The 72089-nt window shown below is 39.9% G+C and overlaps 1 protein-coding gene across 5 annotated transcripts; it reads right to left on the bottom strand.

Moving 5' to 3' along the window:
* Positions 1-11807: 11807 nt before the first annotated feature.
* Positions 11808-65594, bottom strand: LHX2 (LIM homeobox 2). 5 transcript variants are annotated; one of them, XM_077283543.1, is made up of 5 exons: positions 64698-65594; positions 61430-61632; positions 59985-60364; positions 18792-18997; positions 11808-14806 (listed from the first exon to the last, which is right to left on the bottom strand). In XM_077283543.1, the coding sequence occupies exons 1-5, from the start codon at positions 64986-64988 to the stop codon at positions 14519-14521; spliced, it is 1368 nt and encodes a 455-aa protein (XP_077139658.1). In that variant the 5' UTR covers positions 64989-65594; the 3' UTR covers positions 11808-14518. The 5 variants fall into 5 exon arrangements, 4 of the variants coding, with proteins under 4 accessions (XP_077139658.1, XP_077139659.1, XP_077139660.1 ...); XM_077283544.1 differs by having other exon boundaries at positions 64773-65593; XM_077283545.1 differs by having other exon boundaries at positions 65147-65592.
* Positions 65595-72089: the final 6495 nt, after the last annotated feature.

The raw sequence follows: 72089 nt of genomic DNA, 5'->3' as shown, positions 1-72089 counted from the left end.
CGCTGCTGCTTGCCCTCTCATGGCAGCGGCCGGAAGTTTAAAGCTGGCGACGGAGTTTCTGGGGCTGCAAGCGTCCGGCAGTAACGAGAGATGTGTCCCTGGCGTCCACACTTCCAGCAGGTGATTGCTCCTCGTGGACGAGGGCTTGACTCATTCTGATAGGACGACCTGGCCGTCCGTGGGGTCACCGTTCCAGGGGGTGGGGCAGGAGGCCCCCGTGAGGGGGTAGAGGCGGGATCAACTGTCAGTTGAGACAATTTCAGCCTCAACTCCTTCACCTCAGCACGCAAAGCTTGTACCACGCTCACCAGCCCCTCTCCCCCTGACCCTGATGACCCACCTTCTTCCAGCTGGGCACTGTTCACTGACCCCTCGGGCACATGGGCAGATTTCTCTTCCCTTTCCACTGCAGCTCGGTAAATCTGCCAGAAGGATAATTCTGGTGCAGCCCGGGCCATTTCCAACAGTTTGTCCCGGAGAAGTCTATTAGCTAAACCGGTGATGAATTGATCCCGGAGCAAGCGGTCTACCTCCCGGAACGCTCCCATGGCCCCCTGGTCTAGTCGCTGCATCTCATTCAGCGTCTCTTGCAAGATATTAGAGTACTGCATTAGGGACTCACACTCTTTCTGGGGGCGATTAAAGAATAGGGACCGAAGCTGGGCCACACGCGCTCGGCCCCCCAAACTCCCCTCTAACAGTTGCAAAATCTTTTCTAACGTATCCCTCTCTGATTCTGGGCGCACCATCACCATACTTCTAATATCGCCCTCCAGTGCATTTAATGCCAGCTCAGCGCGTAACGCGGGGGTCAAATTACACATGCGCAGAATACTCCGGATTCTCTCAGCCCAATCTTGCAACGCCATATTGCGCCCGTCGTATTTCGGCATGTGCTGAAGTAAAGCTCCTACAGGCACATACCCTCCCGAAATCGCCGCGGCTGCCAGGGGAACCCCAACCCCCGAGGAGGATGCGGATACAGCGGGGTCATTTCTACCCTCGCCCTCGTCCATGACAAACACTGGATCCTGCCGACTACGCCAAAAATGTAATGACCAGAGGTCCGAATAAGATCCAGTGAGTCACAAACCAAGACTAAGGCAGAAATCTCCAAACGGTATTTACTCAAAGGCAAAATAATAAAGGTAATATGGAGAATATTAAAGTAGATGCACCCCAAAGATACACCAGCTCAGCATCAGCTGAAATCACTGTGCCACTCCAAGGTCTCCTGAGAACTGTATGCTACAAAAGACTAGTAAGAAATTTACCTAACAAGGAAACTAAAACAGGAACAAGTGTAAATTGATTGTAATGTTATAAAGGGAGTCCCTGGAACGGCACACTGAGTATAACTTACACAACTCTAATATTAGATACTACTCTAAAGTAACAATTAAACACTCTGCGCAGGGATACCCGGGTATCTATGACTATTGGTACCGTATCCTGAGATAGATCTCCTCTCAGGTAAGAATCCGCACAGGCTGCAGCCCAGTCTATATCTTCAGCGCCAATAAGTTACAGCAAGCTCCTCTTGTCTGATCGGCGGATGCCGAGCCCAAACGCCGGGGACTTAGTTAGTGGCCTCACGATATTGTCTCTTCTTCTGTAGCTCCTAGGAATGCTTCCACGACAACCCGTCAGTCTCTGTATCAGCAATCGGTCAGACTTGTTTCTCCAATCAATGCACAGGGAATCACAGACTCTCAAACACGTAGTGGGTCTTTAGTCAAGTCTCAGTCTTTTTAGATAATGGATTAGCTCTTCTTCAGAATACGCTGGCAACGAAGTCTCTCAAAGGTTAACAAAAGATTGGCTCTTCTCCAGGGGAACGTTAGCAAGACTAAGTCTCTCCACAGCTTCTTTTCTCTACACACTCGCAGTAAAGTCCACACACTGACTCCTTGCAATATCACCGCAGCTTCTGTCTTCTCTTCCCGCACTTTCTCTCACTTCCTTGTTTCATTTTTACACAGAAGACACCAGACCCCACCCACCAGCCCAGATTGTCTCCGGGATTCTGGCAGTATCAGAATTTGTCCCTTGCTGCAGCAGGCAGAAACCACAGGGTCCTAGTGCTCTCTCAGTGTGACTACAGTTCACCCTCTTACAAGGAGAAAACTAAGATGAAGATAACATTTAAAGCAAACCTGTCCAGTCCCATAACTTTTCAAAACTGCTACTAGATCTGTCAAATCCTGTGGCCAATGAGGTAGAACAAGATCCAGTGGGGTATCTCTTCCTCAGAACTAGTACCACCACAGATCTTCTGATCATGCCACCCTGGGCGTGATTGGCATCGCCAATGCAATCCTCATTTTTATAGGACTGCTGGCAGTTTACACGCATGCATGAAATTTCCAGCAGTCCTACCAAGGTGGGGATTACATCAAGAATGTCAATCACACTGAAGGAGGCGTGATTAGAAGTTCCAAGGTAAGACTATTCCTGGAAAAGTGTTGCAATTCTGGATGAGTCCTGCCTCTATAGCATATATGATGCTGAAGATTGTAACATCATGTTTAAATGATACGGATTTCCACCTCTTTCCAACAATGAAGTTATTATTTAAGGGCAAGCATTTTCCAGATGATGAGACTCTGATTTCCAAAGTCACAACGTGGCTTTTGGAGCAACCTGTTGACTTCTACAGTTGCTTAAAGAGATGGGAGAAGTGTGCGTCCCTAGGTGGCAGCTATGTAGAGAAGGACTAATAACTGTGCCAAGTTACATTGCTCTCAGTCCACGGGAAGTGGGTCAGGGGAAATCTTTAATGAACGCCCCTTGTAGTAGCAGAATGGTGCCACTTAAAAAGCTAATGGATTATGAGAATAGGGGAATAGAGAATATGTCGAATGGGGATTTCATTTGTGGTGCTTCTAGTATATGAACTTAGATTCAAAAAGGTATGCACATATATGCATAAACGCATAGCTAAGGAGCATAGCTAAGGATTAGTAGCCAGGATATACAGTTGTGGCCAAAAGTGCTGGCACCCTTGAAATTGTCCCAGAAAACGAAGCATTTCTCCAAGAAAATTATTGCAATTACACTTGTTTTGTCATACACATGTTTATTTCCTTTGTGTGTATTGGAACAACACAAAAATAACAGAAAAAAAGGCATATTGGACATAATTTCGCACAAAGCCCCCAAAATGGGCCGGACAAAAATGTTGGCATCCTCAACTTAATATTTGGTTGCACACCCTTTGGAATAAATAACTGCAATCAATCGCTTCCTGTAACCATCTACAAGTGGATCGCCCCCAGTAGGGCCGAGGGGTACTCGGCACCGGGTCCCTCGGTTCGGTAGGGATGTCACGGTGGCCCGACCCAGTCCGTGGCCCTTTGAGGGACGTCCAAATAAAGGTGAGAGTTTTTATGGTTTTGGGAAAGGTCTTTAAAGGGGAAGTTCGTGACGCCACCTGTGGTATTCGGTCAGGGTGACCGACGCTGCGATGAGGGGTCCGCTGGGGTGATGTTATGGCAGCTAGATTGTATACCTTCCCACAGGTGAAGTATGTCCCCAGGGCTTCCCAGAAGTGTAGATGGTGATGGTGGACGATGTAAGGTGCAGGGAATAACGAGGACACAAGGTTGCAGTCTCTTTACCTTTTACTGAAGACTTCAGCATCCACAGTCCAGGGTACAGACCACAGGGTAGGTAGAGTCCAGCCGGTCCAAAGGCAAATCCAGAGTCCCTTTATCCAGGTGGAAATCAGTAGCCTTCCTACTAGCGCCTGTGTGTTGTAGTCCCTACCTGCTGAGCAACACGGTAAGGTCCTCACAACTCTTGTAGATGTTCTAGATGTTATTTCTTCCTCTCTGTGCCCCAGATAGTATGGATAGGACAAACCCGTATGACTGATGGCCTGAGGCTTGTTTATAGGGACCCTAGAGATGCCCCGACCCCCACAATTTGCCACTGTGTCTTCTTAGGTATTAAGGGTCGGGCAGCCAACTTGGAATTGACTGTCCTGCCAGTCTCTGAAGTAATGCGTAGAGTCAATTACTCCCTCGGTGTTCCGGCCACCAGCTACACGCCTCAGAAGGAGGCAGCCTATTTCAGGGCAGAACTCCTCCCGGTGTTTTCTCCTTGTGCTGTGACTTTGTTCCTCACTCTCTACAATACAATTCGCTTCATGTCCTTTCTTAGGATGCTGCCGCACGTGGGGCAGGCGCAGCTCCATAGCTTTCTATCCCACTAGGCCTCTGTCAGGATCCCACCCCTGACAGGGACCCTCTGTCTGCAGCTCAGATGTTCCTCCTTTCCCCCTGTCTGCCTGACAGGTGTTGCCTGGGCAAAGCCCAGCCAGCGTCTCTCTAACTTTCTATCCAGCCCACCAGTTTTACCCTTCTGTGAGGAGTGCCCTAGTAGATAGGAGCAAGGCTCCCCCTGGTGTTCTGGAGTGTGAAGTGTAGTGTATGGTTTGTGATACCTGGTAGGAAGATCTCCTTTGTTACCTTCAGACGTAATATCACTCCCCCTGGTGGGAGAACGGCATTACTGCAACGACCAGGACTCTGGGGCGCTGCACAAGCTCCTTATACCTCTCAAGTGGAATTTTGGACCATTCTTCTTTTGCAAACTGCTCTAGGTCTCTTATATTTGAAGGCGCCTTCTCCCAACAGCAATTTTAAGATCTCTTCATAGGTGTTCAATAGGATTTAGATCCAGATTCATTGCTGCCACTTCAGAACTCTCTAGCGCATTGTTTCCTTCCATTTCTGGGTGCTTGTCGAAGTATGTTTGGGGTAATTTTTTTGCTGGAAGACCCATGACTTGGAACGCAAATCCAACTTTCGTACACTGGGCACTACATTGTGTGACCCAAAATCCTTTGGTAATCTTCAGATTTCATGATGCCTTGCACAGATTCAAGGCATCCAATGGCAGAGGCAGCAAAACAGCCTCAAAATATCTTCGAACCTCCACCATATTTAACTATAGATACTGTGTTCTTTTCTGTGTATGCCTCATTCCGTTTTCACTAAGCAGTAGAATGATGTGCTTTACCAAAAAGCTCTATTTTGATCTCATCTGTCCACAAGATGCTTTCCCAGAAGGATTTTGGCTTACTCGCATACATTTTTGCAAACTGTAGTCTAGCTTTTTTATGTCTCTGTCAGCAGTGGGGTCTTCATGAGTTTCCTGCCATACCATTTCATTTCATTCATATGTCGACCGATAGTTCGTGCTAACACCCTGAGCCTGCAGAACCGCTTTAGTTTCTTTGGAACTGGATTGAGGCTATTTATCGACCATCCAAACTATCCTGCGTTGCAACCTTTCAGGTGGGATTTTCACATTGCCCACCCATGTTAATTGCCACAGGTGAGTGTGAACGAACATCACATGCTTGAAACAAATTTGTTTAGCCACAATTTTGGAAAAGTGACAACAATTTTGTCCAGCCAATTTTTGTGGTCTTGTGTGACATGATGTATAATTTGCCTTTTTTTCTCTGCTTTTTTTGTGTTGTTCCAATACACACAAAGGAAATAAATATGTGTATAACAAAATAGGTGTAATTGCAATAATTTTCTGGGAGAAATACTTAAACAATTTCAGGAGTGCCAACACTTTCGGCCATAGCTGCATTCTCTGGCACAGCAAGGATTGAGGAGGGGACAATCATATAGGAAAACCCGCACAAATAATGTCACCGCCACAGATAGGGAAGACGTACATAAGTAGATTATATAACCATATCTGTGCAGGTCCTAAAGCTAGCAAATCTGGGTAACAACCCACAGCCTATTTTCTCTTACTTATCGATGACCTACCCATTGAATTGGACATCAATATGAGATTTGTGTGGGTCTGCGCAGTTTCTCTCCCATTCATGGGAATTGGAGATAGTGTTCAGTGCTCTGCAGCAGACACTGAACAATGTACAGAGCTGTGGACCCCCACAAATCTCATATCGATGACCTATAGGTCATCCATAAATATTTGTAGGAAAAGGACTATAGCCCATAGGCTGTCACCCACATTTATTAGTGTTTGGATCTGTACAGTAGTAGTAAAGATGTTCTAATGTAGAAAATCTCTGTATTTGATATTTCATACATTTCGGGACCCTAGTGCCCTATCTGGCCCCCCAGGTCATCTAGAGAACAATACTTATGTATTATAAGTTTAATGCGCACTACTAATAAATGTGGTTTTCCGCTACGTAAATTGCTTTTATCCGGCTGCTGTGCTTACAGAATAGTCATCAAATTTATATTCTTTTTTAGCTAGCTAAATCAAATAAATAGGATTGGCTGTATTACTAGATTTGACTGGTGAATAAAAATTTAGTGTGGTCAGAGACCCCATAAAACAATCAAGAGGGAATTATTGATAACAGCCACAATTTTAACGAAAGAGGTTCCTTGTCTGCCTAAAATGGGTAGTGAGTGGAGTTGAGCATCCCATATTTGTTGGTGTTTTTCATTCTATCCCCAATTTCCAACCTCTATTCCTTCGTCCTTCCCATCCCCAGCCTTTAGAAATCTTTGGCCAACATGTGAAGTATCTTTTCTACAATACAGCTTTTTTGACACTGGCTTTATGCATTGAAAAGCAGCGGATTACAACAGCCTTGTACCATAACCTTATTCAAGTAGACATTGTATGTTATGTTTGCATTCACACTGAGTAACTGAAGTGGGTCTGAAACAAATGGGCTGAGTGTGAAAAGTGTTATCGCAGACTTTTCTTGTTCCCTAAAACTTTCGAATAGAAAGGACCATGTAAATTCATTTCACTGTATGAAAATAACATTGTATATGACAAATACAAGCAGCTATTAACAGACATCTAAAAAGAGAGAAGACAAATAGACAATGATACCCATAGAAGAAAAGGCAATGTATGAATCCTAATTAGCAACTTTCTCTATATCATGCTTTTAATATCAAGTTTGAAGGACTTTGACGTAAATGAATCTCCTTTTTTTATGAGATATAGCACCACTCATGTCCACTGGCATTGTCAGGTATTGCAGCTCTGCCTCATCCAAGTGAATTGACAGACTATATTAAATGTTTTGAAGAACATGTCGGGCAATTTTATTCAAAAAATTACCTACTGTTCTCTGGTTTAAAAATATTGGGCCTTTATTAATTAGAAAAAAACTTTTTAATCCCAGACAAGTATTTTAATTATAAAATTATTGAAGTATGATATAAATATTATGTTTAATAAATCAATGAATATAGTATATTTTGAAACACTAATTGCAATTTTGCAAGTAGTAGTAAAAATGTTCTAACATAGAAAATATCTATATTTTATTTGATATTTCGTTCATTTTGGAACCCTAGTGCCCTATCTGGCCCCCCAGGTCATCAAGAGAACAATACTTACAGGTGCTTCTCACAAAATTAGAATATCATCAAAAAGTTAATTTATTTCAGTTCTTCAATACAAAAAGTGAAACTCATATATTAGACAGAGTCATTACAAACAGAGTGATCTATTTCTTTTGTTTATTTCTGTTGATGTTGATGATTATGGCTTACAGCCAATGAACATCCAAAAGTCATCATTTCAGTAAATTAGAATACTTTACACCAGCTTGAAAAATGATTTTAAAATCCGAAATGGTGGCCTACTGAAATGTATGTTCAGTAAATGCACTCAGTACTTGGTCGGGGCTCCTTTTGCATCAATTACTGCATTAATATGGCGTGGTATGGAGGTGATCAGCCTGTGGCACTGCTGAGGGGTTATGGAAGCCCAGGTTGCCGTGATAGCAGCCTTCAGCTCATCTGCATTGTTGGGTCTGGTGTATCTCATCTTCCTCTTGACAATACTCCATAGATTCTCTATGGGGTTAAGGTCAGGGTAGTTTGCTGGCCAATCAAGCACAGTGATACTGTTGTTTTTACACCAGGTATTGGTACTTTTGGCAGTGTGGACAGGTGCCAAGTCCTGCTGGAGAATGAAATTTCCATCTCCAAAAAGCTTGTCAGCAGAGGGAAGCATGAAGTGCTCTAAAATTTCCTGGTAGACGGATGTGCTGACATTGATCTTGAAAAAACACAGTGTACCTAAACCAGCAGATGACATGGCTCCCCAAACCATCACTGATTATGGAAACCTCACACTAGACCTCCAGCAGCTTGGATTGTGGCCTCTCCACTCTTCCTCCAGACTCTGGGACTTTGATTTCCAAATCAAATGCAAAATGTACTTTCATCTGAAAAAAACACCTTGGAGCACTGAGCAACAGTCCAGTTCTTTTTCTCCTTGGCCCAGGTAAGAAGCTTCTGGCATTGTCTATTGGTCATGAGTGGCTTGACACAAGGAATGCGACACTTGTAGCCCATGTCCTGGATACATCTGTGCGTGGTGGCTCTTGAAGCAATGACTCCAGCAGCAGTCCATTCCTTGTCAATCTCCCCCACATTTTTGAATGGCCTTTTCTTAACAATCCTTTCAAGGCTGCGGTTATCCCGGTTGCTTGCGCACCTTTTTCGACCACACTTTTTCCTTCCACTCAACTTTCCAGTAATATGCTTGGATACAGCACTCTGTGAACAGCCGGCTTCTTTAGCAATGACCTTTTGTGGCTTACCCTCCTTGTGGAGTGTGTCAATTACTGTCTTCTGGACATCTGTCAAGTCAGCAGTCTTCCTCATGATTGTGGAGCCTACTGAAACAGACTAAGGAACCTTTTTAAGCACTTAGGAAGCTTTTACAGGTGATTTTTGTTAATTATTCTAATTTACTGAGATAATGACTTTTGAGTTTTCATTGGCTGCAAACCATAATCATCAACATTAGCAGAAATAAACACTTGAAATAGATCACTCTGTTTGCAATGACTCTATATAATATATGCATTTAAATTTTTGTATTGAAGAACTGAAATAAATTAATTGTTTGATGATATTTTAATTTTGTGAGAAGCACTTATATGTATTATAAGTTTAATACCTATAGTTGAATTAGAATTTTGAATATTTGGTGCTTTCAGCAACATGGGATAAACTTAATGTTCGACTGGTGACACTGGTGTAACGCACAATATAGATCACTTTCTGAAAAGGTGAAGATTCAACATTTTAAGTTATAGCTATGCTGTGCTTAAAGGGATAATCTACTATATAATTGTCTAAGGGTCACTTTCATCTGTCCTTCTGTCTTTCTTTCTTTCTGTCTGTCACGGATATTCATTGGTCGCAGCCTCTGTCTGTCATGGAAATCCAAGTCGATGATTGGTCACGGCAAAACGGCCACAACCAATCAGCGACGGGCACAGTCCGGCGGCAAAATGGACGCTCCTTACTCCCCGCAGTCAGTGCCCGCTCCATAATCCCCTCCAGTCAGCGCTCACACAGGGTTAATGGCAGCGATAATGGTCCGCGTTATGCCGCAGGTAACGCACTCCGTTACCGCTGCTATTAACCCTGTGTGACCAACTTTTTACTATTGATGCTGCCTATGCAGCATCAATAGTTAAAAGATCTAATGTTAAAAATAATTTTAAAAAATACGCTCCGGTGACCGCTCCATGCATTGCGGTCTCACGAGATGATGACGTGGCAGTCTCGCGAGACCGCAATGCACTCTTGGGACCGGAGCGTGCGAGGAGCGTCGGTAACCACTTCGCCTGGATCCGGGGCCAACGGAAGGTGAGTATATAACTATTTTTTAATTTAATTCTTTTTTTATCAGGGATATGATGCCCACATTGCTATATACTGCGTGGGCAATGCAATATACTATGTGGGCTGTGCAATATAATACGTAGGCTGTGCAATATACTATGTGGGCTGTGCAATATACTACGTGGGCTGTGCAATGTACTATGTGGGCTGTGCAATGTACTGCGTGGGCTGTGCAATATACTACGTGGGCTGTGCTATATACTATGTGGGCTGTGCTATATACTACGTGGGCTGTGCAATATACTACGTGGCCTGTGTAGTACACTACGTGGCCTGTGTTATACACTATGTGGCCTGTGTTGTACACTACATGGGCTGTGTTATACACTACGTGGCCTGTGTTATACACTACGTGGCCTGTGTTATACACTACATGGGCTGTGTTATATACTGCGTGCATGGGCTGTTATATACTATGTGAGCTGTGTTATATGCTACGTGGGCTGTTATAAACTACGTGGCTGTGTTACATGCTATGTGGGCTGTTATACACTCCATGGGCTGTCTTATATACTATGTGGCTGTGCTATATACTATGTGGGCTGTGCTATATACTCCGTGGGCTGTGCAATATACTATGTGGCTGTGCAATATACTACGTGGCTGTGCTATTTACTACGTGGGCTGTTATATACTACATGGCCGGCCGCGAACAATCAGCGACAGGCGCAGTACGGCCCCAAATTGGCGCGGGATTTGAACCACGCTTCGCTAATTGGTCGCTGCCAGCCGAATCCTGTGTATTCAATGTATTATTCTAAAATCTTCATAAATAAACTACATGCATATTCTAGAATACCCGGTGCGTTAGAATCAGGCTACCATCTAGTATTGTATATAAAAAACATTTTCTAATACCCAATCAAATAGCTGCCAATTGTACTGGATATACCGGGAGTCCTAGGTTCATTTTCGTTCGGTTTTAGATAGGCATGAACTGGTCCTCGGGAGGGGAGGTAAATCCCTAGGTGGGCTCCTATGCAGCAGTAGGTCCCATACATGAACAGTGCTTGGCGTATTACACTTTGTTGGACTAGACCGTATGCAGACAAAGGCCAATAATATTTGCATAAAGAGTGGGTTCCCAGAATCAGTGGTACTGTTGGGCCCTTGGTACCCAAATTCGACACTCTGGAGATCTCCCATTCAGGATCGTCACCTAATAGTGCCCGGATCAGATCCCCTTTTCTTTTCTCTTTTTCCTTCCCTATACTGGATTGACACTCTCCAAATTCACACTTAGACCCTGTGTTGAAGGCCTTTTACTTAGTCAAATAAGATCTCCGGCTTTGCATTGAGGAGCGGCAAACACCCCTAAACAAGTGTCTGCGAATGGCACTTCAGGTTTGGCTTTTCATCCTGCATGGGGAAAGGCTGGTTAAAGTGTCGATATTAACTTTTTGGGTTGCTATCCCAACAGGTACTACTAGAGTTCATGTCCTCTTCCTCTCAGAAGAGGATACTGTATTTGCACCTCATCACCTGAAGTGGTGCAGCAAAGAAATTGGATACTTGCTGTTCAGTTCCTCAAAAATAAAAGCTAAAACTTGGGGATCCCAGAAACCTGACATTCTTGGATGCATTAACTTTCATGGAATCCATTCAACAGACAGCTTATTTAAAGCACCACTCTAGTTGGGGGGTATTTCACCGCTGGATTGGTTTCACTAATGTTTGGTCCCTGCTTGTAGTTAAATATTTACCAGCTGCAGTCATCTGCTATTCGTGACACTGCTCCAGCCCCATTCTGCCATCTTGTGAGCGCAGATCCAGACTGACCAGCAGTAAGATGCAACGGTCACAAGCTCTCAATATAAGTCACGAGAGCCTCGTTCTAGCTCTCATAGATGTACATGGAGAAATGACCTCCAGCAAACACTGGAGCGATCCAGCAGGTCACAACCAGCAGAAGACAACCGGAGGGGTGCTGAGGACAGAAGAAAACTGCAGTTGGTAAGTATATTACTAGGTGCAGAAAACTTGCAATAGAAATACCACTCTGGCAGTGAAATTTTTTTTTAAAACCACCAGTGTGGGGCTTTAAAAGATTTCTAACATATTATCATATACAATATTTCTCAAAATTCTGAGCTATATAATAAAGTGTGTACCCAACAAATTTGAAGACCACTTGATTTCCAGCATTTCTTTATAAGTTACAAGTTCTGTAAAATTATATAAAATGAAAATGGGTGAAATAATAGTAAATCCACTTCCTTGCAACAATGAATTATGTCACGGACAAAATTTATTCTTCATATCAAGAACACTAACGTTTCTGTATTAAACAAGAACAAAAAAGGCATACGTTCATTCTATCTTAAAAATTACGCATTGCTGAGGTAAAGTTATCCATCCAAAAGATGCAACAACATCTCAGAATTGTTCTGACCTTATCCAACATTACAAATAAGGGGAGAATTTTCACAATATTCTAAAGCAGCTGTACCGTAGACTTGGCTCACGCCGTTGTTGGTCTACAGCCTCCACCATTTTTTTTTATTGAACCAGTTGCCAATCAGGTGGTAAACAATTTTAATGGAGACGATAGATCAACATCTGAAAGTAAGCCAAAATCAGAGTACCTCTGTGCTAAAAAATGGAATGGGCCCAAAACAAAATAAATGAAGCAGCTTTTGTTTATTAATATATTTTTTCCTGCTTTATACATTTTTTTTTTAGAGACCAAACATAACTTTACAAAAAAAATTACACACAGGTCATCAATTTTATACAAGGTTGGTTTGAATTGGCTTTCTCAATATTATTAATGAACACTAACTAGGAGTTTAGTCATAAAGGGCATCATTTCTAAATACTTCTGGAGACTCTCAGAGTCGGAGTTGGCCTGTAACATATTCCAAAGTGTTTCAGGCAGTTGTGGCACTGAACGGGATATGTTTTAAGTTGAGGAGTGATATTATGTGCCTATTTTTTATTTAATTTCCACATCTGCATTCCAGGAAATTTAGTGGGGTGGTTGTACACAGTTACTATTTGATTTGTTTGAAGTCAGAAAATTTACAGGTCATGTATTCTTAAAAGTGCTGTAAAATGACCAAGAGCAATTTTCTGCATGACGACACTTAGCTGAGCGTGTCAGACAGGTTTACTCTAAAATACAGCTATTGCGTTCTGGCTTAGCCCATAATGTTACTCAATGAGAGTTGTAGATAATATAATGTTCTTCAAATCAAAATGTGGATTTCTAGTCAAGGCCTCATGAAGGAATCCCTGAAAAAAATTGTCAAAGGGGTCTTTCGGGATTAGAATGACATAGCTGCTTTTCTTTTTTTAACAAAAACACCTCCAACTCTGTATACAGATTGTGAGCTGTATCATGCTTGTTTCCATTGAAATGAATTATGTTCCACAATCAATCTGTGGATAGTAGTTGCACTATTTTTGGGGAGGGAAAAGGCATCCCAGTTTTTCTAAATATTAGGCAACCTTTTTAGTTGGAGATAAGCAATTCGAATTGCCCTCATCCTGTGACCTGTCTTTCATGGCAGCTGGTCTTCATTTTTTTGCTTGATATCCTTGGCCATTGCAACCTGGATGCCTGTGGCACTTAATTGGACCAGGACCTGGCACTGCATGAAGCCTAGTAAGCGCACCAGCACTTACTAGGTTATGCTACCTAATGACTTTTGGTGCTGGACCTACTAAGATCCAGAGGCACCCAAGATGCCAAACCAACGATGCCAGGTGCAGACAAGAAGACCATGCCACAGAGGACCAGACATGTTGCCAGACAAGGGCAGTGCAAATGAAATGTTCAACTCTAGTTGTAAGGGAGACTTTAGTGGATCCTCGAGTAGTCGGTTTTATGGTGTCATGTCCAACACAGTCCTAACTCATGAGTAGATTTCTATTCTGAAATGTATGTAAACAACTAATACTGTATAGCTTGACAGCTCATTTGGAGATCACTGGTAGCCTGCACAATAAATGCAGAAAATAACTTTTTTTAATCCAATTAGAAAAAAAAGTTTTCACAGTGAACATTGTCGCTAATCTTAAAAGCAAAATAAGTGAACTTCCAATAATAATGGGCAGACTCATGTCCATTGGTATTTTAGTTTTGTTATTTGCTAATTTGTTCTCTTTTATCAATGTTGATCATGTTTAATACACCTCTTCATCTAGCCGATTATCTTCTGTCATATACTCTGCATGTTATATAAGCTTATGTACTGGACTGGAAACAGGCGGGGTCAAACCAATGACTTGAACATCATAAAAATACCTTCTAAGATGTTCTAGGAAACATTTCAAACCTCAAAAAATTCAAAAAGCTCTATGAAAAACCTCCTTTCCCCTTAACTAATGTTGTCCCCCAAAATCCCATCTGGGTGTAGGTACCAGTGCAAACTTTGCAAGTCATTGACAGAAACCACCACATTATCTATAAACGCTGAAATTTTACACTACTCACTCAGAGCAAAGTTCTGTCCAAAAATGTCTAAAACAAAGTAACTTTTTTTTAGGACTAATTGAAAAGTAACAAACTTTTAACAATTTTGTTCTGGTCATAAATATACAGAGAGAAAATGTATGTTGATAAGACAGTATATAAGGCACATAACAGTCTTTGAGAATACAGAAGATTCAGCCAACTTAAATTAATGGTTCTTTCCCTTGTTTAGTCCACAAAACTGTATAGAGACACAAATGTTGTGTTGCAGATACATCTTCCAAGCAATCCTTCAGTTTATCAAAACACCAGTACAATGAATTCTTCTCCACCAAAAATGTAAATTATTCATTGAACAAAGTCTCTAATAAAATACACTTGGAAATCGACTAAAAATATTTTTTTTCTTTAAAGAAACAAAGAGTCATCAGAAGAGATTTGTGAGTGTTGTCTGTGGAGGGCTTCGAGATTCATGTATGTCCAAGCTGCCAGGCACCGAAGTCAGTACGGAGGTCACAGTTGGCATGGTGGGGTTAGTTAAGTCTGTTAATGTGGTTGGGGTAGTAGAGGGACTCATTGAGGCATTAGAAATTTCAGAGGCTGGTCCTGATGGAGTCCCGGCTTGAAGAGTAGAATCTGATGTTTTGTCCACACCGTTATTTTCTTGCCGCAAAAGGTTCCTTCTGAATTTGGCTCTTGCATTTTGAAACCATACCTAGAAAAAAAAAACATTAATATATGTAGGTGTTGGCTAAGAATCATTATTTTAATAAACCAAATAGCCACTAAAGAGGAGCGAATACATTTTTAGGACTTTTGTTCAGCAGCAAGGAAAGCATCTAATGGTCACTACCTGGGGGTTCTGTGACCCCAGTGGCGTACATGAGTACAATTGAAGATCTGACTACAGGGTAGCGTCTAGATTGGAGTTGATTTCTTGAGGGGGAGGAGTGATTCCTCGGAATCATGATGTCACCAGAAGGGGCAGGTCCTCCTTCATGGCAATGGAGAGCAGTAAGCAGGAAGCTGCGTTTTTGAGGCTGCTGGTGGAGAAGAGAAGCGGGAAATGAGGAGCCGTGTGAGGAGAGGAGCTGCACCATGGACCCTTGAACAAGGGAATGAGGATGTAGGACTCGGTGTGAGGCTCTCAGGATGTAATTGGGAAAGGAGGTGATGTTACTTGAGTGGGGCTGCATAGAAAAGATGATGATGATGAGACGCTGTGTGGAGAATAGGGGGATGATGAGATGCTGTGTGGGGAATAGGGGGATGATGAAAAGCTGTGTGGGGAATAGGGGGATGATGAGATGCTGTGTGGGGAATAGGGGATGATGAGACGCTGTTTGGGGAATAGGGGGATGATGAGATGCTGTGTGGGGAATAGTGGGATGATGAGACGCTGTGTGGGGAATAGGGGGATGATGAGATGCTGTGTGGGGAATGGGGGGATGATGAGGAGCTGTGTGGGGAATGGGGAGATGATGAGGAGCTGTGTGGGGAATAGGGGGATGATGAGACGCTGTGTGGGGAATAGGGGGATGATGAGACACTGTGTGGGGAATGGGGAGATGATGAGGAGCTGTGTGGGGAATGGGGGGATGATGAGAGGCTGTGTGGGGAATGGGGGATGATAAGGAGCTGTGTGGGGAATAGGGGGATGATGAGGAGCTGTGCGGGGAATGGGGAGATGATGAGATGCTGTGTGGGGAATAGGGGGATGATGAGATGCTGTGTGGGGAATAGGGGGATGATGAGGAGCTGTGTGGGGAATAGGGGGATGATGAGGAGCTGTGTGGGGAATAAGGGGATGATGAGATGCTGTGTGGGGAATAGGGGGATGATGGGGAGCTATTTGGGGAATGGGGAGATGATGAGACGCTGTGTGGGGAATGAGGGGAATGATGAGACACTGTGTGGGGAATGGGGGATGATCAGGAGCTGTGTGGGGAATAGGGGGATGATGAGGAGCTGTGTGGGGAATAGGGGGATGATGAGATGCTGTGTGGGGAATGAGGGGAATGATGAGACGCTGTGTGGGGAATAGGGGGATGATGAGGAGCTGTGTGGGAAATGGGGAGATTTATTGTGTGGGGAGAATTGGAGTGGGGATGGGGGATTTAATGTTTGTGGGGAGATTTGGAGAGGAGATGGGGATTTAATGTGTGGGGGAGATTTGAGGACACAAAATGAAGAGCAAAGGCTGAGATGGGGGCATATATGAGGAATCAGTACGGGGGAATGAGGGCATGTATGAGGAAACATGTATGAGGGTGATGGGATGTGTGCAGACACAGTATGGGGAGTCAGGTGAGCAGGTAGTATAGAAAGTGAGGGGGTAAATATATGAGGATACAGTATGGTGAACAGGAGGGATGTGAGAGGAGACAGTATGAGGAGGGAGAGGAATAATGTGAGGAGACACTATGGGGGAGAAAAGTGAGTGGGAACAGAATAGAAACTGAGTAGTGGGGGCGTAGCATGGGGGGACAGTGTAAGGGCACAGCCAGGAGGGGACAGTATACCAGGAAGGGGGAGTGTGATGAGAGAGTACAATATAAAATACTGGGCCCTATAGGTAGGACACAGTGTGAGAGGACAGTGTGAAGAGGGGGGTGGTATGGAAAGGAGAGGTCAGTGTGAAGACCATGTACCATAAGAGGGACAGTGTGGGGGTCATATTTTGTGCACACAATAATAGTGAGGGGCAATTTTTTATTCAGGAGCATTATAATGACACTTGTATCTTTAAGGGCATCATGTGGAGATTTTCTGCAAAAGAGCGGAGAAGATGGAAGGCTGCAGAGACGGCTGTGGATGAGAAAACTCATCATGGGGTCTGGACAAGATGAAGAAGAGAAGGAGAACGGCTCCAGAGGCAACGTCATCTATAAGATACGTGGATGTAAATGTTTTTTGTGATACTAACTAATTCTCATGTTTTTATTTATGTTAGGAGCATTAAAGGGAATGTCCAAGTTTGTGATGAGTCTGCAGTCATTCTTCGTGACTGCAGACTTCTGAGTTCTCACAGTGCACACTGCACGCTGTCAGGATTCTCTCATGCTGGCAATTTACATACATGCGGTCACGTGCTGACTAGACATGTGTGGCCTCACTCAATGAAAATGAACTGAGTGAGGCTGGGCACGTCTAGTCGGAATGTGGTCAGAAGTATACAAATCACATGCTTGTGCTGACATGACTGTCCTCCGGCAAGGGAGAATCATAAAAGTGTGCAGTGCATTAGCTGTGAGAATTCAGAAGCCTGTGATGTCAGGATTTAGCTCTGCAGGTTCCAGTAGTCACCACATGGACACTTCACTCATATGCGACTTTCATACTTTTGGTCCTGTTACAACGAGCTTCTCTTCTGCTTGACTAAGTATGCAAATCGTATATGACCTGGGGGGTGCGCCAAACTGAACTCTTGCCCCGGGTGTCAGAAACCCTAGATACACTTCTGCGTGACCCATCTCCTATCTGCCAGCATCTACAGCTCATCTTTTGATTGGCTGGCCTGGCGCGGTCATGTGTTCGTCACGCCGCAACAATAATTACTCCAAGCCAGCTAATCAAAAGAAAAGCCGGAGATGCCGGCAAGTAGGAGGCGGTTTACAGTGCTCCTGTCCAACAGCCATGGAATACTGACCTGGCCACTGGACCGGGATCCTGCAAATCGGTTCACTCATTTCTAAGAGACACCCTTCTTAAAGGCTGTTAGACTGCTTTTGGCCTTCAGAATCACAGCAATTATTTTTTTTATCCTCCTGTGACCCGTTTTGTTGATCAGTTGTTTGCCCAACAAGATCCTTAGTTTTTCCTTGGTCACAATACTCTTATGATCATATCGTCAGAGTTGCATGAGAAAACATCCAAGGTCATCGTGCTTGAAAGACTAGCCTCCACTAGTCTTGCACCGATGACCATGCCTCATTTGAAGTTCCTTAGAATGCTCGATTTTCTCATTCTTATGTGGATTCATACTGGGACGAACCCAGACTCTGCTCACCTGTCTAATTTACTACAGGGAAGCTCTAATCAGAAAACGGCAAGTGTCTCTAAAAAAGTGGCCATTCAATGTTAATTGTGTTGGACAACTGGGATGACCAGAGAAGTAAATGCAATAAGAATATTGTAGATCAATAGACCACATTGTACAGTAAAAACACTCATTCATTCATACGATATAATAACTATATACAGAGAGAGGGAGATAAATGTAGAACTTACAAAATGGGGGCAGCACTCCAAAGTCAGATGGTGAGAAAACAGATTTTGATCAGCCCATTTTGGATCAAAACAGCACAGACTTTCTCAAGTCTTGCTTTCTTGAGCCGAAACATTGCATGGGTTGATTCAAATCCATTTTCCTACCATCTGACATTGGAGTGCTGCCTCCATTTTTCAGATTAGTATGTATATATACCTTTAGTGAGTAGCAATTTTTTTTTTGCTTGTGTGTAGTTTTTACTTTCGTTAGGATATTTAACTCCAATATACAAAAGGTGGTCTAAAATTTTAATTTAACATTTATCACATATATATATATATGTGTATATATATATATATATTAACTGGTGATAAATGTTAAATTTATTACCATATTATATATACCGGTACATATATTTTATTTTTGCTGGCTGTACTATTTCTATATGAGAATTACATATCATGGCATTTTGTACATATTCTATATATACCTGTAAAACTCTTTTGGTTAAGCCTGTCTTCTGTGCTAGTTGCTTTAAGTCCTTGGCATCTGGATTGTGGTTAATAGCAAAGTAAGATTTCATTGTCCGCAGCTGATGGTGTTTGAAAGAGGTCCTCATGCGTTTGGTTTTCTGGTTGGGGGTGTACTGTTGGTCTCTGTCCATGTGGTCTCCATCATTTTCATTGCAGCTTAGAGCTAGCAAGAAATAAGAGAGGGGATGTTATTAACTGTAGTAGCAAAACAATACTGTAGTTCTCTTACAATTCATTGTACCACTAATGTGAAGTGGAAAGAAGGAAAATCTTGGAAAGTTTTGGTTGGGTAATTATCTGCATACGCTTCAGTTCATCCACCTGTGACACATGAGGAATAAATATCATGTGACCATAGTAATCAAACTAACTACGCAGGACACGTCCAGGGAGTAGGAAACCACAGCAGTGGAAAGTCATGAACAATACATCTTGGACTTTTGCTTTAAAACACCTTTGTGGATAATGAAATTCATATATACATAATGACATTTCAATAGTCTTCAGTAGGGTTGAGCGAAACGGGTCGATCATTTTCAAAAGTCGCCGACTTTTGGCTAAGTCGGCGTCTCATGAAACCCGATCCGACCCCTGTGCTTGTCGGCCATGCGGTACGCGACTTTCGCGCCAAAGTCGCGTTTCAATGACGCGAAAAGCGCCATTTCTCAGCCAATGAAGGTGAACGCAGAGTGTGGGCAGCGTGATGACATAGATCCTGGTCCCCACCATCTTAGAGAAGGGCATTGCAGTGATTGGCTTGCTGTCTGCGGCGTCACAGGGGCTATAAAGGGGCGTTCCCGCCGACCGCCATCTTACTGCTGCTGATCTGAGCTTAGGGAGAGGTTGCTGCCGCTTCGTCAGAAGCAGGGAGAGCGTTAGGCAGGGTCCACTAACCACCAAACCGCTTGTGCTGCAGCGATTTCCACTGTCCAACACCACCTTCGGTGTGCAGGGACTGTGGAAGCTATTTTTTTTTTTTTTTCCCCTCAGCGCTGTAGCTCATTGGGCTGCCCTAGAAGGCTCCGTGATAGCTGTATTGCTGTGTGTACGCCACTGTGGAAACCAACTGCTTTTTTCAAAGCACATATCCTCTTGTTCCTTCCTTTCTGCACAGCTATCTTTTTTGTTTGTCCACACTTTTTATTTAATTTGTGCATCAGTCCACTCCTATTGCTGCCTGCCATACCTGGCTTACATTACTGCAGGGAGATAGTAATTGTAGGACAGTTTTTTTTTTTTTTTTTTTTTTTTTTTGTGGGAGATTAAGATTGGCATTTCTGCTACAGTGCCATCCCTGTGTGTGCCATCTCTCACTGAGTGGGCCATAGAAAGCCTATTTATTTTTTCCGTGATTTGTGTTCTAAAATCTACCTCAACACAAAAACACTACATCAATCAGTGGGAGAAAAATATTGGCCTCAGTCAGGGCTTGTGTGCCACTGCTGTGTGTGCTATCTCTCATTCAGTGGGCTATAGCAAGCCTATTTTTTTTTTTTTTTTTTAATATTATTTGGTTTCTAAAGTCTCCCTGAAAAAAAAAAAAAACCTAAAAAAACAGTGGGAGAGTAATATTGCCCTTTCAGCTTGTGTGCCAGTCTTGACTCCTGGGTGTGCCACCTCTCTCCCTCTCATTCAGTGGGCCATAGAAAGCCTATTTATTTTTTTTAAAAAATATTATTGGGTTTCTAAAGTCTCCCTGAAAAAACAAAAAATACATAAAAAAACAGTGGGAGAGTAATATTGCCCTTTCAGCTTGTGTGCCAGTCTTGACTCCTGGGTGTGCCACCTCTCTCCCTTTCATTCAGTGGGCCATAGAAAGCCTATTTATTTTTTCCGTGATTTGTGTTCTAAATTCTACCTCAACACAAAAACACTACATCAATCAGTGGGAGAAAAATATTGGCCTCAGTCAGGGCTTGTGTGCCACTGCTGTGTGTGCTATCTCTCATTCAGTGGGCTATAGCAAGCCTATTTTTTTTTTTTTTTTTTTTTTTTTAATATTATTTGGTTTCTAAAGTCTCCCTGAAAAAAAAAAAAAAACCTAAAAAAACAGTGGGAGAGTAATATTGCCCTTTCAGCTTGTGTGCCAGTCTTGACTCCTGGGTGTGCCACCTCTCTCCCTCTCATTCAGTGGGCCATAGAAAGCCTATTTATTTTTTTTTTTTAATATTATTTGGTTTCTAATTCTCCCTGAAAAAAAAAAAAAAACCTAAAAAAACAGTGGGAGAATAATATTGCCCTTTCAGCTTGTGTGCCAGTCTTGACTCCTGGGTGTGCCACCTCTCTCCCTCTCATTCAGCGGGCCATAGAAAGCCTATTTATTTTTTTTTAAAAATATTATTGGGTTTCTAAAGTCTCCCTGAAAAAACAAAAAATACATAAAAAAACAGTGGGAGAGTAATATTGCCCTTTCAGCTTGTGTGCCAGTCTTGACTCCTGGGTGTGCCACCTCTCTCCCTTTCATTCAGTGGGCCATAGAAAGCCTATTTATTTTTTTTTTTAAATATTATTGGGTTTCTAAAGTCTCCCTGAAAAAAAAAAAAAAACCTAAAAAAACAGTGGGAGAGTAATATTGCCCTTTCAGCTTGTGTGCCAGTCTTGACTCCTGGGTGTGCCACCTCTCTCCCTCTCATTCAGTGGGCCATAGAAAGCCTATTTATTTTTTTTTTAAAATATTATTGGGTTTCTAAAGTCTCCCTGAAAAAAAAAAAAAAAACCTAAAAAAACAGTGGGAGAGTAATATTGCCCTTTCAGCTTGTGTGCCAGTCTTGACTCCTGGGTGTGCCACCTCTCTCCCTCTCATTCAGTGGGCCATAGAAAGCCTATTTATTTTTTTTTTTAAATATTATTGGGTTTCTAAAGTCTCCCTGAAAAAACAAAAAATACATAAAAAAACAGTGGGAGAGTAATATTGCCCTTTCAGCTTGTGTGCCAGTCTTGACTCCTGGGTGTGCCACCTCTCTCCCTTTCATTCAGTGGGCCATAGAAAGCCTATTTATTTTTTCCGTGATTTGTGTTCTAAATTCTACCTCAACACAAAAACACTACATCAATCAGTGGGAGAAAAATATTGGCCTCAGTCAGGGCTTGTGTGCCACTGCTGTGTGTGCTATCTCTCATTCAGTGGGCTATAGCAAGCCTATTTTTTTTTTTTTTTTTTTTTTATATTATTTGGTTTCTAAAGTCTCCCTGAAAAAAAAAAAAAAACCTAAAAAAACAGTGGGAGAGTAATATTGCCCTTTCAGCTTGTGTGCCAGTCTTGACTCCTGGGTGTGCCACCTCTCTCCCTCTCATTCAGTGGGCCATAGAAAGCCTATTTATTTTTTTTTTTAAATATTATTGGGTTTCTAAAGTCTCCCTGAAAAAACAAAAAATACATAAAAAAACAGTGGGAGAGTAATATTGCCCTTTCAGCTTGTGTGCCAGTCTTGACTCCTGGGTGTGCCACCTCTCTCCCTTTCATTCAGTGGGCCATAGAAAGCCTATTTATTTTTTTTTTAAAATATTATTGGGTTTCTAAAGTCTCCCTGAAAAAAAAAAAAAAACCTAAAAAAACAGTGGGAGAGTAATATTGCCCTTTCAGCTTGTGTGCCAGTCTTGACTCCTGGGTGTGCCACCTCTCTCCCTCTCATTCAGTGGGCCATAGAAAGCCTATTTATTTTTTTTTTAAAATATTATTGGGTTTCTAAAGTCTCCCTGAAAAAACAAAAAATACATAAAAAAACAGTGGGAGAGTAATATTGCCCTCTCAGCTTGTGTGCCAGTCTTGACTCCTGGGTGTGCCACCTCTCTCTCTCTAATTGTGGGCCATAGAAAGCCTTTTTTTTTTTTTTTTTTAATATTATTTGGTTTCTAAAGTCTCCCTGAGAAAAAAAAAAAAATAAATTAGGTGGGAGATTAATATTGACATTAGTGCTTGAGTGACAGTCCTGCGTGTGTGTCATCTCTGTGATTTTGTGCCACAGAAAACAGAGTGTGTAACATTGTGCCTGATTTTCCTTGTGGTCTCACCAACCTGTTAAGGGATATTGAAATCATACTGAAGTTATAGCTCACCGTGTAAGTTGTTTGACAGCAACAAATAAAGTTACTTTGGTTAAGATTTTAAAACAATGAGGAAGTCTGGTGCAAGAGGTCGTCGTGGGCGTTCATTGTCAGCTGGTAATGATGGTAGTGGTAGAGGAGCATCAGGTGGTCGTGGGGATAAAAATATTCCACCTAAGTCTGGAGCTGTGGAGCCAGTTTCGTCGTCAGGCTACACAAGGCCTCGAACGCTCTCTTTTCTGGGAGTAGGAAAACCGCTTTTAAAGGCGGAGCAGCAACAGCAAGTTTTGGCTTACATTGCAGACTCAGCCTCTAGCTCTTTTGCCTCCTCTTCCGAAACTGGTAAATGTAAAAGCAGCGCGTCGCTTGTGGATGTTCACGGTCAGGGACAAGTCGCTTCCTTGTCCTCCTCAGCAAAAACTACAACAAGAGAGAAGGATGCAGCAGGCGACACAACGGGTCACTCCATGGAGCTCTTTACACATACCGTCCCTGGCTTAGAAAGTGAAACATTTAACAGGCCATGCCCATTACAAGTATATTCTGACATGGAGTGCACTGATGCACAGCCACAGCCAGAGTACTATGCTGCTCCTTTGACTCAGACCACCACATTGCCCTCTCAGGGTACAGATCCACAATCAGACCCTGATGAGACTATGTTGCCCCGCCACGAACGCTATACCACCGACCGACACAGTGACACAGACGAAGTTGCACACGAGCTCGAAGAGGAGGTAATAGATGACCCAGTTATTGACCCCGATTGGCAGCCATTGGGGGAACAGGGTGCAGGCGGCAGTAGTTCAGAAGCGGAGGTGGAGGAGGGGCCGCAGCAGGCATCAACATCGCAACAGGTTACATCTGCCGGGCCCGTATCTGGCCCAAAACGCGTGTCAAAGCCAAAACCTGTTGGAGCACAGCGTTGCCATCCGGTTAAAGCTCAGTCTGCAATCCCTGAAAAGGGATCCGAGTCTAGGAAGAGTGCAGTCTGGCATTTTTTTAAACAACATCCAACTGATCAGCGCAAAGTCATCTGTCAAAAATGTTCAACTAGCTTAAGCAGAGGTCAGAATCTGAAAAGTCTAAATACTAGTTGCATGCATAGACACTTAACCACCATGCATTTTCAAGCCTGGACTAACTACCAAACGTCCCTCAAGGTTGTAGCACCCTCGGCCAATGAAGCTAGTCAGCAACGCAACATCCCTTCCGTCACTGTAAGGCCACCATTTTCCGCACCACAGGCAGTATCTGTGCAGGTTTCTTTGCCAGCCAAAAGCAGTCAGGGTCAGGGAATCACCAGTTTTGTAGGAGGAAATATTGCATCTAGGGCACCGGCGGAAACAATACCGTCTCCAACCGTCTCTCAGTCTGCCATGTACACCGGCACACCCGAAAGTTCCACGATCTCCAGCTCTCCAGTCCAGCTCACCCTACATGAGACTCTGGTTAGAAAAAGGAAGTACTTATCCTCGCATCCGCGTACACAGGGTTTTAACGCCCACGTAGCTAGACTAATCTCGTTAGAGATGATGCCCTACCGGTTAGTTGAAAGCGAAGCTTTCAAAGCCCTGATGGAGTACGCTGAACCACGATACGAGCTACCCAGTCGACACTTTTTTTCCAGAAAAGCCATCCCAGCCCTGCACCAGCATGTTAAACAGCGCATCGTCCATGCACTCAGGCAATCTGTGAGTACAAAGGTGCACCTGACTACAGATGCATGGACCAGTAGGCATGGCCAGGGACGTTATGTGTCCATCACGGCACACTGGGTGAATGTGGTGGATGCAGGGTCCACAGGCGACATCAATTTAGGGACAGTTGTGCCTAGCCCACGGTCTAGGAAACAGTTGGCTGTAGGCGTTCGCACCCCCTCCTCCTCCTCCTCCTCGTCCTCCTGCAGAAGCTACAGCTCTTCCACAGAACGCAGTCTGCCAACCACTCCATCGGCAGATGACACTGTTGCACACCAGTTGTCCCATTATGGGCCAGCTACTGCCAAGCGTCAGCAGGCTGTATTGGCTATGAAGTGCTTGGGCGACAATAGACACACCGCGGAAGTTCTGTCCGAGTTCTTGCAACAAGAAACGCAGTCGTGGCTGGGCACAGTAGATCTTGAGGCAGGCAAGGTAGTGAGTGATAACGGAAGGAATTTCATGGCTGCCATCTCCCTTTCCCAACTGAAACACATTCCTTGCCTGGCTCACACCTTAAACCTGGTGGTGCAGTGCTTATTGAAAACTTATCCTGGGTTCTCCGACCTGCTCCTCAAAGTGCGTGCACTTTGCTCACATATCCGACGTTCGCCTGTACACGCCAGCCGTATGCAGACCTATCAGCGGTCTTTGAACCTTCCCCAGCATCGCCTAATCATAGACGTTGCAACAAGGTGGAACTCAACACTGCACATGCTTCAGAGACTGTGCGAACAGAGGCGTGCTGTTATTTATTTGTGGGAGGATACACGGGCAGGCAGTAGGATGGCAGACATGGAGTTGTCAGGTGTGCAGTGGTCTAAGATACAAGACATGTGTCAAGTCCTTCAGTGCTTTGAGGAATGCACACGGCTGGTTAGTGCAGACAACGCCGTAATAAGCATGAGCATCCCCCTAATGCGTCTGCTGATGCAAAGTTTGACGCACATAAAGGAGCAGGCGTCTGCACCAGAGGAAGAGGAAAGCCTTGATGACAGTCAGCCATTGTCTGGTCAGGGCAGTGTACAGGACGAGGTAGCGGGCGAAGAGGAGGTGGAGGACGAGGAGGATGATGGGGATGAGTATATTTTTAATGCCGAACCTTTCCCGGGGGCACAGGAATTTGGTTGCGTGTCACGGCCGGGTTCTGGTTTTTTGAGGGACACAAGTGACGTAGATTTGCCTGCAACTGCCCCTCAACCAATCACAACCGGAGATTTGACAACTGGAACTTTGGCCCACATGGCGGATTATGCCTTACGTATCCTAAAAAGGGACACACGCATTACGAAAATGATGAACGATGACGATTACTGGTTGGCCTGCCTCCTTGATCCACGCTATAAAGGCAAATTGCAAAATATTATGCCACATGAGAACTTGGAACTAATATTAGCAACCAAACAATCAACTCTTGTTGACCGTTTGCTTCAGGCATTCCCAGCACACAGCGCACGTGATCGTTCTCACACGAGCTCCAGGGGGCAGCAGACTAGGAGTGTTAGGGGTGCACACATCAGAAGTGGCGTTGGACAGAGGGGTTTTCTGACCAGGTTGTGGAGTGATTTTGCTATGACCGCAGACAGGACAGGTACTGCTGCATCAATTGAAAGTGACAGGAGACAACATTTGTCCAGTATGGTTACTAACTATTTTTCATCCCTTATCGATGTTCTCCCTCAACCGTCATTCCCATTTGATTACTGGGCCTCCAAATTAGACACCTGGCCAGAATTGGCAGAATATGCATTGCAGGAGCTTGCTTGCCCGGCAGCAAGTGTCCTATCAGAAAGAGTATTCAGTGCTGCAGGTTCAATATTAACCGAAAAAAGGACTCGTCTGGCTACCCAAAATGTTGACGATCTAACATTCATTAAAATGAACCACAACTGGATTTCGAAATCTTTTGCCCCACCTTGCCCGGCCGACACCTAGCTTTCCTATGAAAAGCTCTTGCCTGTGAATTACTTTTCTAATGTCTAATTTGCTGCAGCTGATTGTACAGCATACGACATGTTTACACCTCCCTAAATGGCAAAACTCCCCACACGGGGCCGTGGTATCGCGACTTGGCGCAAGCACCCGTGAGACTGCTGTTTGTCTGAAGAGGTGGGTGTGCTCGCTTTTGGTTGACGGCATTGCTACTGGGTCCCTCATAGTACAATGTAGTGTCTCTGGCGGTGGTGGTGCGCACCCAACGTCAGACACACCGTTGTAACATGAGGGGCCCTGGGGCGGTCCCGCCGGCCTCAAGAGAGTTCCCCCCTACCCCAGCTCAAAATGTGCTCTACCACGTGCAAAATTATGTCGCACAGCTCCACCAATCTTTAGTCTATTCGCTGACATCATTCAATGTCTGGCACTGACAATACAAATTTGTAGACATCTATGATGCAACTTAAAGTAGTCTGTGTCTGTGTCCTATATTGGCACCATTAAATAGTTACTGCCAAATTACTATGTCAGAAACTCAGTAGATGAGCCCACCCCTGTACCTAAGTATGCCACCTTTTTTTTTTGTTTTGGTTGTTTTGCGAGACATTAACATCTATTTATATTTTGGGAGTACTGGGACAGACACTCCTTGCACTACTCCTCCACTCACCACCAAGCTGCCTGTGTATCCATGTAACCGCTGTAAAACTGCCATGAGCCTATTGTTTGTTATTTTAGGCCTTTGATAGCCTGTCTGCGGCCCCTACTTGCAATACTCCTCCACTGACCACCAAGCTGCCTGCCCGTGTATCCATGTAACCGCTGTGAAACTGCCATGAGCCTATTGTTTGTTATTTTAGGCCTTTGATAGCCTGTCTGCGGTCCCTACTTTAAATACTCCTCCACTGACCAGACCACTGCTGCCCGTGTACCCCTGGAACCAATTATAAAGTGCCTACAGCCAGCCCATTTTTTTATGTTAGGCCTTTGAAGCCTGTCTGCGGTCCCTACTTGCAATACTCCTCCACTGACCACAATGCTGCCTGGAGTGCCTGCCTGTGTATCCATGTAACCGATGTAAAACTGCCATGACTGCCTACTGTTTGTTATTTTAGGCCTTTGATAGCCTGTCTGCAGCCCCTACTTGCAATACTCCTCCACTGACCACCAAGCTGCCTGCCCGTGTATCCATGTAACCGCTGTGAAACTGCCATGAGCCTATTGTTTGTTATGTTAGGCCTTTGATAGCCTGTCTGCGGTCCCTACTTTAAATACTCCTCCACTGACCAGACCACTGCTGCCCGTGTACCCCTGGAACCAATTATAAAGTGCCTACAGCCAGCCCATTTTCTTATGTTAGGCCTTTGAAGCCTGTCTGCGGTCCCTACTTTAAATACTCCTCCACTGACCACCAAGCTGCCTGCCCGTGTATCCATGTAACCGCTGTAAAACTGCCATGAGCCTATTGTTTGTTATTTTAGGCCTTTGATAGCCTGTCTGCGGCCCCTACTTGCAATACTCCTCCACTGACCACAATGCTGCCTGGAGTGCCTGCCTGTGTATCCATGTAACCGATGTAAAACTGCCATGACTGCCTACTGTTTGTTATTTTAGGCCTTTGATAGCCTGTCTGCAGCCCCTACTTGCAATACTCCTCCACTGACCACCAAGCTGCCTGCCCGTGTATCCATGTAACCGCTGTGAAACTGCCATGAGCCTATTGTTTGTTATGTTAGGCCTTTGATAGCCTGTCTGCGGTCCCTACTTTAAATACTCCTCCACTGACCAGACCACTGCTGCCCGTGTACCCCTGGAACCAATTATAAAGTGCCTACAGCCAGCCCATTTTCTTATGTTAGGCCTTTGAAGCCTGTCTGCGGTCCCTACTTTAAATACTCCTCCACTGACCACCAAGCTGCCTGCCCGTGTATCCATGTAACCGCTGTAAAACTGCCATGAGCCTATTGTTTGTTATTTTAGGCCTTTGATAGCCTGTCTGCGGCCCCTACTTGCAATACTCCTCCACTGACCACAATGCTGCCTGGAGTGCCTGCCTGTGTATCCATGTAACCGATGTAAAACTGCCATGACTGCCTACTGTTTGTTATTTTAGGCCTTTGATAGCCTGTCTGCAGCCCCTACTTGCAATACTCCTCCACTGACCACCAAGCTGCCTGCCCGTGTATCCATGTAACCGCTGTGAAACTGCCATGAGCCTATTGTTTGTTATGTTAGGCCTTTGATAGCCTGTCTGCGGTCCCTACTTTAAATACTCCTCCACTGACCAGACCACTGCTGCCCGTGTACCCCTGGAACCAATTATAAAGTGCCTACAGCCAGCCCATTTTCTTATGTTAGGCCTTTGAAGCCTGTCTGCGGTCCCTACTTTAAATACTCCTCCACTGACCACCAAGCTGCCTGCCCGTGTATCCATGTAACCGCTGTAAAACTGCCATGAGCCTATTGTTTGTTATTTTAGGCCTTTGATAGCCTGTCTGCGGCCCCTACTTGCAATACTCCTCCACTGACCACAATGCTGCCTGGAGTGCCTGCCTGTGTATCCATGTAACCGATGTAAAACTGCCATGACTGCCTACTGTTTGTTATTTTAGGCCTTTGATAGCCTGTCTGCAGCCCCTACTTGCAATACTCCTCCACTGACCACACCAATGCTGCCCGTGTACCCCTGGAACCTATTTAAAAGTTCATAGAGCCTAGTTATATATTTTATTTACTATTAATAAGGCCATGATGGACTACGCTGTACCACGCTACAAGCTAACCAGTCGACACTTCTTTTGCGAGAAAAGCCATCCCAACCCTCCACCAGCATGTAGAAGACCGCATTGTCCATGCACTCTGGCAATCTGTGAGTACAAAGGTGCACCTGACAACAGACGCATGGACCTGTAGGCATGGCCACGGAAGATTACGTGTCCATTACGGCGCAATGGGTTAATGTGGTGGATGCATGGTCCACAGGGGACAGCCTACTAAGTCTGTCTGCAGTCCCTAATTCAAATTGTCCTCCACTGTCTAAATCGGAACTTCCACCTTCTGGCTTTCGGCCTATAGTATCAGAAATTAAACTGCATTTGGCCTTCAACTTTGGTTAGGGCCTACTAACGGCTTCTGCCCCTCCCTGGTGTTGCCCTCAACTAAATAAAGCTGAGCTTCAACCTTCCGGCTCTCATTATGTGGTTTAAAAAAAAAAAATGGTGGTTAGGGCCTACTAACGGCTTCTGCCCCTCCCTGGTGTTGCCCTCAACTAAATAAAGCTGAGCTTCAACCTTCCGGCTCTCATTATGTGGTTTAAAAAAAAAAAATGGTGGTTAGGGCCTACTAACGGCTTCTGCCCCTCCCTGGTGTTGCCCTCAACTAAATAAAGCTGAGCTTCAACCTTCTGCTCCAAATTACCATTTTAAAAAATGCAATAGGCTTTTCAGGCCTACTAAAGGTGTCTGTCTGTGTGCCCCTCCCTGGTGTTGTCCTCAACTAAATAAAGCTGAGCTTCAACCTTCCGGCTCTCATTATGTGGTTTTAAAAAAAAAAATGGTGGTTAGGGCCTACTAACGGCTTCTGCCCCTCCCTGGTGTTGTCCTCAACTAAATAAAGCTGAGCTTCAACCTTCCGGCTCTCATTATGTGGTTTTAAAAAAAAAAATGGTGGTTAGGGCCTACTAACGGCTTCTGCCCCTCCCTGGTGTTGTCCTCAACTAAATAAAGCTGAGCTTCAACCTTCCGGCTCTCATTATGTGGTTTTAAAAAAAAAATGGTGGTTAGGGCCTACTAACGGCTTCTGCCCCTCCCTGGTGTTGCCCTCAACTAAATAAAGCTGAGCTTCAACCTTCTGCTCCAAATTACCATTTTGAAAAATGCAATAGGCTTTTCAGGCCTACAAAAGGTGTCTGTCTGTGTGCCCCTCCCTGGTGTTGTCCTCAACTAAATAAAGCTGAGCTTCAACCTTCCGGCTCTCATTATGTGGTTTTAAAAAAAAAAATGGTGGTTAGGGCCTACTAACGGCTTCTGCCCCTCCCTGGTGTTGTCCTCAACTAAATAAAGCTGAGCTTCAACCTTCCGGCTCTCATTATGTGGTTTTAAAAAAAAAAATGGTGGTTAGGGCCTACTAACGGCTTCTGCCCCTCCCTGGTGTTGTCCTCAACTAAATAAAGCTGAGCTTCAACCTTCCGGCTCTCATTATGTGGTTTTAAAAAAAAAATGGTGGTTAGGGCCTACTAACGGCTTCTGCCCCTCCCTGGTGTTGTCCTCAACTAAATAAAGCTGAGCTTCAACCTTCCGGCTCTCATTATGTGGTTTTAAAAAAAAAAATGGTGGTTAGGGCCTACTAACGGCTTCTGCCCCTCCCTGGTGTTGTCCTCAACTAAATAAAGCTGAGCTTCAACCTTCCGGCTCTCATTATGTGGTTTTAAAAAAAAAAATGGTGGTTAGGGCCTACTAACGGCTTCTGCCCCTCCCTGGTGTTGTCCTCAACTAAATAAAGCTGAGCTTCAACCTTCCGGCTCTCATTATGTGGTTTTAAAAAAAAAATGGTGGTTAGGGCCTACTAACGGCTTCTGCCCCTCCCTGGTGTTGTCCTCAACTAAATAAAGCTGAGCTTCAACCTTCCGGCTCTCATTATGTGGTTTTAAAAAAAAAAATGGTGGTTAGGGCCTACTAACGGCTTCTGCCCCTCCCTGGTGTTGTCCTCAACTAAATAAAGCTGAGCTTCAACCTTCCGGCTCTCATTATGTGGTTTTAAAAAAAAAATGGTGGTTAGGGCCTACTAACGGCTTCTGCCCCTCCCTGGTGTTGCCCTCAACTAAATAAAGCTGAGCTTCAACCTTCTGCTCCAAATTACCATTTTGAAAAATGCAATAGGCTTTTCAGGCCTACAAAAGGTGTCTGTCTGTGTGCCCCTCCCTGGTGTTGTCCTCAACTAAATAAAGCTGAGCTTCAACCTTCCGGCTCTCATTATGTGGTTTTAAAAAAAAAAATGGTGGTTAGGGCCTACTAACGGCTTCTGCCCCTCCCTGGTGTTGTCCTCAACTAAATAAAGCTGAGCTTCAACCTTCCGGCTCTCATTATGTGGTTTTAAAAAAAAAAATGGTGGTTAGGGCCTACTAACGGCTTCTGCCCCTCCCTGGTGTTGTCCTCAACTAAATAAAGCTGAGCTTCAACCTTCCGGCTCTCATTATGTGGTTTTAAAAAAAAAATGGTGGTTAGGGCCTACTAACGGCTTCTGCCCCTCCCTGGTGTTGCCCTCAACTAAATAAAGCTGAGCTTCAACCTTCTGCTCCAAATTACCATTTTGAAAAATGCAATAGGCTTTTCAGGCCTACAAAAGGTGTCTGTCTGTGTGCCCCTCCCTGGTGTTGTCCTCAACTAAATAAAGCTGAGCTTCAACCTTCCGGCTCTCATTATGTGGTTTTAAAAAAAAAAATGGTGGTTAGGGCCTACTAACGGCTTCTGCCCCTCCCTGGTGTTGTCCTCAACTAAATAAAGCTGAGCTTCAACCTTCCGGCTCTCATTATGTGGTTTTAAAAAAAAAAATGGTGGTTAGGGCCTACTAACGGCTTCTGCCCCTCCCTGGTGTTGTCCTCAACTAAATAAAGCTGAGCTTCAACCTTCCGGCTCTCATTATGTGGTTTTAAAAAAAAAAATGGTGGTTAGGGCCTACTAACGGCTTCTGCCCCTCCCTGGTGTTGTCCTCAACTAAATAAAGCTGAGCTTCAACCTTCCGGCTCTCATTATGTGGTTTTAAAAAAAAAATGGTGGTTAGGGCCTACTAACGGCTTCTGCCCCTCCCTGGTGTTGCCCTCAACTAAATAAAGCTGAGCTTCAACCTTCTGCTCCAAATTACCATTTTGAAAAATGCAATAGGCTTTTCAGGCCTACTAAAGGTGTCTGTCTGTGTGCCCCTCCCTGGTGTTGTCCTCAACTAAATAAAGCTGAGCTTCAACCTTCCGGCTCTCATTATGTGGTTTAAAAAAAAAAAATGGTGGTTAGGGCCTACTAACGGCTTCTGCCCCTCCCTGGTGTTGTCCTCAACTAAATAAAGCTGAGCTTCAACCTTCCGGCTCTCATTATGTGGTTTTAAAAAAAAAATGGTGGTTAGGGCCTACTAACGGCTTCTGCCCCTCCCTGGTGTTGCCCTCAACTAAATAAAGCTGAGCTTCAACCTTCTGCTCCAAATTACCATTTTGAAAAATGCAATAGGCTTTTCAGGCCTACTAAAGGTGTCTGTCTGTGTGCCCCTCCCTGGTGTTGTCCTCAACTAAATAAAGCTGAGCTTCAACCTTCCGGCTCTCATTATGTGGTTTAAAAAAAAAAAATGGTGGTTAGGGCCTACTAACGGCTTCTGCCCCTCCCTGGTGTTGCCCTCAAGTAAATAAAGCTGAGCTTCAACCTTCTGCTCCAAATTACCATTTTAAAAAATGCAATAGGCTTTTCCGGCCTACTAAAGGTGTCTGCCCCTCCCTGGTGTTGTCCTCAACTGAACAAAGCTGAGCTTCCACATTCTGGCTTTCGCCCTATACTATCAGATATTAAACTGCATTTGGCCTACTAGTGTGGTTAGGCCCTTGAAACAGTGTCTGCTGCTCTTGGGTTTGCTACTCCACTGAACAAAGCAATGCCGCCTGTTTAGTCCTGTTACCAATTTTGAACTGCATGTAGCCTACTTTATTCTTTGGCCCTATATCTGTTTCCTCCTCATCCTGCCCATTGCCCAGCCACTGCTAAATGAGTCTGCTGGTACATTGACCTAGACCACTACATTCCCCTTGTACTCTACACAGCCAGAATCTGTCCCTGCTGAAAGTAAGGTTCCCCTTCCCGCATGTTATACCACCTTACACAGGGACAAAGAGGAAGGTGCAGATGAAAGTGCAGGTTCCTTCATCAGGTGGGGGGGCATACTCGTTGGCGACGTCACTGGCACAGGGCCCCTCAGAGTACGCAAAAGTGTCGCTGCTGGTGGGAGGCGCCCCCGCCATGCAAACACACCGCCGTACTTTGAGGGGCCCTGTGCCAGTGGCAATGCGAACGAGTGGGCCCCCCCCCTGCTTGCTCAGGATCACAGCACTTGCAACTTTTAAATACTTACCTTTCCCTGCAACACCGCCGTGACGTAGTCCGCATTTCCTGGGCCCACGAAAAACTTGAGCCAGCCCTACTCCCCCCACAACTTTCACCCAATTCCCTATGCCCAACTATTATTATACAGTTAATTAAGATTGGCAAGCTTCAGAAACAAGAATGGATGTTTTTGGCATTAAAATGGGCACTGTAGGTGTTTTCCTGGCCTCCACTCACTGCCGACTATGCTTCCCCATTGACTTGCATTGGGTTTCGTGTTTCGGTCGATCCCCGACTTTTAGCGATAATCGGCCGACTGCACTCGACTCGACTCTGGACAAAATCGGGTTTCCCAAAACCCTACTCGATCTTAAAAAAATGAAAGTCGCTCAACCCTAGTCTTCAGATTACAATTCCCACCCAATTACCATATGCCTAACCTTGCAAAGATGCCAGGCAATGAAAGGCCAAAACTGGTTAAAATACAAAAAAAAGTAAACTACACAGAAAATACAGCCTGAGAAATGTTATCCCCAAATTCTGCCCTCTACCTCCTGTAGAGCAAGGACACTTTTGTTTGAGAACCTTCCTGCAACTATATTCTACAGTCATTTAATCTTTATTTTTAATGCCGGATCATTGTTTTGTTTTATAATTTTTTATGCTATTTCTATTGTTTTTTTCATAATTATCTTCAAAATATCTAAAATTAAGTATACTGGTTGGGTTGGACTGCGGAGGAGGAGGGCAGTGGGGGCATTACATATTGCGTTTACTTCAGGTTCTATTATTTCTAGTAATGTCCTATGTTGATGACCTTTTATTGATCGTGTTTCCAAAAATTAACTATAGGTCATAATGCTCTGTCCATGAAATATAAAATCATAACTGTCTTCTAACTTTTAGTTAATGAGGCATACCCAGAAGTCATTTGTGAGCTATAGATAAACATCGAATAAAACTACTGGAGCATCACCAAATATGCCAATGAGGGGTGCAAGACCTCCCAGACAACTATGCCGTTATCAGATGAATATAATATAAGAAAAGAAATCAGCACTCCAAAAATAAAGTGAAAGAGGGACTCTATTAGCCCATCAGGTGGGAGCGCTGCCAGCTTTTCTTTTATGATAGATAGATAGATAGATAGATAGATAGATAGATAGATAGATAGATAGATAGATAGATAGATAGATAGATAGATAGATAATAGATAGATAGATAGATAACAGATAATAGATAGATAGATTAATAGATAGATAGATTGATTGATTAATAGATAGATAATAGATAGATAGATAATAGATGATAGATAATAGATAGATAGACAATAGATAGATAATAGATAGATGATAGATAATAGATAGATAGATAATAGATATATAATAGATAGATAATAGATAAATAGATAGATAACAGATAGATAGATAGATAGATAGATAGATAGATAGATAGATAGATAGATAATAGATAGATAGATAGATAGATGATAGATAGATAGATAGATAGATAGATAATAGATAGATAATAGATATATAATAGATAGATAATAGATAAATAACTGGAGATACTATTAGACTATATGATAGACATAAGCCCATAAACCCTCAATAACAATAATGCAGTGAATGGAATGGCCTTCATTGTTCCCAGTGCTTTGTACTGAGGTAGACATGCTCCAGTACGATCACGGTAAATTTCTCGCTCAATATCTAGGACGCTGGCCTGTAAGATCTGTACATCATTATCATTTCTCGGAGCAACGAATCTCATTGTTTTTTGAATTATGCAAAAGAAATGGGGCAACGTCATTACTGCAGAGGTAACACCAACAGAGACTGGGAACGCTGCATACTTGAGAAGAAGCTGTTTCACGTTGTAGAAAGATCCTATAGTGTGATATGTAAATGCTGCTGGCATAGCTCTCCAGTAAAATGCAGAATAATCTTCTAATTCGCTATGCCGGTGCCAAAAGCGTTTTATGTTAGTTAGGACCAACATGCCAAATCAGAAAAGTGATGTGGCGTTTACTATGTGCAAATGCATCCTCAGATTAAAGTCAAAATCGGAGCGGCTCGTTAGATGATTACTGGATGGGCATTATTACTATTCATCCGACATAACCGTTCCTTCCCCAGTGGAAGACAATATTGAGAAGAGTCTGAAGTGTTACATGGCAGCCCATGCTCACTTTAATTCAGATGTAGCAGAGCTGAATTTGCCATTGTTTGCTCATAATACATCCAGTAAAACGACAAGTTGGCATTACAGTGAATTTACACTAAAGGACAAAGTCAATAATTGCCAAGAAAAGAGGTAGAAAGATCATGAGATGACGGCCATCAGCTTTGCTAGGCCTCATTTATTAAAATTATCAGAAATAAGAAGAACAGGCCTCGTTGTCCATAGCAACCAATCAGAACTCAGCTCTTTTTGCTAAAGCTGTTGTGGAAAAATGAAAGCTAGAATCTGATTGGTTACTATGAGCAACGATAACAGATTACTTTTCAATTATCTGAGGTGACTAAAACCAGTCAATCTGGGGACTAGTAATGGTTGGACCCCTAAGAGACAGACACTTAACACTCCGTTAACCCCTCTACACACTCTGCTGTACTTGTATGCCACATTCAGGGTGCATGGAGCAGGTTCAGTAGCTGTATATTCTACATATAGGGAAGATGATGGCTGTAAAACACTGCTGCTGTTTAACTAATTAAATGCCCATTTCAATCAGCCGGGGAACTGATGATGGCCCCAATCACCACCAGCTTCAGAGGAGACTGCGATATATACTATATACTGCAATACCACACTATCAAATAAATCACTAGTTGGACAAAAAAAATATAAAGTAAAAGATAAATCAAAATAAATAAAAAGATATATATATATACGCTATATATATATATATATATATATATATATATACTGTATGTATTTATGTATATATATATATATATATATATATATATATATATATACACAGAGTGGGGAATAATTATTTGATGCCTTGCTGATTTTGTAAGTTTGCCCGCTGACAAAGACATGAACAGTCTAAAATTTTAAGGGTAGGTTAATTCGAACATTGAGAGACAGAATATCAAAAATAAAATCCAGGAAATCACATTGTCTAAATTATATAAATTAATTTGCATTTTGCAGTGAGAAATAAGTATTTGATCCCCTACCAACCATTAAGAGTTCTGGCTCCTACAGACCAGTTAGACGCTCCTAATCACCTCGTTACCTGCATTAAAGACAGCGGTCTTACATAGTCACTTTTATAAAAGACTCCTGTCCACAAACTCAATTAATCAATCAGACTCTAACCTCTACAACATGGGCAAAACCAAAGAGCTTTCTAAGGATGTCAGGGACAAGATCATAGACCTGCACAAAGCTGGAATGGGCTACAAAACCATAAGTAAGACGCTGGGTGAGAAGTAGACAACTGTTGGTGCAATAGTAAGAAAATGGAAGAAATACAAAATGTCTGTCAATCGACATCGATCTGGGGCACCATGCAAAATCTCACCTCGTGGGGTATCCTTGATCATGAGGAAGGTGAAAGATCAGCCTAAAACTACACAGGGGGAACTTGTTAATGATCTCAAGGCAGCTGGGACCACAGTCACCAAGAAAACCATTGGTAACACATTACGCTGTAAACATTTAAAATCCTGCAGTGCCCACAAGGTCCCGCTTCTCAAGAAGGCACATGTGCAGGCCCATCTGAAGTTTGGCAATGAACACCTGCATGATTCTGTGAGTGATTGGGAGAAGGTGCTGTGCTCAGATGAGACAAAAATTTAGCTCTTTGGCATTAGCTCAACTCGCCGTGTTTGGAGGAAGAGAAATGCTGTCTATGACCAAAAGAACACAGTCCCCACTGTCAAGCATGGAGGTGGAAACATTATGTTTTTGGGGTGTTTCTCTGCTAAGGGCACAGGACTACATCACTGCATCAATGGGAGAATGGATGGAGCCATGTACCGTAAAATCCTGAGTGACAACCTCCTTCCCTCCGCCAGGACATTAAAAATAGGTCGTGGCTGGGTCTTCCAGCAACACAATGACCCAAAACATACAGCCAAGGCAACAAAGGAGTGGCTCAAAAAGAAGCACATTAAGGTCATGGAATGGCCTAGCCAGCCTACAAACCTTAATCCCATAGAAAACTTATGGAGGGAGTTGAAACTCCGAGTTGCCAAGTGACAGCCTCAAAATCTTAATGATTTAGAGATGATCTGCAAAGAGGAGTGGAGCAAAATCCCTCCTGACATGTGCGCAAACCTCATCACCAACTATTTCTCACTGCAAAATGCAAATATATTTATATAATTTATACAATGTGATTTTCTGGATTTTATTTTTTATATTCTATCTCTCAATGTTAAAATTAACCTACCCTTAAAATTATAGACTGTTCATGTCTTTCTCAGTGGGCAAACATACAAAATCAGCAAGGGATCAAAGACTTATTTCCCCCACTATGTGTATTTTTATATATATACTGTATATATATATTATATACATATATATATATATATATATATATATATATATATATATATATATATATATATATATATAAATTGTAGTTAACGACCACCACCCTTTTCCCAATTTCAAATAAAATTTAAAAAAATAATCATATTTGTTATCAATATCATCTCATCCGTAAAAGTCGTCTATCAAAAATTTTAAATTATTTAACACATACTGTACATTGTACACCAAAAAAAAAATCAAAATGCCAGATTTGTATTTCTTTAGTCAACACAGTCCCCCCACCCCAACCAAAATGCAATGAAAGTGATCAATATGTAGTTTTTGTTTTTGGGGTTTTTTTTAAGGGGCATTCGTACCAATCTCGAGCCATGGCGACTTGATGGATGAACAATCTGTAAGAAGATCGATCTTGTGCAAGCCTAGATAGGTCCACCAGGGTCTTCTCTGCCGTTCAATACAATATGTAGTATATACTCCAAAATGTGATCAATGAATACTACAGCTTGGTGCGTAAAAAGAAAAGCCCTCACCCAGTTCCATTGATGTAAAAATAAAATAAATAGGGGTCTCAGAAAACTGTGACACAAACAATTTTTTTTACAAATTTTCTGAATTTTTTTTTTCACTACAAAAATTAAAAAAAAAAAAACAATACAAGTTTGATATCACCAAACGTACCTGGAGAATCTTCTAGCTAAGTCATTTTTACTAAAAAAGTAACACAATGGCAGAAAACAATGGCGGAATTGCATTTCTTCATAATTTCAATCCACTTGAATTTTTTTCCCCATCTTTCAGTGCATGATATGGTAAAATGAACTGTGTCATTTTTTTGTGCCAGGATAAAAACAAGACCTCATGGCTCTTGGAAGAAGGGAAGGAAAAAATAAAGCTCAAAAATTAAAAATCAGCTGGTCCTGGAAGGGTTAACATGTAACTATAAATAAAGAAAAATAAAATCAATTATCCATTGGGAAACCTGTCAAAAGCCAACTTTTATTTTCTATAAAATTGTGAAATAATAATCAAATCGCTTGTTGTGGGCAATGGTTTCCACTTTTTAACCTGCACTCTATTTAGAAGCCTTACTAATTGTTACTAACCAATCGAATTACTTGCTAATTCCTCTTTTCTTTCTTTCCATAGTAAAGACTTACTGTACAGGGTTCCTCTGCTGCAAAGATTGGTTACATATAACTGACCACTATTGATAATGTAATAATAGCTATTTTTTGACTGAAGATCTTCACAATGGGAATATTATAGAATTTGCCAAATAGTAATGCTGAAAAAGTTTTAATTGTGTAAATCCAAAATAATACATTTATACTAACTGCTTTCATTTCTCTACCTGCTTGGTTTGTTTTCATTCACATGTGATGCATATGTCTGATGAAGGTCTGTGTTGTAGGACCGAAACTTTCTATATGTCTTATTTCGAATTGCTACAACTTTTTCAGCACTCTTATTTGTAGTGCCAAGTTTTTTTTTTCGTTACTTTGGACTTGTACCCTACCTGAGTACCCTATATCCACATTATCATGGTCTTATTTATATATAGTCATAATAATGAGATACCAGAGTAGTCCCAACTAGTAATGAGCGAGTGTGCTCGTTACTCGGGTGGTCTCCAAGTATTTCGGTGTGCTTGTAGATTATGTTTGTGTCGCCGCAGCTGCATGATTTCTGGCTGTTAGACAACCTGAACACATGCAGGGATTGCCTGTTTGTTAGGAAATCCCCACATGTGTTCAGGTTGTCTAACAGCCGCAAATCATGCAGCTGCGGTGACACAAACATAATCTACGAGCACATCCAACATACTTGGAGTACACCCGAGCATGCTCGAAAAACTCGAGTAATGAGTACACTCACTCATCACTAGTCCCCATTTTTCATTTCACCCCATTGTGTGATTTGTTATGGGGTACTCCAGGAAAATTATATAGTTGATGATTATAGATGAGCGTACCCGAACTTAAAATTTCGGGGTTCATACTAGACAGCTAGTGTCCAATGCTAATCACCTCCCCGGAGTTCTGGGGTAAGTTTAGAAGGAGAGAGAGAATTTTCCATCTCAACAGTTCGGGTCCCCATTCTTCTCATTGCTGACTGAGTTCTGGTTCAAGTTCAGGTACACTTCTGGTACCTGAACTGAACTTTGGAATAAAGGTCGGGTCAGGTAACAGAACCCGAACTGCATTTGGTCTGCTCATTCAGTGTCGGATTGGGGTGCCAAGGGCCCACCAGTAACATTGTCTTTGTGGGGCCCACTTTTCACCTGCATATGAATATTACACTTCCCTCATTCACAAATTTACCTATATTTCTACATAATAATAAACTGGGTAGTTTGGTTAATGAATGATGAGATGCTGCTTTTTTTCTATACAGAGTGAATCAAGTGAATTATGCCTAATACTGCTCATATAGTGGGGTTGGGGGCCCAGATCTGCACAGGGGCCCACTGAGCCCTGTGGGCCAGTCTGATTCTGCGCTCATCCCTATTGTTAATCTCTTATCCTTAGGTGAGGGTCTGACACCTGGCACACCCACTGATCATCTGTTTCAGGCCCATTATGACTGGGCGATAATCTGTAAGATTCTGTCGTCAATGACTTATCATGTTCATCGGTTGCAAGTGAACAATGTGTCCAAAGACGCTTGTTAAAAATGGAGCAAAAAAAAATCTCCTTCTTCTTTTGAAGATTGCGTAATGTACATGGAGACTGTGGACGAGTGGAACAATCACCATTCAACCAGTTAATTCACTATTCTCATCCTGTATAAACCTTTGTCTGATATCGGTTGCTCGTTATGAATTACAATTCCAAAGAAGTGGCTAACTTATAGGTATAAGAGAACCACAGCAAATATCAAACAAGCAGACATACCAGATGAATATGGAATAACACAGGATATTATACCCCAGGACTCCGACGTACGTTTCGCCAGGTGGCTTTCTCAAGGAGTATAACTTGGAATTTTTTGTATATTTAATGATCCTGCTGCTAAATCTATATACGGTTTTAAAATTTGGTTTTGGGAAGATAGCACTGTCAATTTTATTACACCCACTCTCTATTTGTCTCACTATGAAACTTCTAATAAAATTATATCTTTTATTGAGAAAACCTTTTTTGGCTTGTGGTTATTCACATAGGAATGGATATCTAGTTGCTACATATTGAACAGAGCTGTGCAAAGTGTCTCTTGCTCTGGATGACTCGCCATGTCTTGTATTATTTATTTATTTTACTTGCAAAACACCAACATATTCCGTAGAGCTTTACTGTCCCCATTGGGACTCATAATCTAAATTCCCTATCATCTTGAGTTTGGAGTGTGGAAAGAAACCCCTTCAAACATGGGGAGAAAATACAAACTTCTCGCAGCTATTCTTTTTGGTGGGATTCGAACGCAGGACCATAGCGCAGCAAAGCAACAATGCTAACCATGCAGCCATTATTACCCATTCATCGCATTGCCTTTAACTGCCAGTGTGTAATACTTAACTTCCCCACTGGTGGCACTCTAGGGAAATTGACTACTATTAAGCCAGGCGTTCCCACAGATCACAGCTAACTGCTGGGGGTCCCAATAGGGGCACAATTTGTGATCCAGTATATATATTGTCATGCGACTTCTCTCCTTTTAGGAAAAAAGCAAACGATGATAAGAAAAATAATTTAGAAGACAAATGATGTTGTTATTAATAATAATTACTGGAAATAATGGATGGTGCTGGTATTCCTTGCCGAAGAGTAAACCTGATATGCCATTTGATAGGCTGCCAGACAATTTAGCAGCTGGCAATTGTCCATGAAGATCTGTACTTAACTCATTAAACGCCACACAATATCTGATCACTTCACATTCCACAAGACACAAGAAAACGAGTAGCTTGACACAGCGTACATTACATAAGCAAGCAGCCATCCTCAATCACAGATGATCTTCCAGGGGGCTCCTATTACTAAGGTCACATTTGGAATTTTCGAAGTAAAAAAAACTTTCAAAAACTTTTTGTCAAATACATTTCCCTCTTCACCCGGACATTTTTTATTATTTTATTTTAGCATTATTTTAAAAAGATGTTCAAAACACAGAGTCAAAGAAAACAACCTGGAAACCAAAGTCAATGTGGTTTTAAAAAAGAAAAAATGGTTTCAATTTTCAGCAGTTCTTTGGTCAGGCTAGAAAAAAAAAGGAAATCAATTGCTTTTGAAAATAAAGCTAAGCTTTAGCCGCAGCCAAAACTAACTGACTTGTCTCCAAAGGACAGCAAAACTTGTTATTGTAATAGTGACACATGAAATCTGTTGATTGCTTGCAAAGTACTCTGGCACAGGCCTACGCCAAATCATTTCATTTCGCAACGCGGAGAGAAGGGTGTTCACTCCCAAACTATTCTGTGGAATAAACTCCAAAGAATCTGCTGCTTCAACTAATGATTTTGTTATGTCAAACAGAGCAAGGAAAAATGGTCGATAAGTGCTGCGTTCACACTTGTACTTTCCATTGATGAAACATGGTATTATGTCATTGTCAAAAAAGAAATGACAAATCTTCTATATCTAGGGTAATTTTTACCTATGATATTTTATTATTTCAGCCATGATTTGCAGCTCTTGGACCCCAAAGCAAATAATCTACGTTCGCAGATTTTTAAAGAGATTCTGCATCAAACTGTTGAAATATGACGATAGTCTCTATCCCGAGTTTATGAATGGCCTTCCACAACCATGGAAAATATCAAACCGTGGGAAAAAAATCTGTCAAATTGATTAATAATTGGGCAAGCGTCGTGCAAATCTGCTGCAGTAGTCATCTTAAGGTCAGCCTCAGAAATGCATGTTGGGATTTTATTCTGTGAAGTGAACGTGCCCTAATAGACTCAAAACTATCATGTGTCGTTGGTATCACTGGCCTTCGAATATGGGATAGTGGTGCCTGGTGCAACTCCAGTAGTACCCCTCATAGCTATGCCCAGTTATGTTTCTTCATCTATAAGTATATTGCTGTTTTTAGATGGGCAGATAATTGGGGAAGGAGCGCTCTTAGGAACCCTCGTTCCGTCTATCAGATAGGTCAGCAATCACCCGACAAACAAGAGAAGCGATCATTCCTTGCGTATGATGATTTTTGAACACTTCCTGTTCTCCTATGTGAGAGATGTGCTGCCGAGAACAATGATATTCGATGTGCAGAGAACTAAATAGTATTGCACATGGATGTTTGCCCAGTATATGCCTTTTAAGATTTACAGTGTCATCCTCATGATTGATTCCCAAGTAGTTTAATACAGATACAAAGGAAAGTTTGATCCACATTATAGGGGAAATACTTAGGCTGGGACTATCTGGCAGCTAAGGCTAAACATAGGTTTCACGGCCTAAGATTGCTACTTTGCAGAATAATGTAGGTGAATGGGGCCGAATTGTTGCCCGCGACAGAGATAAGTTAGTTACGACTTTTTCCAACTTGCATGTAGCAGTCATAGTAGTTTGCATGTCGCATTGCAACCCAACTCACTTGCATTAAGCTACGATGTAGCAGAGAAACAGAGCGATCTTTGGCCATGCAACCAAGGACTCCATTTGGCCTCAGCTCTAGGACTCACACAAGCATATAACTCAGACGAGTGTTATCCAATGTTATTCTATGGACAGTGCAGATAAGCGGTTTTTTTACTCATGCTGAATCGGGATGAGAAAGAACAAATCACTGCATGTTGGAAGTGACATCGCAAGTTGGAGCACAAGTCTATGGGTGCTTGTGAAACATCGGACTGCACTCGAGTCTTATGAAATTCGAAGACAATGGAGAAGATGGAGAAATTAAGTTCTCCATCATCTCCGCACCTGTGATAAGATTCTCTCAGTCGAGGGAATAGGATCAAAGTAAGATCAGAGTTTGAGAGGAGTGTCATTCCCCATCATCAATCCGATTCTCTCAGAAGAAAGAATCCACATTTGTGTGAGCGAGCCCTTAGGGGCGTGTAAGAAATCATCCAAGTTTCATCCAAAAAATTTCGATGATTTTTTCCTAATTTTCAACCGTGTATCTGTTTCATCCGTGTGTCCCTAAAAAATGTAAATGATCAAATACAGTTTCCTAGGTTTATAATAGAAATGTATCCGTACAAATTATATGTTCTCTTCGGGATCCGATTTTTCTATAAACCCATAAACTTGAATGGATGCGTCTTATCCAAGATTCAGAAGAAAGAAGTGCACACTGCGATTTTCTTCTCATGGATATTCGGATCAAGAGGAAAATCATTCATCTGAACAGCCCTGTTGCGTAACATGGGCCAATGTACTTTCCGATCAAAAATCGGACAGCCTACATCTGATTTATACGCTTGTCTGCATGAGTCCTTAATGTTACTCCATCACTACAACAGCAATACTATTGAATTTCATTTTACCCTAGATTTTCTCAGCCGGTAAGAAATATGGGGCCTAGGGATACAGGACGTTCTGATACAGCAAGGAGTTAAGATTCCTTTTCTCCCTATTTGGATATTTGGTTGGGAATTACTCCACAGAAAGAATAAGTCCAGCACTTGTAACACAATGAAGCACATTGTGCACCAGACTGGGTTTATCCCTCTTGTCTGAGTGTGTTGAATCTCTTGAAGGACTGCAATGGGGTAAATCTCTTTGGGAGAAAAAAAAAGCTAGAATTTCTATGACAGACATTCAGTGGTTGCAGAAGTAGTGGAGCTGAATTTGTTGTTTCTGCCTGTTTACATCAAGCCCTATGGAAAATCACTGCGAATGCACCATGATATCATGAATCGCGTTGATAATACAGGACGCTCTTCTGCATTCACAAAGTCAGCTCTGCTACATCTACATTTGTTGAAATGCCGCAACATACAGTTTACACAGACATCTCAGCAGACAAATAATCTGCATACATGAGGTTTCAGGAGATCCAATTAGTTTATAATATGAATAGATGTAGCACAGTCGAGTTGTGTTAGTTATGGTTTCACATAGGACTGTTTTTTTCTTACAGTACACAAAATAAGGTAAAGTAATATAATATTGTGATAGAAACATCAAATTTATGTTACCGGTAGAATTTATAGCGATGTGTAAGCAGCCGTGACTCTGTTTTTCCAGAATTGTTGATATTATGTATGAGTGTGATGAGTGGTTTACGTTTATGGTGCAATATGAGAAGATATTTAACACACGTAAAACAAATCAAAGCTCGATAATACAAGTAAAACAGGAGTATATCAAATCAAGTAAGTGCTTTCCAAGCGCGGACTTCCTAGGGATTGATGTAAAGCATCATTATTGCACCATGAAATTTATGGAAAAGATGTTCTTGCAGCGCTGCAGAATCATTAATACAGATATCAACAGGTCGTACACACTGCTGGACACAGGCAGACATGGGACCCTGTGCAAGAACAGTATGTGGGCCATTTGTGGTCAAATAGTTCTACTATGACAGAAGCTCCTTGCTGCTTTGGAGGCGGAAGAAGGGCCCCTTAACCTGGGGCCCCCGTGCGGCTACATAGGCTACACCAATGATATCTCCACTCCTGGTCCTACATACCGATATAAGTATCTTGGTTGAGTTTCTCTATGGAGCAGCGATGAGCTAAGAAGCATATCATACAGATGTCATAGAATCACTTAGAACAATATTGCATTGAGATATCTTCATACTTGGATTCATGAGTTATAGGGGTTGTCCGACACATTGATTAAAAATGGCAATCCAGCACCCCACGGATCTAGCACAGGCCGCTCTGCAGGTCATTACAGAGGTCTCCGCTGGCTCCAGAAGTGGTTTCTGCCTCATTCACTAGTCCCAGCACCGCTGCAACCTGTAATTGGCTGCAGTGGTCAGGTGACAAGAAAGAATACTTCATTGGTAGTGTTGAGCATTCCGATACCGCAAGTATCGGGTATCGGCCGATACTTGCGGGTATCGGAATTCCGATACCGAGATCCGATACTTTTGTGGTATCGGGTATCGGTATCGAAACAACATTAATGTGTAAAATAAAGAATTAAAATAAAAAATATTGCTATACTCACCTCTCCGACGCAGCCTGCACCTTACCGAGGGAACCGGCAGCGTTGTTTGCTTAAAATTCGCGCTTTAACTTCCTTACGCGAAGTCCCGGCTTGTGATTGGTCGCGCGCCGCCCATGTGACCGCGACGCAACCAATCACAGCAAGCCGTGACGTAATTTCAGGTCCTTCAGGATTTTAAAATGCGCGCGTGTCCAGCCTCCCGTGACGTCACGGCTTGTGATTGGTCGCGTCGCCCATGTGACTGCGACGCAACCAATCACAACGCCGGAACGTAATTTTAAAATCCTGAAGGACCTGAAATTACGTCACGGCTTGCTGTGATTGGTTGCGTCGCGGTCACATGGGCGGCGCGCGACCAATCACAAGCCGGGACTTCGCGTAAGGAAGTTAAAGCGCGAATTTTAAGCAAACAACGCTGCCGGTTCCCTCGGTAAGGTGCAGGCTGCGTCGGAGAGGTGAGTATAGCAATATTTTTTATTTTAATTCTTTATTTTACACATTAATATGGTTCCCAGGGCCTGAAGGAGAGTTTCCTCTCCTTCAGACCCTGGGAACCATCAGGAATACCGTCCGATACATGAGTCCCATTGACTTGTATTGGTATCGGGTATCGGTATCGGATTAGATCCGATACTTTGCCGGTATCGGCTGATACTTTCCGATACCGATACTTTCAAGTATCGGACGGTATCGCTCAACACTATTCATTGGATGACAAGCTCTTTTAGACACCTGACTGAGGCAGCCAATTACAGACTACAGAATTGTTATGATTTCGGAACAGGGTAGATACCTCTTCTGGAGGTGACGGAGACCTCCGGAATGGCCTGTGCGAGATCCACAGTGACTCTGAAATGAGAGTATGGTCCATTTATTTTTAACCATTCAATGGACAAAAAATATATTTACAGGTGCTTCTCGCAAAATTTACTTCAGTTCTTCAATACAAAAAGTGAAACTCATATATTATATAGAGTCATTACAAACGGAGTGATCTATTTCTAGTGTTTATTTTTGTTAATGTTGATGATTATGGCTTACAGCCAATGAACACCCAAAAGCCATTATCTCAGTAAATTAAAATACTTTATAACACCAGCTTGAAAAATTATTTTAAAATCTGAAATGTTGGCTTACTGAAATGTATGTTCAGTAAATGCCCTCAATACTTGGTCGGGGCTCCTATTGCATTAATTACTGCATCAATGTGGCGTGGCATGGAGGCGATCAGCCTGTGGCACTGCTGAGGGTTTATGGAAGCCCAGGTTGCTTTGATAGCAGCCTTCAGCTCATCTGCATTGTTGGATCTGGTGTCTCTCATCTTCCTCTTGACAATACTCCATAGATTCTCTATGGGGTTAAGGTCAGGCGAGTTTGCTGGCCAATCAAGCACAGTTATACTGTTGTTTGTAAACCAGGTATTGGTACTTTTGTCAGTGTGGACAGGGGCCAAGTCCTGCTGGAGAATTACATTTCCATCTCCAAAATGCTTGTCGGCAGAGGGAAGCATGAAGTGCTCTAAAATTTCCTGGTAGACGGCTGTGCTGACTTTGGTCTTGATAAAACACAGTGGACCTACAGCAGCAGATGACATGGCTCCCCAAACCATCACTGATTGTGGAAACTTCACACTAGACCTCAAGCAGCTTGGATTGTGGCCTCTCCACTCTTCCTCCAGACTCTGGGACTTTGATCTGAAAACAACACCTTGGACCACTGAGCAACAGTACAGTTCTTTTTCTCCTTGGCCCAGGTAAGACGCTTCTGGCGTTGTCTATTGGTCATGAGCAGCTTGACACAAGGAATACGACACTTGTAGCCCATGTCCTGGATACGTCTGTGTGTGGAGGCTCTTGAAGCAATGACTCCAGCAGCAGTCCACTCCTTGTGAATCTCCCCCAATTTTTTGAATGGCCTTTTCTTAACAATCTTTTCAAGACTGCAGCTATCCCAGTTGCTTGTGCACCTTTTTCCACCACACTTTCACTCAACTTTCCATTAATATGCTTGGATACAGCACTCTGTGACCAGCCAGCTTCTTTAGCAATGACCTTTTGTGGCTTACCCTCCTTATGGAGTGTGTCAATGACTGCCTTCTGGACATCTATCAAGTCAGCAGTCTTCCCCATGTTTGTGGAGCTACTGAAACAGACTAAGGGACCTTTTAAGTACTTAGGAAGCCTTTTCGGGTGTTTTTTGTTAATTATTCTAATTTACTGAGATAATGACTTTTGGGTTTTCATTGGATGTAAGCCATAATCATCAACATTAACAGAAATTAACACGTGAAATAGATCACTCTGTTTGTAATGACGCTATAGAATATATGAGTTTCGAGTTTCACGTTTTCTATTGAAGAACTGAAATAAATTAACTTTTTGATGATATTCAAATTTTATGATAAGCACCTGAAGAAAATAGATAGATAGATAGATAGATAGATAGATAGATAGAAAATAAATGTTTATTTGTGTTTATTATTTTTCAGCAGTCTTGTTAACTCCCTATATCCTGGTAGAGAAAGGAAGGAGTTTAATACCAGGAATGACCCAATGGGTTGAATGCTCCACTCTACATTGCACATGGAAGTTGTGGGGACACGATCCAGGCTCCCACCTACCTGTAGAGGGGCAGCCCCATCATGGAGTCAGGACTCAGGAGCTCATTTCCTTACATTAAACCCCCCATTGTCTTGAAGAAAAGAGTAAACTCACAATAGTCAGAGAAAACTAAAGCCAGGACAATGCAGAGCCCTCTCACAATACACTTTCCCCATACAATCCATATAGCTTCTCTCCACCCTGGGAATTAAGTCCATGTAAGGACTCAGCATTCCCCCCAAAGACTGCTCCCCAGGGGGAGGTAGAAATCCCCCTGCTCTCCATGGACCATTGCTATGTAAACAGCTTGTCAATAGCCGATTAAACCAACAACATGGATGGGATCATATAGTAAGTGACCGGTCAGTGCTACAATACACTACATGGGGCATGACACTGCCACAATGCTGGAGACCAGAAGGGGAAGTGCACAAATAGTGGTAAGAGGAGTAGCAGCACTGTTACCACCATTAACACAATTATTACTACTGCTTGTACAACTAGTACTATTTTATTACAGCTAATATTACTACTTCTACTTTTACCACTACCACAATTCCTTTTTTATATTATTGCTTATGAGTACTACTTCTATTATTATTACCACCACTGTTACAACTTGCTATAATTATTAGCATAACTTCTACCAACATGTAATACGGTAATTATTACTGCATGTTCTACTTTCAACACTAAATTTCAATTCTAAAAGCACCATAATGATATTATTATTATTATCATTATTATTTTTGCTGCTATGATGATTCTCAGTTAAAGTATACCATTACTATTGCTATTATTTTAAAATGAGTGTTTGATTCTACCGCTTTCATTACTATTCCTGTATGTTTTAATTATATAATATATATATATATATAGAGAGAGAGAGGGGGGGATATAGAAATATATATATACTGTATGTAGATAGATAGATAGATAGATAGATAGATAGATAGATAGATAATATATAGATAGAAAATAGATAGATACATAGATGATAGATAAATAGATAGATAAATAGACAGACACCAAAATAAAGTGGGTGGCACTCAACAGCAAAGTATGCAAAAAACTGGTGTCTTCATTGGTGCATGTGAACAGGTGGCAATGTTTTGGCTCAACAGCAATTGAGCCTTTATCAAGAAAAACACATATTAGAATATATAATACAAACATTAAAATATATAAATATATCTAAAAATAGATATTATATATATATATATATATATATAAACAGAAAATATACTATATATATATATATATATATATATATATATATATATATATATATATATATATAAACTATATAAATAACTCTCTCTCTCTATATATAGCAACACTTTTAAGCCCCACCCCCAAAAATAGCTATATATCAGGCCTGGTAATAACATGGGTGTAAATGGTGTAGTTCATTATCAGGATGCATGTTCTGTTCCTAATAATAATAATAATAATGCCATTTTTACTCTGGTCACACACAGATTGATTCATGAAGACAACGATTTGATGCAATGACAGCTGGCCTCATGGATTTCAGTCACAGGGGAAAGTATAAAGTGGCTACAAGTGCAATGTTTATTGGGTGTAGCTGGTATATAACACCTCAGCCTTTTAAATGTATTGTATAAGTATCTACGTTCTATAAGAAAACAGGCAAAGGTATACAAAAAAAAATCACATGATCGTCATGTAAAGGATTTAAGAAAGAAATTACAAAAGGAAGTTTACAGACTGAAAACTTGCAGAGTCACTCATCTGCCATGCCAAGCCATTAAACCTCCATCAAACGTGGCAGAGTTAATTACAAGTCCTGGTGTAAGAATGACAGCTTGGCAGCAATGATACTGCATTATGTCTGCCACTGTGGGAACAGATATAATTAACTCATTAAATAGCCTCTGATAAGGTCATGCATAATGTATTGCCGTATTTGTGGATAATATTAATATTATGTAAAGAAGAAAAAAAAAATTAGATTCCTTGCAATGACCTTGAGATGGTTTTTACAGGAAACACTGATGTCGATTTTCATGAATTAATTGTATTTCTAGAAATCAAGTCCTATTGGTGTAGTCACAAGCACTGAGCATAACTTCACATTTGTAATTAATTAATTAATAAACTTATTTTTATGTTAGTTGCTATTTCAGATTGTACATTTCTTTATTAGTAAAAATGTCAATATTTCAGTAGTTTTGTTCTATGACATCACTTCAATTAAACATCTACGAATTTAGAAACTAGAGACATATTTTCCCTTACAATTAAAGGAAACATTGATAAATCTAGATCACGTACGTGTGTGCTCATTAATAAGCTTTCGTTGCTTTAGATGACTTTTTTATTTTGTGCATTAAAATCATATAACTCATTTGTGAGAGATCATTTCTTATTTCTTATTCTTATCTTCTTATTTTCATGATAACACCATGTTTGCAGTATTTCGTTAAAATAATAAGTTAATAAATTGTTCCTCAGTTCATAAAAAAATAAGAAAAAAACATTAAAATATGTAAAAAAAAATCCTCTGTGAAAGGATTTTAAAGAAATCTTACCAATGTGTAAAATTACACTGCCTCACTTTGCCTGGTATACAATGCACTGATTTAGTTATTTTATAAGAAAAAATATAAAAGCAACAAAAGTTTTTTTCCAATAAGGCATTTCTGTTTGATTTTTTTAATTTATAAATTTACAAAAAAAAAATTAGTGTGTGATCAGATCCAGATTCACAAAATTCATGGAAGATCTGATTAAATGAGGGACACATTCACACTTTTGATAGATGCACGTCAGTTTTTAAGAACTGATTCTATTTAATGGGTAAAAAAAAACACATCATGGGCATTATGAATATTTTTATTTAATTTTCTATATATCATCCAGTTAAGTTCCATGGATGGAAATAAATGGGATCCATTCATCCAAAGATCCACTCTTTTATGTTTATTTTTCTCATACTTTTCTAAGGACAAACACTTTGGGGAATTCAGGTTTCTATCATTCTACCACTTGGATCAATTTAAGAAAAGTTGAAGAATACATCTGTTTTGTGATTCCATCCTTCATTTTGGAGGGAACATAATTCCAACATTATTTACTTGATTTTACAAGTCAATATTTTAATATTTTTAATATTTTTCTTGTTTTATAAATGTTATGTTCACCTATCTTTTTAGGGTTCAGTGAGATTTGTGTGCTTTTTTTTTTTGTTTGTTTTATTTTTTCCTAATTTAATTTGCTAATACACTCACATACATAATATTTTTATTTTAAGGGGTTAGCCATAGTATATATGCAATTGATTGTATATTATTGTACACGTTTACTATAAATTATATATATTTTTATTTTTTATTGTTTTGTTTTTCTGTGCTCTTTAACCTTTTTTTAATAAAAAGAATAACAAATTAAATATACTTTCTAGTTATGATTCATTCAACCCAGGGCACAGTAATCTGCATATACAATACAAGATACAGTCATTAGGAAACTAGGGGAACAGGGCAAGATGTTCAGGATGGAAGCTATCAAATTGGAAGGTGTAATTATTATTTTCCGGCTCTTGTGTTTGGAATTTTAGCTAAACGATCCTCGTGGTGATGGCAGATCACCTCCTTGGCAGCCTGACCCTGTGGGGTGGAAAAAAGCTATAAAAATTAAAAAAAAAGAAAGAAAAAAAAAGAAAAGAAAAATAATAAATGTAGCAAAAATAATAAAAAAATAAAATAAAATACAAAGCTAAAACCAAATGCATGAGATGCCACAGCACCTTCAAAATATTGAGAACTACTATCGCATAGTATAATTCATTTTTATGGAATAATTTTGTATCATTCGGGGACTTACTAATGTCAGCAGAACTCAGGGGACTGGTGCTGAATATGGATATTGGACTCCATTGCAATAAGTTAACATTTCCTTATCAACCTTCATATAAATTAACATTGAATTCCATTTATATCACAAGCTAAAATAAGAGTTGTGGCAATGATATGATTCTCCAGGGAAAATGTTAATTCTATTTAACTGTGCGAGCCATAGATTATCTTAACCCTTCCTTCTCCAAAGCAAATGGTATAGTGTAGAGAAGCCATAATAATGCCAAATATGATAAGGGATCATTATATCACATTTTATAATTGTAATTAATATTAAATTACTTTTTGTGATTTTATCAAAATTCCAAATAGCCACATTGTAGCAATCCTGATGCAAATGCAATGTCAGCTTATTTAAAATAATTATTTAAAAAAGGCAGGATATATATATATATATATATATATATATATATATATATATATATATATATATAGATATATATATATACATATATACATACACATACAACAGGACCTCAAGGCTCTGTGTATACTAATGATATTTTTCTATTTTTTATTTAAAAAAAATAGGAAAGGATCATTTGGCTCTGTACAAACAGAATTATTTTTTTTTTTCATTTATCTTTACAGATGCACTTTATCAGGTCAAGTCTGGTAAGGTGGTTTCACTCACAGCATTTTTTTGTAAAAAAAAAAAAAAAAAATTTAAATAAAACTGCATTTTTTTGCTGCAGATTTTTCAAACAAAAATAAAAAAAAAATAAGAGTAAGAAATGTAAGGAAATTAATTATATTTAGTTTGATAGAACTACTTCTGGATTTGGCTAAAAAAAAAAAAAACTGCATCAAAAACTTCATAGGCGTTTTTCCCACCAAAAAAATGTTGTGTGTGAAAACGCCCTTGGCGTGGGCAGAGTTTTGACAGATACCAATAATTTCTAGAAAAGCCAAACACACATACATTAAAAAAAATTAAAATTCTCAGTTCAGTCAGGGTATTATTTTTTTAGGATCTAGAAAATGAGTAATATATTTGGAAATTTAAAAAAAATAAATAAATAAATACACATTAAACCTATCTACTGTACATCTTTTGCATTGTGAGAGTAAACAAAAAAAAAATTAATATAAATAAATAAATAAATGCATAAAATTACTACAAATGCAAATAAGCTTGTGAAAATAAAAAAATATATAGCATAAAATATGCAATAAAAAGTATTAAATTGACTGTTACACCAGTTGTTGTTGATTTTTTTTTTACTTAACAAACAAGAAGCTTTTTTTAATCATACCTATGGTTGTCACTTTAGTAATTTATTAATGTTGCTGATATAGTGCAAACATATACTGCAGCACTGTACAGATTGCATCACTGCCATCATCCCCATCCCAATGCCTCTGTTTATGTGTATATTGTTAACATTATGCTGTGTCAATAGAATATCATTGATACAAATTACTAATGACTATTATTTAAAACAATATGTTCTAATAAATCTGTTTTATTATATTTAGAACATTTTTATTAATAGCATATAAATCAGTCCATCTAAATTCATGATTTGGGGTAAATGTTTAATATGTGTTCTAGACTATAGCAATCTTCTCTAAACCTCATGGACACTGATATTGTTTGCACTACACATACCCTAAAGTGCCTCTAGGGGGAGCTGAAGAGCTGCTATTCTCAGGCATCACCTTCATTAAAGCATTGTCACTCTTGAATAACAGGGGCTCAATTGCTTCTTTCAATCCTATTTATTGATTTATGATAAAATAAAAATATATATATATTGTTTAATACAATGTATCTTTAGATTATATTCACTTTTTTAATTTTTTTGGAGGGTTTAAACAGAGAGCACTGTCCTGTCCTAACAGTTAGTGGAATGTTATACTTCTTGAGAGTTGTGTAATATTTTATTTCAATAGCTCTCTATTACCTATTTAATCTAATACACATTTACCTTTATAAGAAAAGTTATTAGATTCTAAAGATTCTCCATTAAAATTAATAGAAGTACTTCCCCATTTGATTTATTCATGTGTGTAGTATTTTGGTTCAGTTCTTAGTATTTCTTTCTTCTCCATATTTATTTGACTGTGTTAATTAGATTTCCATTACCTTCCTGGGTGTCATAAGCCCCATGTGACAAAATGATTACAGAGTATCGGGTTTCCGACCAACAATAATCGTTGTGTAATTATGGATTTTCGTTGGGAATTGGTATAAAAAAATAATAAATAAAAAAACTCAGAAACAGCAGAAACAGCAATGTTTATAATTCTTATGTGTACACATGTCTATTGTTATATATAATATAAATGTACTATATTATTATGTGTTTGGATTGATGGATAGATAGATAGATAGATAGATAGATAGATAGATAGATAGATAGATAGATAGATAGATAGATAGATAGATGATAGATAATATATAGATAATAGATAGATAGATAATAGATAGATAACTAATAGATAGATATTAGATAGATAGATAGATAGATAGATAGATAGATAGATAATAGATAGATGATAGATAATAGATAGATAATAGATAGATAACTGATAGATAGATAGATAGATAGATAGATAGATAGATAGATAGATAATAGATAGATGATAGATAATAGATAGATAATAGATAGATAACTGATAGATAGATAGATAGATAGATAGATAGATAGATAGATAGATAGATAGATAGATAGGTTAAATGATAGAAGCATTCACAATATTATACATTCTTCTTATTAATATTAGAATAAGCCACAATCTTATGGAGTTCCCTTAACCCATTGCATCCTGGTAGAGGAAGGAAGGAGTTTAATACCACGAATGACCCAATAGGTTGAATGCTTCCCTGTACATTGCACATGGAAGCTGTGGGGAGTGGGGACACGATCCAGGCTCACACCTACCTGTAGAGGGGCAGCCCCATCATGGAGTCAGGACTCAGGAGCTCATTTCCTCTTACATTAAACCCCCCATTGTCTTGAAGAAAAGAGTAAACTCACAATAGTCAGAGAAAACTAAAGCCAGGACAATGCAGAGCCCTCTCACAATACACTTTCCCCATACAATCCATATAGCTTCTCTCCACCCTGGGAATTAAGTCCATGTAAGGACTCAGCATTCCCCCCCAAAGACTGCTCCCCAGGGGGAGGTCGAAATCCCCCTGCTCTCCATGGACCATTGCTATGTAAACAGCTTGTCAATAGCCGATTAAACCAACAACATGGATGGGATCATATAGTAAGTGACCGGTCAGTGCTACCATACACTGCCACAATGCTGGGGAAATGGACTATTAGTAAATCACAGCCAGCAGCAGCAGTGTACTGTCATTATCACCATTAATATCACCAATACACAGCTGCAGCTATCATTACTACTATGACACAAACTGCTGCTGCTTCTAACATTACAATTATTATTACTGCTCTGCCTGCTGACAGATTATTGATATCACCTTTACTGTTATTTTTCTCATTTATTATTGCAGTTATGATGATTCTTGTAACTATTATAATTATTAGCATTATTGTTTCTACTGGTTTTACTGCCAATCATATTTACTGCTGCTATTCCTATTACTACATTGTAAGACTAATCACCACAGCCAGTATTATAATGATTAACCCTTCTACTACCAGTACCAGTAATGGACGTTCTAGTAGTGAGCAGAGTTTTCACAATCTCCTGTATTCAGTTTGATGACGATAAATGAGCTCTGGCATTAATCGCTTATCATCACAATCATTGCCAGGACCCACATGCCCAGCATTGTGTGAGGACACCAGGGGGCCTTCTTTCCATAGAGGCCATGTTGGCCCCAGCACAGGTAGTGCGCCCCACTTTACACTGTGCAGGTGCCCCTGTATTCACACCAGCCACAACCCAAGCTACCAGCCCCCTGCAGCACAGGCTGAGGAGGAATTCCCATCACATAGAGAACAGAGGCTTTTTGAAGTCCTAGTTCCCTTCTGAGCTATTTTCTGCTTGTCAAGATCCATCCACATCCAAATTGCCCCCGCTAAATCTCCTGGACCCTGCACAGTTATTGGGGCACAATGGCGGCTCTTTACCCCCTTCACAAAGAACACAGGGACTAAACAGGATTAATGCAGATAGTGCTGTGTTCTCTAAATGGTTAATCGTTAACCCCTTTGGTGCCAACTGGACCAGAAATTACTGCTCTAAAAAGTTTCTGACAGAAGCAGATTTCCGCCTGAGAGGTGACATTATGGACTAAATAATGACATCAGCATGGAGGGAGACTGTGGGAGAGGGGGCACAAAATAACATAATATCTCATAGACATTACATATAATAACAGCAGATTATTTCTGTATATGTTTCCCCTTACTATCTCTAGATCATTCCATTTTATCTTTATATACATCTACTTAATATGCTTTCTACTCATCAATTTGTCTTTCTGTACAATTTGCATATCTCTATTATCTATCTATTTACCCCATATTGATCTATTATCTATCTATCTATCTATCTATTTATCTATCATCTATCTATTATCTATCTATTATCTATCTATCATCTATCTATTATCTATCTATCTATTATTTATATATTATCTATCTATCATCTATCTATTTACCCCATATTGATCTATTATCTATCTATCTATCTATCTATCTATCTATCTATCTATCTATCTATTATCTATCTATTATCTATATTTCTATCTATTATATGTTTATCTATCTATCTATCTGTCTATCTATCTATTATCTATCTATCTATCTATCTATCTATCTATCTATCTATCTGTCTGTCTATCTATATATGTATCTATCTATCATCCAACAATTGGAAGAACTCCAAAAGTTAAATAAAAAAAGTACAGATGCTTTTATTAATGTATATCGTATAGGAGATATCAGAACATCTTCCCTTTTCCAATGAACTTTTGGAGTGCTGCCATTTTTGGATTATAATTACTACAGACATGGTTTAGGTCTAAAAACAGATTTGCACCCATTATTGCACCGATTCTGTTTCTGTTTTCTGCATTTCTAGCTATCTATCATCTCTTACCTCTGCTGTATACTTCTATTAGTATCTACCATTATGTGTATCTACTTCCATCTCACTCATCTGTGTAATCTACTAATATGTATGTGTATATATATCTTAATTTATTCATCCCTCTAATTCTGGCTCTATTCATTCTATCAATGTATTTATATAAATTCCTGTATTTTTTAAACAGCTCTCATTCTAACCAATGTGCCAATATAAGAATGTTACAACCATATGGAAAGCAGTATATGCAATCGGTACAATAAGCAGCAACAACTCCACCGTGAACAAAAGTTATCTGTCCGGTTCTGTGGATGCACATACAACAACTCTAACAAAAAAAAAACTATAACACGTTCATATAGCTATTTTAGTGCCACTTACGATCACTAAATCAGGTCATTAAATATTTTCTCACTTTAACAAACCAGATGATTATTTTCCATTCATTTTATTTCGTTTACTCCAAACGAACCTGCACCAATATAATGTTTCATTTCTTGTGAGATTCTAAAGAACCAGACACATCATTAGGAATGGCAATAATTATAATCATTATAATATCACTAATAATAGACCTTAGTTTAATCCTGCCAATGCCAACAGCAACATATTATGGAATATTTAATAAACTCGATGGCTGTGCATTCACTTCTTATTCAGCCTAATGAACTTTTCATAGAAGACATTGCCTTCTACCCACAATATATAGAAGTATACATGTATATCTTATAATGAACAGCTCGCATAGGGAATAACATACAATTAATAATCATACATGACTCATAGGCTGCTGGGTATGATTTTAGAGGGGAAATTGGTCTGCTCTTTATGAGGTGATGTATAAAGCAGGGAGCAGAATTGTGTTACTGGGTGTAATTATTAACACAAATACAGTCAGGAAAGCCGCAATCACAGCCTATTTCTGTTATTTATTGAGCGCTTCTGTGCAGACTGGAACCTGATGCAGGGGCTGCTCTGCCCCTCACATCTGATTACCCAGCACTCCACTCAGGCCTGGCACCTGCAGCACCTGTGTAATCGCCTGACTGGTACAAGGCAGCATGTCTAGGGTTAATATCAATCCAGTAATATCGTTTTCCGAGTGTGTTACATTGGGTTTTTTTTTTATTGTCTGAGTGTGTTACATTGCTTTTTTTATTTTCTGCGTGTGTTACATTGCTTTTTTGTTTTCTGAGTGTGTTACATTGCTTTTTTGTTTTCTGAGTGTGTTACATAGCTTTTTTATTTTCTGAGTGTGTTACATTGCTTTTCTTTATTTTCTGAGTGTTACATTGCTCTTAAATTTTCTGAGTGTGTTACATTGCTTTTTTGTTTACTGAGTGTGTTACATTGCTTTTTTGTTTACTGAGTGTGTTACATTGCTTTTTTGTTTACTGAGTGTGTTACATTGCTTTTTTATTTTCTGAGTGTGTTACATTGCTTTTTTGTTTACTGAGTGTGTTACATTGCTTTTTTGTTTACTGAGTGTGTTACATTGCCTTTTTATTTTTCTGAGTGTGTTACATTGCTTTTTTGTTTACTGAGTGTGTTGCATTGCTTTTTTGTTTACTGAGTGTGTTACATTGCTTTTTTGTTTACTGAGTGTGTTACATTGCCTTTTTAATTTTCTGAGTGTGTTACATTGCTTTTTTGTTTACTGAGTGTGTTACATTGCTTTTTTGTTTACTGAGTGTGTTACATTGCTTTTTTGTTTACTGAGTGTGTTACATTGCCTTTTTTATTTTCTGAGTGTGTTACATTGCTTTTTTTTATTGTCTGAGTGTGTTACATTGCTTTTTAATTTTCTGAGTGTGTTACATTGCTTTTTTAATTTTCTGAGTGTGTTACATTGCTTTTTCATTTTCTGAGTGTGTTACATTGCTTTTTTATTTTCTGAGTGTGTTACATTGCTTTTATATTCATTTATTTATTTTTTAACCCTTGCAATGCATACATCTTTCTATCTAGTGAGTTTGGGTACTTTTATTAAGAGTCAGACATATGTAGATTTGACAGCCCTCTTATAGTTTTTATTTCACTGAGGCAGAGCAGTTAGCTTTGCCTGATCAGATGAGCTCCCTGATGAAGCTTCTTTCCCTCTTCCTTATTACAATTCACTGCATTTCTACCTGAAGGGAAGAAAAGCTAAGATCCTAGCTCCTGCAATTATCAGCTTGACAGCACTCGATGCAAATAATTATCCCCAGCCAGGCTATTATTATCAGTTGAGATTTAATAAATGGAAGCTGTTTGGTGCAATCAAGAGGAAAACAGAACATTAGGAAGAAATGAGAATGTTGTTGCTGTTTCTTACCTGCATTGTAGGCTGCCAGGTCTGCACCAGGCCCTGGACTCTTCCTCTTCCTAGGTCTGCCCTTTTGCACAGTCCCCACACCATTGTAATAAGGCAGCCCCAAGGAGGAAGCCCCAGACCCCAGTCCTGAACCCTTCCCTGATGTCACATCCGAGTGATTGAAATGGACTTGATACTCTCCCTGGATTAAAGTCTCAAAGTGGAGCCTGCAGTAGACCAGGTTGTCCTTCATCCCAAAATGGTCCCCAGTGGTCAACATTTTGTTGCAAGTGTTGCAGGTAAAGCAGTTGAGGTGGTAGACTAAGTCCCTGGCTCTCATGACCATCTCAGAGGCTGAGATCCCCAAGTGACATCTGGCACATCTCTGGACTGAAAACCTCCTGGAAATACAAAGCAAGGACACAGTTATGGCCAATTCAAGGAGGACAGTAGAACTTTCTCATGGCTGATGACCAGTGTGTAGAACAAAAAGGATCAGAAAAGGTGCTAATATCATTTACACACCTATGTTAATATTTAGTGAGTTTTGTAGGGCTGCACGTATAAATGTGTTATACAAGTAGCATATATATATATATATATATATATATATATATATATATATATATATATATAGTGTAGTGTATATAGTTGCTTACATGTAGCTACAGATTACAAAGCCAGTGTAATGAATATTCATTGGGATGTGTGCTCCTTTAACAAGCACATTAGATTCTACATACCATCAGCACTTTATGCAAAATTCATAGAGGAGAATTAAAATCTGATTGTACCCCTTTGTATGCAATGGTCCCAAAAATCTGAGATAGAACGACATGTTTGTCATGCCTCTTAGCAAAAAAAAAACTATTCCTGTGAGGAGCAGCACTTATAATATGTCCTTATGGGAAATAAAAATAAATAAATAAAAGTAGGCTTATAAATAAGAAATGAGAGGATTCTGTTTTATTGTAGAAATATTATTTTTAGTGGTTTATGGTGGCGGTGGTTGTATTATTGTAAGAGAAAGTGATATAATCACAACCTGGTGTGGGTTTGGGTTTTATAAGTTGAGCACTTGTTGTTTTTAATATTGTAAGGGGTGAAGGTCGGTATTCATAAAAAATTATATGAAATAACAGAGACCTGGGATGTGTATAATATTATTCTTTCTTATTAATATTATTAATTGCAACTATATATATATATATATATATATATATATATATATATATATATATATAGACAGATAGATAGATAAGTAGATAGATAGATAATAGATAAATGATAGATAATAGATATATAATAGATAGATAATAGATAGATAGATAGATAGATAGATAGATAATAAAAAATAGATAGATAGATAGATAGATAGATAGATAGATAGATAGATAGATAGATAGATAGATAGTATAGGATCATTCCCGTTAACCCCTTGCAGGGCAGTGAGGGGGCACTGGTACCTGTAGTAGTCCTCTTTGCAGTAGATGCTGCCATCTTTACTGAAGCAGGTGAGCTCAGATTCCAGGTTTAGTTTACATTCACAACACTTCAGGCACCGCATGTGCCACTGTTTGTCCACTGCCAGGAGGTAATACCTGTCCGAGATCTTCCCCCCACAGCCGGCACACAGGGCAGCCCGGTCACTGCTGATGGAGGGCATCGTCTGGGGGAAATATGGAGACATTAATATCCGCACACAGCGCTTCACCAGCCTCCTCCAAGAGCTTACAGTCAGGACCGAACGTGATCACTAACAAAGCCTGGCGGACTGAAAGCCACGAGCCTTATTCCTTTACACTAGCAACCACTGCTTACAGTGAGACCAGAGGAGAGATGGGCAATGCACAATCACCTGTGTATAATAGACCTATAGGAAATCAATGGGGGTTTATACTGTATAGTAAGAAAAAGAAAACAGAACTCCTCCTGTCACTGGCATCAGCGAGTAACACAAAACACAAAGTGAGTGCAAGACAATCAATGGCTTCATTATACATTTAATAATAATATACAAAGCTTCTCTTTTTTATTCAACTAATGACTGTTGGGCCTATTTATGTATATATATATATATATATATTCATATTTTTACCTATTACAGAGTAATATATATATATATATATATATATATATATATATATATATATATATATATATATATATATATATATATATCGTGTCCAAACTCCTGCTAAATGCACTGTGCATGTATATATATTTCTATTTTTAATATATATATATATATATATATATATATATATATATATATATATATATATATATATATATATATATATATATACATATATATATATGTTACACGCCTGGCCCTGACCTCTGTTTGCAAGGAATTATGTTTCTATCTATTAATTTGCATCTATTAATCCGTATCCATCTACTGTGCACGTGTAAATAACACTGAGAACAGTCACTGGCTTCACACTGGAGACACCGGCTAATCACAGGAAATACCGATCAGTAGACTGGACTCACTCTCAATAATTTTATAAGCAATTTCCTGGAAAGCCACAGCCCCAGGAGTGCAAACTCAATAAATATACTGGGTAAAATGTAGGGAAAAAAATGTAAAAAAAAAAAAAAAAAAAAAAGTCCTGTCCAGGTACATTAAGATATATGTATATATACACACATTTTTTATTTTATTTTCCGTTTTAGGTGTATTTTTAATACCTTAATATTCTCCACCAATAATATTATCTTACTATTGTAAATAGTATTAAATGATACACACCACCTCTATTTTTTAATTGATTGCTTTATATTTATGTATATGTAAAAAAGTAACATCTAATTCTGATATATACTAAATATTATATATATATATATATATATATATATATATATATATATATATATATATATATATATATAAATAAATATATATATATATATTTTTTTTTTTTTTTTGTTTTGTTTTGTTTGTTTGTTTGTTTTTTCATTTTAATATGTGATTTGCTTTATTTATTCTGCCTCCTCTGTCAGGTGGTTTAGTTAGGGTTATCATTTCTTATTTGGCTCTATACTAAATTGTATCTTATAGCTGAACATTTAGCCACTGGTACTATTGTTTGTAACTACAGCTCAGATAACTCGATCCATGTTAGTTTCCTTTGCTGTGCCTGGTTATATATCCTATTAAAAATACTTAACAAAATAATATAAAAAAAATAATAATAATAAAAATTGTAACTTTTGGTCTTGGATCAGAATTAATATCATAGGGTTTTTTTACTATTGTAAACTACTAAAAATTTATTATTTTGGCATTTTTCTTTCTTTTAAAGCTGCATGCACATGTCTGAGTGTAGTATCTAACACTGAGATTAGAACATTATACACAGATATTGATTATTTTCTCTCCTATTATTATTGTGATAATTACTGTGGCATGTAATAGAAGCATTCCTATCACTAGCAGTAACCACAGTTATCACTATTGTTTGTTAATCGTTGATTTGATATAATTGTAGCCTGCAGACCTGGGCCCCTCCCAAACCCGGGCTTGAATCCCGGCCATGGCTTACATCTTGCCTATGGCAGAGATGATTATTGAGATATATAGATTCAAATTGGGATCTTACCCTTTATTAAAATAAACAGAATCCGCCCCTAAAAAATATATTTAATCATTTTAATTTATTTATTTTTTTGGACCAAATAAATTAATTTTTTTGGGAGGGAGTTATTAAATGCTAATATTTTAAATACTCACAATTGGAGAAAAAAAATAGACAATTAGGTAAAATAATAAGGCAATTTTGTCTTGCAATTAATTTAGGTTTCTTAATCCAGATGTTACTGTGCACAATGTGGATGACACAGAATAGAGGCACTCACTTCACCCAGATCACTGGTCTTTTACAAGCAGTTTCCTGAAAAATCTCAATACTGGGAATACAAACTCTCTATATAGCAAAAATATTTAGAATTGAGAGTCCTCAGTGGTTGATACCTTTTAATGGCTAACCAGGCATTGATGGGTAAAATACGGAAAAAAATGGGGGGAAAAAAATGGGGAAAAATGTCTTAATTAAATAAAATAACATATATTGCAGACCAGTTTTTTTTTAAAAATACCATTAAGTGTTTCTAAATAATTTTCTAAAAAAGCATCTTTAAATGGAAGAGAAAATAAGAAGACACATTTATATATATATATATATATATATGTGTGTGTGTGTGTGTGTGTGTGTGTGTGTGTGTGTGTGTGTGTGTGTGTGTGTGTGTGTGTGTGTGTGTGTGTGTGTATAAATATATATATATTTTTACCATCTTTTCAATTAGCCATTAAAAGGTATCAACCACTGAGGATTCTCAATTATATATATATATATATATATATATATATATATATATAATTTTTGTTTTCTTCTCTGTCCAATAATAATTTTGGATTATTCTGTATATTTTTGTAACTTTGCACTCGTTTTGCAATGCAATACATAGCATAGCATACAGTCTAAAAGTGTTATTTTAAAGATTCTAAATGTTTCAGTATAAAGTTGTTGTTTTTTTCTGAAGTTTCAGTGCTATCAATCTTTATATCTCTGTTTCTATTAGCTATACATACACATTCCATATACACAATAAATTACACAGATTCTCCATTATTGGAGTTATTGCAATGAACATTGCAGCATCTTCTAGCATTACTGGTAATATTAGCAGTAACAACATTGATTATTATTATTATTATTGTTTGTTTACCACGGATTTGATAAATTTGCAGCCTTCAACCTTGGCTTGTGCCCACCCCAGCCTTGGATCCCGTCCGCTGCCTACCGTCTCAGTCTCCCCTCTGTCTATGGCAGAGCTGATGGCTGAGGCTTCGGTTTTAGATCTTCTGTCCATCTCGTCGATGACCCCATGCATCTCCCCCCCTGACAGACTGTGGAAAAGCATCTCTGGAGCGTGGAAAGAGCACGTGTGGTGGGAATCTTTACAGATGCTGTGGTAGCTGCAACCTACTTCCATAAACAGGAGTCCTAAGCCATGCATTGACTGTCTCCCCTGTGGAGCACACTGGGTTCCTGGGATGGTTCCTCGCAGATGAAACCAACAAAAATAAAAACCCACAGGTGGTAAAAGTCAATGTCCTAAGAAGGTGTCCTTCCTCAAAAATGTCATGTGATGATCCTGAGAACTAGAAGGCTAACCTTGATGACATTGCTGCTGCTGCTGCTGCTGCTGGAGGTGGTGAAGGTGGTGGTGGAGGTGGTGAGCCTCAGGTGGCCTCTGGAGATGCAGGACTTCTCAGTGTGCTCCTGCAGCTTTAAATACTATGAAGATCAGATGAAAAAAAGATGCAATTAGACATCTAGGCCTTACACAGTGCAGAAGGGACAGGATCCAACATCTTTAACTCAGTCCTCGACCTTCAAAAAGGAGCAAGAGGTTTGTGCAAGGAAGAAATAAAAAAATGTCTTATTTATTGATCACAAACTAAATTCCCCCAAATCAGTTTGAGAGTGGTGTGTGGGTCCTGTGGATCTTCCTGCAGGCAGGGCTGAGTGTGAGTAATGGGGGAGGAGGGTCTTCTGCACGGACTCGGTGTAATCCCTTAAAGTGAGAAGCTCTCCTCTTTATTTTCTGCTCTGCAGTCCTGTGTGCACTGAGCTCTGCACCTTTTCTACAGGGCCTGTGATGTCATCCCAAGCCTCTTCCCCATTGGCTGCTGCCTGCCACTGGCTGCTTATTATAGGCAGCACTGTGTGGCTGGGGTGGGGGGCAGTGTGCAGGCAGCAGAGGGTCTGCACAGCTCCCCCTTACAATATGCTGCCCTGTGTCATACTTTTACAGGAGACACAGCATCTTCTTTCAGATTCTTTTTTTTTTTTTTTTGGAAGTCATCCATTGTTTCTAATAGCAAAAGAGTGCACCAAAATTTGCATAAAACTATATGTTATAAATATAGTATGGCAAAAATAAATAAATAATAATAATAATAGTATTAAAAATATTATTATTTAATTATTATTACTGTTATTACATAATATATTGTTTTGCGAATAACATTCTTCATAAATATAAAGATGAGTAAATAAAGTTAGAATAATAATAATAAAAAAAAAATAATAATAATAATAATAATAATAATACCATACACTCAATAATCTTTTTTTTTCTCTCTTTTTTTAACTACCCCCTTGTCATGTCTTATAAAGTATCAATGTCTTCCACATTCACTATCAATGAGAAGACATGAGGTCTCTCTTCTAATACAAAAGCATTTTGGAAATGTGGATGGAATTTAAAAATGCAAGGGGGGGGAGAAAAAAAAATGGGAGGAGGTGGTGGGGGGATGAGAAAAGAGATTAACTCCCTCATTACCACAGACTTCTGGCGAAGTGGATGTAATAGTGCGCAGCTTTCCAGCAGCAAGAGGGTTAACAGAGATCAATTAGAAAAAAAAGAAGGTTTGTTGATTAGAAAGCCAAACATTTAGTCTAACAAATTCGGCGGTTCAGTCTCCAAATCCATCAGAGACATAGCACAGGGTGTACACTGTATATATATATATCCTCCCCATCCACCCGGTGTATGAAATATTTAGTTATACATGAAATAGATCCAATGATACAACATAGCTGCTAACGAGCTACTGACACACTGCATCAGCACAGGCACAAGTGGACATGGAGTACAGCAACCTCCGCTGCCAGCTAGGAAAGAGGGATGGACAGCAGATAGATAGATAGATAGATAGATAGATAGATAGATAGATAGATAGATAGATAGATAGATAGATAATAGATAGATACATAAATGATAGATAGATAGATAGATAGATAGATAGATAGATAGATAGATAGATAGATAATAGATACATAGATTATAGATAGATAGATAGATAGATAGATAGATAGATAGATAAATAGATAATAGATAGATAGATAATAGATAGATGATAGATAGATAATAGATAGATATATATATATAGAAAGATAATAGATAGATACTTAGATGATAGATAATGGATAGATACATAGATGATAGATAGATAGATAGATAGATAGATAGATAGATAGATAGATAGATAATAGATAGACAATAGATAGATGGATAGATAGATAGATAGATAGATAGATAGATAGATAGATAGATAGATAATAGATAGATAGACAGATAAATAGATAATAGATAGACAATAGATAAATAATTGATAGATAATAGAAAGATACATAGATGATAGATAGATAGATAGACAATAGATAAATAGATAGATAATAGATAGATACATAGATGATAGATAGATAGATAGATAGATAGATAGATAGATAGATAGATAATAAATAGATAATAGATAGATAGATAGATAGATAGATAGATAGATAGATAGATAGATAGATAATAGATAGATAATAGATAAATTGATAGATAATAGATAGATAAATATTGATAGAAGATAGATAAGATAGATGGATAGGTATAGTAGAGAGATAGATAAAGATAAGTAATTATATAATTAATTGATAACTATAAATATCTTGATGGATATATAGCTAGGAGGATAAATGTAGTAGAGAGAGGGATAAAGATAATGTAGATAGATAATTATAGATAATGTGGAGTATAACATAAATTATATTTTATTATTATTGATACTTTTTGCACTGCTGTGTATTGTTTTTCTGTATTCTGTCACTTCTCCGATATTGCAGGTTTTCCATCCTCCTCACATTACTGAGCCCCTTCCCTGCACACAGCACATATAGGTCTCCTCTGCAGTTAACCCCCTCGCTGCCGGGGGCCCTCGCACATCCCCTGTGTGTCCGTGCATGTTGGAGAGTGGGTGAGAGAGTGCCGGCGCATTATCCTGGGGAGATTTCCTTCTAGAACACAAGGAACCTTTCAGAATGTGTAAGTAGCTGCCTAATCTGGCGCCTGTGGGATCTGCTCACACCAACCCAGGGCAGAGGAGGCTCCTGCACCAGAGCACCACAGACTATTTGTTCTGGCCTCTTTATGATTTATATATTATTTTTACTCAAAAGGAAATAAATGTTTAAACTTTTTTTGTGTCAAGGGGGAAATTATAGAAAAAACAACAGCAAACAAACAAAAATAAAGCAGAATTATTGGAGTTAACTACATGTTGTCATCATTTTCTATTATTTATTAACTCAATTTCGGCAATATTAGCTAAGCAGTTTGTGAAAAGGTAACTAAACAATATACAACCTGGGGGGGAGATATAATGCAATATATTAGGATGATATTAAAATATGTCCAGAAGTTTACACATGGCACAAGACATAGGGCAATGGCCACAAATACTGGGCAACAATTGATGTCATGTAATTATAACTTAAGGTGTGTTTAGTAAATAAAGCAAACATTCTCATCTCTATGGTGATTGGTTGCCTTTGTAAACATGGATGTCCCTGTTTCTAGGGTTACATGTAAAGATTGCTGACAAGCATCATCCTAGGGTCCAGGGATGGTCCTGCAACCTCTGCAATAAGATGACAGGTGAAGAAACCACAAATGCTGAGACTCCCCACCCTGTGTGTAGCCATCATCCATAGCATACCATCTGCTGGCTGCCAGCTCAGCCTGGCCAGTGTGACTAAAGCCCAACAAAGGGACTTGTGCACCATCCTCATCACCAGCTCAGTCCTCTGTGTGTCATGGTAATAGGATCATCTCTACTGGGGTTGGCTGGACCATGGGATGGCAGGGGTTAAAGACAGGAATCAGTGGGAAGAAGTGAGGAGGACGTGATTGATCTGTCATATGTTTCCCAAGTCTCATACGGTCATTAAGACTTAATATATAGCACAGCATACAATAAAGCAGGAATTAAAACATGGCTGTAGCTGGAGGCAGCCTGCACATTGTCTGCTGGGGTGTTATGTCTTCATACATCAGTCACTGACACTGGGTAATTAATCATTTTACTCACATGGAAATGGGGCCTAATCCATTGATTGCCTGCACCGGTGTAACCAGCAGCAGATCACTGTCCCCCCAATGATGTGTGCGGAGCTGATGAGATGTGGGGTGAGGACCTCATGCTTTGTGCTCAGCACATCTGCATTGTGTGTGCTCCTCTGTGGATGTGTTCTTCACTTTCCAGGCACTGATGTGCAGCTAACACAGGAGGCACTTTTGCTTTTTGACAGCAAGATCAGATCTACAGTTCTCGCTGTCCCTGGAGGACACCTGTACACTTCTGTAGAAAAAGGCTCTCATTCATATTACACCCAAAGACTGTGCAGCCATAAATAGGCACAGATAATATTAACTCCATTTATAGAGGAAGAGACCACAGCTGGAGTTATCTCCAGTCTACCAGCTGTGGGGCCCAAGCAGCTAACTGGGGTTACTGAAAAGTGGTATGGTACATGTGGCTGGGTAAAGGAAATGGAGAGAGAGAGATGGATAGAGAGATGGACAGAGAGATGGACAGAGAGATGGACAGAGAGATGGATAGAGAGATGGATAGAGAGATGGACAGAGAGATGGACAGAGAGATGAACAGAGAGATGGATAGAGAGATGGACAGAGAGATGGACAGAGAGATGAACAGAGAGATGGATAGAGAGATGGACAGAGAGATGGACAGAGAGATGGATAGAGAGATCGACAGAGAGATGGATAGAGAGATCGATAGAGAGATGGACAGAGAGATGGACAGAAAGATGGACAGAGAGATGGATAAAGAGATGGATAGAGAGATGCACAGAGAGATGGACAGAAAGATGGACAGAGAGATGGATAGAGAGATGGACAGAGAGATGGACAGAGAGATGGATAGAGAGATCGACAGAGAGATGGACAGAGAGATGGACAGAGAGATGGCTAGAGAGATGGACAGAGAGATGGACAGAGAGATGGATAGAGAGATGGATAGAGAGATGGATAGAGACATCGACAGAGAGATGGATAGAGAGATGAACAGAGAGATGGACAGAAAGATGGACAGAGAGATGGATAGAGAGATGGACAGAGATGGATAGAGAGATGGACAGAGAGATGGCTAGAGAGATGGACAGAGAGATGGACAGAGAGATCGACAGAGAGATGGATAGAGAGATGGATAGAGAGATCGACAGAGAGATGGATAGAGAGATGAACAGAGAGATGGACAGAGAGATGGACAGAAAGATGGACAGAGAGATGGATAAAGAGATGGATAGAGAGATGCACAGAGAGATGGACAGAAAGATGGACAGAGAGATGGATAGAGAGATGGACAGAGAGATGGATAGAGAGATGGACAGAGAGATGGCTAGAGAGATGGACAGAGAGATGGACAGAGAGATGGATAGAGAGATGGATAGAGAGATGGACAGAGAGATGGATAGAGAGATAATAGATAGATATTAGACAGATAGATAGATAAGAGATAGATAGATAAGAGATAGATAGATAGATAAGAGATAGATAATAGATAGAAGATAGATAATAGATAGAAGATACATAGATAATAGATACAGTAGATAATAGATAAATAATAGATAGATAGATAGATAGATAGATAGATAGAAGATAGATAGCTAGATTGATAGATAGAACATAGATAGATAGATAGATAGATAGATAGATAGATAGATAGATAGATACTAGATAGATAATAGAAAGTTAATAGATGGATAGATGATAGATAGATAGATAGATGATAGATAGATAGATAGATAGATAGATAGATAGATAGATAGATGGATCCTATAATTAGATAGATAATAGATAGATGCTACAGATGCAGCAGGGCTGAGTCTGTCACTGTAATCGAATGGAGCTTGTGACTTAACACACATTATAGTGATATCACAAAGTATTATATTACTTTACATAGGACACACATTTAGTGAATAAATGAGTTTAGATACAATAGAGACAGGGTCTAATATAGCTAAAATCTATATATCTAATAAATCTAGTTGATAGTGTGTGTTGTTATTGATATATATATTATTCATAGTAATATTTAATATTAAATTATACTAAAAAAAAGTAATTTTTAATCTAAATTCTTGTATTTGCACCACAAGCCAGGGGATACTGATAATAACTTATTGGAAAGGGTTAAGGACAAATGAAAAAGTTTAAATATTGTGATTTAAACTTTCTGCATTTGCTTAATTAATGAAAAATGCAGCTCAATCTCTGAATGTCTTTATCAAGTAGAATGTGCTAATTACAGCGAATGGAGAAAGGTGGGCTATAAGCAGAAGGGGGCAACCCAACCTACTGCTCATGGTGATATTGTAGCATATACTCGCTAAATACTGGGGAAACTAGTGAAAAAGTTATACAACAATAGGTTACTGAAATACAATGATATCATTAAACTTATTAATAGATAATAGGTAGATAATAGATATAGATAGATACATAATACATAGATAGATAGATAGATAGATAGATAGATAGATAGATAATACATAGATAATATATAAATAATAGATAGATAGATAGATAGATAGATAGATAGATAGATAGATAGATAGATAGATAGATAGATAGATAATAGATGATAGATAGATAGATAATAGATAGATAGATAGATAGATAGATAATAGATAGATAGATAATAGATAGATAGATAGATAGATAGATAGATAATAGATAGATAGATAGATAGATAGATAGATAGATAATAGATAGATAGATAGATAGATAGATAGATAATAGATAGATAGATAGATAGATAGATAGATAGATAGATAATAGATAGATAGATAATAGACAGACACAATACTAATGCACTGCATGTATGGTGGCTGGAGTTTACTAAATCAATTGGTCCCCATCCTAGTATCTCAGTGCATTATTTCCTGACATGGAGCTCTCCAACAATGGGAGACTAGTTTGGGTTTTATAGTTGTAGTTAGGGGGAGGGGGTCCTGCTGCTGGAAATCTGTCTACAGTTGATTTTCTTGTAAGAGAAGTGTTGCTGAAAACCTTAAAACATCCGCATTCTTTATTACAACAGTATCCAATTACTGTGCAACCAAAGCAAGAGCTGCAAGTAGCCAGGGAAATGGGGGGTTAATTGCTAAAGCCCCACTTAACACATTTCATTCCTATCCCCCCTCCACCTTCCATTTTAGGTGTCCCACAAAATATCTTACACACAGCAGCAGGCAAACC

This window comes from Ranitomeya variabilis, chromosome 2, assembly GCF_051348905.1.
Source record: "Ranitomeya variabilis isolate aRanVar5 chromosome 2, aRanVar5.hap1, whole genome shotgun sequence".
Classification (NCBI taxonomy): Eukaryota; Metazoa; Chordata; class Amphibia; order Anura; family Dendrobatidae; genus Ranitomeya; species Ranitomeya variabilis.
Note: the sequence above shows the minus strand (reverse complement) of the source record. Positions and strands in the feature narration are given on the sequence as shown.

Bases quoted from the DNA above. Each gene is read 5' to 3' on its own strand.
- LHX2 (XM_077283543.1), bottom strand. From the start codon at position 64,988: ATGCATGGCTTAGGACTCCTGTTTATGGAAGTAGGTTGCAGCTACCAC. The intron at 60,365-61,429 runs GTACCAGTGCCC...TTGTATTTCCAG, and splicing joins TGCAAAGAGGACTACTACAG to GAGGTTTTCAGTCCAGAGAT. The intron at 14,807-18,791 runs GTATATATAGAA...TTTTTTTTCTAG, and splicing joins TAACCAAAAGAGTTTTACAG to GTATGGTTTCAAAATGCAAG.